General features: G+C 37.4%; 1 long non-coding RNA gene and 1 pseudogene across 1 annotated transcript; both read left to right on the forward strand.

Annotated features, from left to right (window-relative positions):
- Positions 1-2,422: 2,422 nt before the first annotated feature.
- Positions 2,423-48,827, forward strand: LOC138818435 (uncharacterized). The gene is made up of 4 exons (XR_011369129.1): positions 2,423-2,467; positions 4,021-4,154; positions 22,621-22,709; positions 48,632-48,827. It is a non-coding gene; the product is annotated as an uncharacterized lncRNA (long non-coding RNA).
- On the forward strand, positions 16,526-16,622 carry LOC138818443 (U6 spliceosomal RNA; annotated as a pseudogene).
- Positions 48,828-72,089: the final 23,262 nt, after the last annotated feature.

Below are 72,089 nucleotides of genomic sequence, written 5' to 3' on the forward strand. Positions count from 1 at the left end.
TCTCAAGGCTAGCACTCTATCACTTGAGCCACACCACAGCTTCTGGCTTTTTCTGAGTATGTAGCACTGAGGATTCAAACCCTGGCATTCATGCATGCTGAGCAAGATCTCTACCACTAAGCCACATTTCCAGACCCAACCTTATGATTTTATCCCTCAACTTGCCTATCCACAAGAAAAGGCTTCTGAGTATAAATCATCTAAACAAATCCGTATAGGAAGTTGTCCAAAGATAAATAAGACAAAACTCATACTGGGGACAGACTCTAACCATGTGATGACTTGACAAATGCCTCCATTTAATTATTATATTTCAAAACTTAATAAAGTATTAATGAAAATTAGTCAATGTACTGAATTATTGTGTATAATTTTATAATATATATACACAACATAATAAAAATTATGTGTATAATAATACTAAATACAATAAACAATAAAATGAGTAAAATGAAAATTAAATACAAAATTAATAATAATAATCATAATATGAAATATGCATACATATTTACCTATATATCTTTTTTTTTTTTTTGTCGGTCGTGGGGCTTGAACTCTTGGCCTGAGCGCTGTCCCTCAGCTCTTCAGCTCAAGGCGAGCGCTCTACCACTTGAGCTACAGCGCCACTTCTGGTTTTCTGGTGGTTTATTGGAGATAGGAGTCTCACGGTCTCTCCTGCCCGGGCTGGCTTTGAACCGCGATCCTCAGATCTCAGCCTCCTGAGTAGCTAGGATTACAGGCGTGAGCCACCAGCGCCCAGCTTTTACCTATATATCTTATATTACACATGTACACAAATATTTTTTCTATTGCAGGTTCTTAATTCAGGCCCTGGGAACTCTAGCTTGAAAATTTTTTCCTCAAGGACAGGGATCTTAGCCTTCACCCAAGGTGCAAAAGAGTTACATGGACAGTGAGCTCAAATCCCAGCAATGGCAGAAATACTGGCCCCAGTTCCCAGACAGTGACTTAATATTTGTAACAGAAACAGTTATGTTTATTCAGTTACATAATGAACACTGAAAAAAAATCAGTATAGAATTTTGTACAGCTGTTCACACATACATCCCTTAACCCCAAAGTGCTTTTTGAGCACTACATAATGGCCTCCATTTAATGAAGGTGATTGTTTAAATGCTTCATAAAGTATTAATTAATATCGACCAGTATCCTATTATGTAATTGTGTATAATTTTATCCTCGAATCATTCAAGTACTGCCCATTTAATCATGACATATATCACATTCCTTTGGTAATCACATGAATAGGAATGAATTTCATAGGATCTCCTGCCATTTGTTGGTGGCAGCCCAGGATTCAAGCTGTGGGCTCCAGCTCCTACCACTTAAACCTGAGGATAGGGAACTCACAGGTCTGTCTAAGATCATCAGCAAAACCAGGCATCAGTGGCTCTCAGCAGTCCTCCTTAAAACTTACAAGGCTGTGAAAGGAAGATCATGGTCAAAGTCACCCTAGGCAGGACAGTCCTTGAGACTCCTGTCCAACTTGTGCCATCAAAGACAGAAGTAAAGCCGTGTGGCTCAAGTGGTACAGAGCTAGCCTTGATCAAAAACAACTCACAGATTGTGCCCTGATCCTGAGTTCAAGGTCTGGGAACAAACAGACATACACAACAATCTGTGCAGCCATCCGGCTAAAGTGGGTCACTCTCTTGTCCCCAACTGGATTGGACAGAGTTCCCTGGGAAAGGGGCTGCCGTCATTTTGACTCCACCCTTTCTGCCTGCATCAGAAGATTCCAGCCACACCTCTATTGTTTCATGGTTCTTTCTGACCAATGGGATACAAGAATGGTGGCCACACCCACATTCCTTGCTGCCCAGTAGCACCTTGATTCTCTGTTTGTTGACACCACTACCTCCCCTCCGACCCTGACCTCGCCTCCCCTGTGCCCCACAGTCTGGCCCACGCCCTGCCACAAATGTGCCCCAGGGGTGGGGGTGGGGGTTGGCCCGAGGATGCCACCCCCATCTCCAGCGACTAGTGTCCAGGATACGGGGAGATGCAGGTTGGGTGAGGAGTGGGCGCCAAAGATCCCCTGGCCTGGAGCAGTGGGAGCCACACAGCAGCACATCTGCGCCCTTCCACTCCCTGGTGGGAGCCCAGTGGCTTTAGTCAGAGGTGGGGAGCAGCATGTCTACACCTGCCTTCTGGGTTTTTTTCCTTTTTTTCTTGGGATGGGAGGTGTTGGATGCAGAAGATAGACACCCTTGCTGTGTGAGCCCTTGTCTTCTGTGCTCAGTCAAACTTTCACCTGAAGACAGAGAGACAGAGAGAGAGAGAGAGAGAGAGAGAGAGAGACAGAGACAGAGACAGAGACAGAGACAGAGACAGAGACAGAGACAGAGACAGAGACAGAGAGACAGAGACAGAGAGACAGAGACAGAGAGACAGAGACAGAGACAGAGAGATAATCTTTTTCCTTGTACAGCCTGACTGTGCTCAGGTGAGTGATCCATTGGCAAATTGCAGGTACTGCATGCAGGAGTCTTCTGTCACCTGTCTGGATGTGTGTGTGTGTGTGTGTGTGTGTGTGTGTGTGTGTGTGTAGAATTGGGTTGTAACAAGGAGGCCGAATGCTTTGGTAACTTCTACCTGTTATCTTTGGGGCATGTATGGGCTTCACAGCTGAGGTCTGGGGGCCTGGAAGGGTGAGAGGCTTGAAGGGGACACAGCACAGTTAAATTACAAGAACAAGGGAACTGTGTGCAATGGAGCTGTGTACTCCCTTGGGCCTGGTTGGTGGCAGTGGGAGCTTGGGAGGATCTGGGAGTGTGGCCTGCAGGGGATGGCTTCCCAGGAGGACAGAGAGCATGGCCAACTCTTAGTAAGGATATGAGTTCTGCTAGTATGGAGCGCAACAGCATAGGTCAGTCTCTGGGTCTTCTCATAATGATGTCTGATGGGCAAGGCCAACCCTATTTTAAATCTTGAGCTGTGATCTTCAGATCTCAGCATCCTGAGTACCTAGTATTATAGGCATGAGCCTCTGGCACTGGGACTCTGGTTCTTTTTGGTATATTAGGGTTTGACCTCATAGCCTTAGGCTTGCCAGTCAAGTCTTCTACCATGCGAGTCAAGCTTTTCTGTCTTGGGCATTTCTGAGATGGAGAATTAATATATGCTCATTCTGGGCTGGATCATGCTCCTCCGATCTGTGACAGGCCTGAGCCACGAGGCCTGTTCTTCTGTAGTTGGGATGGTAGATATGTAGCGACATGCTCAGTCATTGGTTTAGATGGATTGTTCCAAACTCAGTCCACGGCAGCCAATTCTTGACCAGAGGTGAATCTCTGGGTTGGGCCTCAACCATTGGACTTCAATCTCTTCATGGGACAGTTGTGAGGAAACAAGGGATTGATACAGAGGGATCTCTGGAGCAGGGACAGGCACAGAGGGAGGGGCCATCTGATACTGTTCTTGGCAATTCTGTGAGCATATGATAGGAAAATACCCGGAAAGATCTCAAATGGTGTGTGTTATTAACAGTGCAACAGTTATGGGATTATGAAACAAAACATGGCTCTCTTTCTTTATTACTCTATCCCCATGAGTAACAGGATCACTCACTTTGTTCAGTTTTGAAGCTGGGGAAATTGAGGCATAGAGAAGCCGGGTGACCTACTAATGACTCCCAGCTGACAGGAAGCTCAGCCTGACTTCTCTGCCATGCTCCCTAGGACAATGGGTGCTATTCAGTCCACTTCTTGTGGTGGGAAGTCCACTTCTTTTCAGTCATGAGACTTGAACTTTGGGCCTAGGGCAGCTCCCTGAGCTCCTCAGCTCAAAGCTAGCACTCTACCACTTGAGTCACAGCACCACTTCCAGTTTTTTGGTGGTTCTTTGGAGATAAGAGTCTCACAGGTGTTCCTGCCCAGGCTGGCTATAAACCACATTCTTCATATCTCAGCTTCCATTGTACATAGGATTATAGGCCTGAGCCACCAGCACCTGGCTTAAGTGTAATTTTGACCTTCTTTCTTTCACTTTCTCTCTCAGGAACTGATTCAATGGGTGCTGGAGGAGGTGGTCCAGCAACCCCATGTGGCTGGAACCAAGGTGGTCCTCTCATTCTCGAGGTAGGCTGTGGGTCAGGAGCTGTCTCGCTCAGTCTGTTGTACCAGCTCCATGAGGTAAGTCCCTCTGTGCCCTGGCTACACTGTGACAGTTATCCATTGTCCATCTAGCCTTACTGGACTCAAGTACTGTGTTCAATGCTCTTTTCTAGCAAAAATTCCTGGCTATAATTATGATACAGAGTTATAGAATGAACATGTAATGCCATCTTAAGAAAGTCATTTAGGGTTCTGGGAATGTGGCTTCATGGTATGGTGATTGCCTAGCATGCATAAAACCCTGGGTTCAATTCCTCAGTACCACATAAATTGAAAAGGAAACACTGGAAGTGGTCCTGTGCCTCAAGTGGTGGAGGGTTAGCCTTGAGGGAAAAAAAACGCTGAAGAATAATTCCCAAGCACCGAGTTTCAGCCCCAGGACTGCCAAAACAACAGCAACAACAACAATGAACATTTAGTTAGTAAATGCAAAATAAAGAACCCATACTTGGAATATATAATTGCTCCTTCCATACTGATACCTGACAATAGTTCCTAATACATGTACTTTACCTATGTAAGGATACTGTGTTGAAAAAAATGTTTTGTTCATTGGGTCATACCAATTAATGCTAGGAATGTGCTTAGATGTCAGGTGAAGATTAATTCTGGAAATTCAAATATTCCAGGCTTTTTAGTGGGGTCACTGCTAATCACAATGAGAAGGATAGTGTAAGTGAGATTCAGAAACTATTTTGGCCAGTCATCTTACAAAACAGGCAGAGGCTAATTAACAGTTGTGACAGAAGAGAAGGAATAACGCCAGATGGAAAGAATAAATGATAGTAACTAAGGTATAGTAGAAACCGTTCTAGGGAACCATTTTTGCTTATTAAAGAACTAGTTATCAACTAGGCTTATTCCTCATTGCCTTTGGCATTCAAAATCTCCTAGGCTAGTTCTTAATCTCTGTGTGATGAATGTATCTCCTTCTATGCTGATCTTTCATACCTGATCTCCTTTGCTTTCTAAAAATCTGTCTTGCTGTATTTATCTATGAACATTTCCTAATATTAAATACACCTACAAAGATGAAAGAGGATGCTAATGTAAGAGTCCCATAGCTCATGAGTCATTTATGTAACAAAATGGAAAAGGAGGACATATTTATTGCTACCTTAATTATTCTGAAAAGCTGCAATGTCACATCATATGGTTCATATTTCCAGTCTTTGTCTACATAGTGACATTAAGTGCACATAAATGCAATTATGAGTGGGGTGCTGGTGGCTCATGCCTGTAATCCTAGCTACTCAGGATGTTGAGTCCAGAGGATTGTGGTTCAAAGCCAGCCTGGTCAGGAAAGTCCATGAAACCCTTATCTTCAATTAACCCCAGAAACCCGGAAGTTGTGCTGTAGCTAAAGTGGTAGAGTGCTCAAGTTGTGCTGAAGAGCTGAGAGACAGTGCCCAGGATTAAGGTTCAATCCCCACAACCAACAAAAAAGTGCAAATATAGGTTTAAGTTTCCCCCAAAGGAATGATGAAATCAATAGTAATCTTCCCAAATGATTTAGTAGTGCACCTACTTTTACTGAGTTATTTGTTATGGCTTCTTTGCTAAACATATTCTCTTCTTTAAAAATTGTCAAATATTAGCTTTATAATAAACTTCATCTAATATTTCTAGGTTCAAAAGAGAAGTCCATAGAGTTGATGTCACTTAGCTTTCTTAGTGTCTTAGTTCAAAGCCAACCCAGGCAAGAGAGTCTGTCAAACACTTATCTGTAATTAAACACCAAAAAAGCCAGAAGTGGAGTTTTGTCTCAAGCAGTGGAGTACTAGGTTTGGGCCAGGTAGGAAAGAAAGACAACTGTTCAGGGACAGGGGCCAGTCTCTAAGTTCAAGCCCCAGAACCAGCACAAACTAAACAAACAAGCAAACCAAACAAACCCTGGGTATTTCTTTGGGACTCTCCTTAAAATAGTGGTGGTCTGAGAAGAGGCTGCTTTTGCTGATCATACTCACTGGATCCTGCTTTTTTGGAATTCTTATTGCTATGGAAAACTCAAGACCAGACTAAAGGAATTGAAAACTGATTCCTGCAACAAGAGAATCATCTCAGGAGTGAAACATCCATCCATAAGACACTTTAAAACCTCCATGTCTTTGCTTCTTTGCAGTAGAACACTTTTAAAACAAAGTTATTTCCTTTTGTTCTATGCCTGCCTTCAAATAGCATATTGTTTCCTTTTGCAAAACTCTCAACCAGAAGTTTACAGACAAGTTTTATATGAGTAAAGGACACACTCAAAAAAGTCAAGGACAGAATTTCCTTCCAGCCTTGGATTCTTTTCTTGTACAGTACAAAGGAAAGCAATAGTAAACTTGAACTTTGTCATTTCTCTGGTTAAATTCCTCTCCTGGGATCAGTTTCCACATCCAGTAACAGTTACTTCCACTTACTTCCAGTAACAATTTATGGTGCTGCTCCAGAAATAATTGAATGTTTTCTGGCTTCATTGAAATAGCACAAAGACACTTTTGGACATGAGGTAACACGTGTTTCAGAGACAACTTAGTAAAGACAAATGCAATTTAAATTGCTTATAAATACATTATCCATGAGAATATTTTGTTCAAACTTCTCATGTGCTCTGTAAATTAAGGTGAATTTTAAATGGTAAGAAGGTTCTCAGATAATTTTTTGTGAGTCTATATGCTGTGCATTAATTTCCCAACTGTACATGAGTTAACCATAAAAGAAACAATAGCAATTATAGGAGAAAAAGAAGTTCTGTGTTTATGTATAAGTGTTCAATACAATATACAAGACTCTACAAATAAAAAATTGAAACAATAAAGCCAAGTCCCATATGTAGATTTATGGGAGTGATATAGAGAAAGCATTACCCCTAAGTGGAACGTGAAGCATGAGGCCACTCCCTTTCTAAATCACGCTTGCTAATCATGTAAATGTGCAAAAAGGAGAATGGAAAAATGATTCTTTTTCCAATGCAAGTCACATATGTGAGAACAGACTTAACTGGAAAAAAAGAGTCTATCTTGAGGGAACAGGAATTATACTAGCAATGAACCTGGTGGCTAAGATCACATTTCTTGTTCTTTCCTTTTCTTATATTCCTTTTTATTGTTGTTTTTCGTGGCACTTGAAATATGGGACTGGGCACTGTCCCTCTGAAACGCAGCTCAAGGCTAGTGCTCTTCCACTTGAGCTGCAGTGCTGCTTCCAGTTTTCTGGTAATTATTGGAGAAAAAGAGTCTCCAGGACTTTCCTACCCGTGCTGACATTAAAACCCAATCCTCAGATTTCACAACAACTTGGTTTATGATCACATTTCTAACAGTGTACACTCAGGATATGTATTGTATATGTTCATCTAACTTTATATGAATTCTTGAGTTAAAAATCTGGGCTACAGTTAGACTTTACACTCACAAAAGTGTTTGAAGTTTAAAAGTTGATACTCTTAGAAAATTAAAACCTAAGAATGTAAAGGAGTCTGGGAGGTTCAATTTGCATCCAGCTTGGACAGTATAGGCTTTGAGACACTACCTATAATTAACCAGCCAAAGCTGGGATACCAGTCACGAGCAAGATTGCTGAATTACAGCTTTAAGTTTTTGCATACATATATACATACAAACATACACATGCACACAGAGGCACTTATAGGTGCACACAAAAATACACAAATGAAACAACTCTCAGAATATGTAGAAAAGTTAGAAAACAATAGAAAATTGGTCCTGAGTAAGACTAGAATCAAGTGATAATTTTTAATATTAGAAAGCCCTCAAGTGAACTTTCCCCCAGAAGTTGAGAATATTACATAGGTAGGGACCAGAGATAGTAAGAGAGTCAAGCAATCATTCTTAACGGGATAGGATACATAGTGGAATGAATCAGGGAAGCCTGCAGGTGCATCAAAAAATGTTCATATCCTGTGTCAAATGTTAAAACACCTTTGAAAATAGTACATAAACAGTCTGAGCAGTCAGTCTAGTGGATAAAATCATAGGAGAAGTTCAGAATTTCTACTCTGTTTCTAGATTAAATAAACAAACTATGCCAGGGCAATGTGATACAAGCCTGGAATTCTAGCACTCAGACAAGAGATAAGAGAGTGGAATTACATAATGATCCCTTCCCTGGACCAGATAGAATAATTTTGTCTCAGTAAAACTAACCAAACAACAAGAAAGGAATACACAGTTAGAAGTTTGGCCTAATTTTTCATTATGTTTTGAGAAGTCAAGTTTCCTATTGAATGCACCTCATATATATCCTCACTTGTGTTTTAAATGCTCTCATCATTACAGAACATTCGTAGATGCAAAAGAGCTCATAATTCCCATCCCTCATTCTGTTGGATTCCAAATAAATGTTGAAGGATTACAAAAGCTTAAGACTGGAGAAATAGCAAAGTTCGTCTAATGTAGGATTTTGTAGACCTTGTTAAATTAGAATTTAGATTTAAAATATATTTTTTGGATTTGTTTGTAATTTCATATTCTAAAGGATACTACAAAATTCTTTCAAAGTAGAGGGATTAATTGAAAAATTCACAAATAATTCTGGCATTCTATTTGCCTAGATATTCTTTCACGACAGTTATAATTAGAACATAGTTAATAGATAATTCGCAGAGTTCATGTATACCATGTTAATATGAATAATCTAGACAGAGTTGCCAAAAATGGATGACATTAATTTATACATTGAGAACAACCAATTTTTAAAGGTTTGGTTTAATATGGTATGAAGAGAGTAATTGTGTGACATCTTCTTTCTTCTACCTATATGTACCACAGGAAGCCATTTCCTTATTTACGTGCCTTTGTATACATGGAGAGAAATGCTAGCTTTGGGGGTTTTTTTCAGTTTTTTTTATTGGTTCATCCTAGAACTTGAACTCTTGGCATGGACAGGGTCTCTGATCCTGTTTATGCTCAAGGCTCAAGCCCTACCACTTCAACCTCAGTGCCACTTGGGTCTGGCTTTTGCAGAGAAGTTTTTTGGAGATAAGATTCTAAGAAACCTTTCTGCCTGGGTGGGCTTTGAATCATAATTTTCCTATCTTAGCATACTGAATATCTATTATAGTTAAAAAAGTCTAAATATAAATAATATTTGCAAGTGTTCTGATCTCAAGAATACCAGTGGAGGAAAAATGATGCAGCTCTGTTTATTGTGGTGTTCTTTTCAGAACAAGGAGGGTGTCACATTAGCAGAGGTGTAGTATTTTTTCAAAATAGAGATAAAGTATTCATAATGTGAATTAAGGAATTTTAAGGTATCCCTTACAAGTTGGAAACTGTTGGGCTAGGATGACTTTATGGCATAAATCTTGGGATTGATGGTCATAGACATAATAGCTTACTCTTATAAACAATTGCTTACTCTTGAAGAATTAATTATTACACATGCTTCACAGTTTTATCCTCTACAAGAATGTAGCTATTTTTCTGTTTACTTCTCAATCTGGACACCCCATTGGAAACTGCATCTATTGCAGAATTAATTAACATGCAAACAGGTACTGTTTTGAATCTCTTAGGAATGTTGAGAATTTAAAAATGAGTAGTAGTTAGTCATAGGAATTTTGAAGAACACATATATTCTGTCCTCTTAAAAACTTACTTACTTTTAAAATTATGGGTTTCCATAGTATTAAACTGGGTCCTGTCGTGGGGCCTGAATTCTGGGCCTGGGCGCTGTCCCTCAGCTCTTCAGCTCAAGGCTAGCGCTCTACCACTTGAACTTCTGGCTTTTTTTCTTTTTGCTTATGTGGTGCTGAGAAATCGAACCCAGGGCCTCAGGCATGCAAGGCAAGCGCTCTACCACTGAGCCATCTTCCCAGACCCTGTTTTCTGTTTTAGAATGAGAAAGTACTAAATTTATTCTTTTTTGAAAAATTTGGCAAGTATATTGTGAAAATAGTGTCTAGTTGGATAACATTCAAGTTGATGAACCTCTGATAAATAAGGGGTAATTAATTCAAATTAGAAGCCAAATATTATTGATTTTTAAAATGTTACTACATAAAGAATAATATTTACTGTGCCAATACAGTAAAATTACATTTTACACAGCTTATTTTTTCAATTTTATTATCAAATTGATGTACAGTGACTTTACACTAATTGTAAGGTAGTGAATAAAAAATATTTCAAACTTGTTACCCCTCCCTCATTTTTCTCACAGTTTTCCTTCACCCCTTCACCCCTCACAAGTTGTAAAGTACATTTCTAACATATTGTCTTGTGAGTATTGCTATTGCATTGGTTTGCCTTTTGTCCTTTGTCTCACCATTGTCTCACCATACAGCAGGGATAAACCATAGGGGAAAACCCCAAAGAAAACAGAAATCACATAGTTCATCAAAAACAACATCCACAAATGAAAAAAAAATCTGGTTCCATATCTTCGAATTCATTTTGCTTAGCATCAGCTAATATGGTTACATATATGCAAAACAAAGCCACTGGAAAATAATAGCTGCATGGATACTATACCATGAAAGCAGCATGTTAACATTTTGATGGTAAAGGTGGAATTAGGATTGGTGAATTTGTGGTTCTGATAAAGGATTTTCAACAGTTTTAAATTTATGACAGGTAAAATTCAATAGTTCAAAATTTTTAATAACTTAGCCTATTAAGAAAATTTAAAATTGCCTGGAAGAATAGGCTCTCATGCAAAGAAATCCAAGGAGACTTAGTAGAGAGGGAGCAATATGGATGAAGATGGCTCTTTTTCAAACTAAACAAACAAACCTCAGAAACCTTGCTGTAATTCCTGTAGGTTCCCTTGGAATTATCCTTACCCAGGAACTATATTCTCACTGTTTGAAAGAAGGTTATATTGGAATTTAAATTAAAAGTTCTTTAAAAAATAAGGCATCAAAATTTGTGAATGTACCTTCAATTACCAAATAGTAATTCTCTGAAAAAGATAATTTGAGTCAAAATATTTAGGGAGAAAGTGCCCTCCACAATGAAAGAAGGTGTTGGGATTACACATTTCTGTTTGTAACACTTTCCACAATGTCTTTGGACGTGAAGCAGTGAAACACAGAAAAAAAATTTGATTGGATACTTCAAACCAATGATTTCACATTTCTAAGTGGCTCACAAAAAATAATATTCTTATTAATATGAGGTAGTCTAGACTTCTTTTATTACATATGCCAAAAAGTTCAGAAAAGAATTGAGCAAATGGAAAAATTAATAGTAAAATTTTTCTTAGAAGCCTTAGCTAAGCGTATTGACTTCAGCAGTGAAGGGAGGCCAAAACTTTTTTATGTAAATTGTGTATTTTTACTCCCTAAAGTGATTTTACAGAGCCCATTTGGCTCACTACAATGCAGAACTGATTGAATGAAGACATGAAAATACATTCCACATCCAAATGAGGCAACTTGAAGAGTTTTAAAAGAGAAATAATGAAGATGTAGCAGTGGTGGAGCCCGTATGGTCCTTCAGCTTCACTAGACTGGAAGCCAAGAAGCTGTGATTAATTGGAACTCTGGCAAGAGCTAAGAGTAGGATATAGAAGTAGGACATAGAAGCATTTTCCTTTTGTAACAGACACTTTCTTCCAAGGTATGGGTGATTTAACTCTATTCTCCTCCATACATCTTGGTGAACAAATGAAGACCAAGAGAAAAATAATCTATTAAAATAATTTTGCATAGAATAACTTCACTGTTCCTGATATGGTATCTAAGGAGAATCTTAAGAGAGAAGATTAAAAAGTGCAGTATTTTGTGGTTTCCTCTAAGCATCTTCTTAGCAAAATATATCTTTGAGGTTAGACAATTCTGATTGAACCAACAAGTGATGGAGTACTTATTTTGTGGGCACTTTAGACACAAGAAGTCTTTCAAGGTAAAAGAAAAAAATATATAGCCAAATATTTGTGATCACAGCATCTTGGACTGTTTTCTGGATACAAAGTTTTACATTAGATTTCTACTTATTAACATAGATGTTGTTTCATGGCAACCAAATACAAGAGGGGAATTTTATGGACTCGCTTGGCCAATTAAACAGCATGAAAGAAGTAAATGGCAAATAATATTTAATGAAATTACTTTGACCAATTACTTTGCCAGAAGAAAGAAGGAAAAATATAATTCAAAATCAATTGACTTAAAAGTATGAAGAAAGAGTAGGGAAGAGATATTAGAGAAAATATAGAGGATCTTTTCTCTCCAGTGGAGTAATGCGTTCTTGATCTTGTTTCTTCCATTCGACCTCACAAGCTACCAAGTGTTTCTCAGGACTGGATTATCCAGATCAGACAGAAATCTCGTAGAAGTAAGATACTGTATGCAGCAGATATAGGTGATTTATAACCTTAGACAATCTATTTAATTCTGTTGAAAATTCTCCCCTATCCCAAACTTCCCTCTTTGAACAGCTTTGTTTGCTTTTCCCGACTGCCATTCATTAACTGATTAAAATTTTGAGTGGTCATATACATACTCTCTAGAGATTGCTGTTTGGTTGTGAGTTTTGTGTGTTTTTGTTTCTAGATGTGTTTTTAACTGAATTTTAAAAGTTTGTGCAATTGTGTTACAATTAAATATATCCATCTAATTGTCCAATGCTCCTAGATCAGAGTCACTCCTTCTATCATTCTCAACCAACCCTTTCTCCAAGATTTATTTCCAATTTACCACTTCCTTCATCACATGTGTACATTCAGTATTCTAGCTGTATTTGCTCCTTGTTCATTTTTCATTCATTTTATGTCTTTACTATAATTCCTCTTTGGTTTCAACTTCTGATATTCATTCTGTTAAACTGTCTATTAATACTTTGAAAGGTTTATATACATTCCATGGAGTTTCAATCCTGCATATTCTTGAAATGATGTCAGCTTATATTTCCATAATTCATTCATCTGCAGCAACAATTTGCAAGACTGGAGACGGGAAGCACCTAAACATGATTTTTTCTCAACCGTTTGAAAGATTAATCTTTAGTCAAAAAGAAAGTTAAAAAATGGCTTAGAATGTATTCCTAACTATGCATTTTTATAAATGGCTTTGTAAAATCGTGTGATTCTTTTATTTTACATGGAATAATATTTTCTACTACCTATAAGTTTTGGAAAAAGAACATTTTAATTTATTCCTAGATAGGAATATGATAGAAATAAAAGACAGATATTATATTTGTCATATCTCTGATTAGTACCCATATTCAAGACTTAAAGTCATATTTCTTACTATGTTAGACAGAGGGAAAACATAAAATAACATATGATGAGGCAACTATTTGTGATTGTTTAAAATGTACCTAATTAAATGATGAAATTTATTAGCTAAGTTTGGGTTTGAAATTTAGGAGGCTGACATATTAAACACATTTCTGAAAGGCCCATACTGAAAAACACAAATTGTGGGTGGTACTATTCTACACTTTATTGAATGGTTGAACATGTTTGGCATTAGTGCTGTGTAAATAATTCAACTCTATTGTAACTTGCTCCCTACACTTGAAAAACTTGTAATGTCACTAAGTATCATCAACATGTCAAATGTTATTTTGGCGTAAGTGATTTTTTTTAATTTAATTTAATTTTATTTGTGAACATACTGTACAGAAGGGTTACAATTACATGGGCAGGATAATGCGTACATGTCTTACCAAGCATTGCAGCCTCCTCCTTTGATTTACCCTTTACATCCCTTCCCAGCCTCCCCCCTCCCCCCCCAATCCCAATCCTTCTCCTCCCCCCCTTACCCCCCCCCCCGCACCGACGTTGTAAGGCTCGTTTTGGACATGACAACTTGTAATTCTCATTGTTGCAAGAGGTCCACCTGTATCCTTAAACACTGGTTTTTCTCCATCTCCTCCACAAGTTATACTGACATCAAACATAGTGAAAGCAGGGGTTATACTGTGGGGGAGGGACATACAAAGCAACAAAGAGATAATCTTATAAATGCGTTAGAAACACATGCATGAAAAAAAAACATTAAAATACATATCTAAGGGTTCATTTTCCTGACCTCACATTATCTGACCTTTTCCGCTTGACTCATACATATACTAAATATTGCAAATAAGGGAAACCATGAGACCTATGTTTCTTTGGGCCTGGCTTCCTTCACTTAATATAATTTTTTCCAAGTTTTTCCATTTCCTAACAAATGGGGCAATGTCATTCTTTCTGATGGAGGCATAGAATTCCATTCTGTATATATACCACATTTTCTTGATCCATTCATCTACTGAGGGACATTTGGGTCGTTTCCATATCTTAGCTATGGTAAATAATGCTGCAATAAACATTGTTGTGCTGGTAGCTTTAGTGTTGTCTTGTTTGTAAACATTTGGGTAAATGCCCAAAAGTGGGATTGCTGGTTCATAGGGGAGATCTATGTGAAGTCTTTTGAGGAACCTCCATACTGCTTTCCAAAGTGGTTGAACAAGTTTACATTCCCACCAACAATGAAGTAAGGGCGAAATGGTTTTTTAAAGTTTATTTGAAAAGGAATATACTTTCAGGAGATTAAATGTAGATTATCCTTGGTTTGAGAGTGACATTTTTATACCACAGAACCATGTTGTACTGAACTCCCAGAGTTTTGAAGCACTCCTTAGTGCTTCAAATGTTTTTCTGAATTACATTTGACCTCTAAATCAAGTTTTCGGGCTTTGTTAGACCAATTATAGATCTATCCTTCTAGGAACTATTTTTTTGGCCCACTTATGTTGGAATAAAATCTTTCGTTAATCATAGGTGAGGGATATTAAAAATAATCTTATGACAATTTGTGAACTTTTTCACTCATATGGGCTGGTCATCTGTAAGTTGAATGTTTGAATTACAGTACTTTCTCTCAAATTTTGTGATCTCATCCTTCATTTTAAGTTGCCTTGCATTTCACAATTGCTTACTGCTAATTCCTGCATCTCAAGGAATTGGGGCCCTGAAATATAGGAAATGCGAAATTGAGATTGGTCTTCAATTACTTTGTGTTGATATATTGCATGGGCCTTGGCGAAAAGTCTTGCCCCTGTTATCTGATGATGCAGGTAAATGGGCCTTGGGATCCTAGGACCCATGGGTACTGCAGAAGAATAATATTTTTTAGACATCTTAGCAAAATTTGGGCATAATTAGTAAGAATGCTTCAGAAATATGGACAAAAACAGTTTGGAACAAGCGAGTTAAAGCAATAAACAGAGCAGCAGAGTAAAATCCATTACAGATTAGAGGAAAACATTGTTTTATTATCATGTGGATTCAGAAGACCAAGAAGGGTTATAATGTATCACAAGTTTATACTAAAAAGATTGCATTGATATGTTTTCTAGTCTAATACATATTTGAAACCTAAATATTTATATTCCAATTCTGTTTATTGAAGTAAATAAATATCAATTTATTTGTCAAATTATCAACTAATTCTAGTAAGTTTCATTGTGTGAAATATAAAATCAGCACATATAACTATATATAATATGATTAAAAGACACACATTTTGTATTGTTCTGTTGTAGTTACTGTATCAAAGGCAACTCTGTTTTAAAGTATGATTCCATTATCTCTACTTCTGTGTTTGATAGAGTTAGATCTAAAGCTTTATCATTTGTAGATTTACAGCATGGAGGCAAGAGGAAACACTGTGATTAAAACATTATCAATTTAATGCCTAATAACGAGGAGAAACATATGCACTTCTCCTGCAACTATGAAAATATTTGGTGATAAAAAGGCAGGAGTGTAAGTTCCTGCCAGGAACTTACAGACAGGCCAGGACATTAAGTAATCATGCATACGAACAATTTTTTCACTTCTTGGCTTTAGCTACTTTTAAATGGAAGGTAAAATAAACAATTATATTTTGATAAAATACCTTCTCGTCTGAACAGTTCTGTTTGAACTGTTCATCTCTCTATGATCCCTTGTAACCAAGATTAGTTTTGTTCTAGTAAGAAAATCTTTGCTGTCAGGGTAAGGTATTCTGGTTGTTCTGTTCCCACATGGAAGAAGGGTAAAGGCTCAGGTAGACATTTGTTCCAGTAACACCTCATTTGGGAAAATGTCAGCTGAAGAAGTTTAGAAGTAGCGCTTAAGCAACGCTTAGTTTGAATCCATTAGGTCCACAAAGCTGGATAAATAAGTACTTGAAAAAGCCATCACCTTTGGACCTAACTATAAATAATAGAGAGTATGATCAAATTCCAAATAAAAAGACTTAAGATATTCATTGGCAAAAAAAGTTTGCAAATGTGAGCAATCGACTGATCAATATAATTTTTCCCAATATTCACAGAATTCTAGGGAAATAAGATCGATAGCATTGTTAGGAACAATAAGGTTTCCTTGTTACAAGTAGGCACCCATAGATATAAGCCTGTATAAAGATTGCAGCATTAACTATTAAATTTAGAGGATACTACATGCTTCAGCAGCACGTATACTCAAATTACAATACAGAGATTAACATGGCACTTGCACAAGGTTAATATGAAAATTTGAGAAATATTCCATATTTTTCATTCTTCAGATGCAAGAAATGAAAGAAGTGATTAAAAAGTTGATTACAAAATTAAAAGTGTAACAATACACGTAATTCATATAATTAAATTTAGTTTGACATCAGTGTATTAAATCACCTCAGAAAGGCGTTTACATAGCATAAACTTTACAAAACTTTTCAAATTAGACAACATTGTCATTTTATCCCAAAGAAAAATAATATTAAGACCTAGAAAAAAAGGAATCAAACTGTTTCTATATCGAATACAATCGGAAAGGACACATTAATGAACGTATATATTATAAAATAATATAGAATTCAATGCATATCTAGGAGAAAATAAATTATGAACATTATGCAAACATAGAATATAGAATATTTTAAAATATACTTTTTCAGAGAAGCACCAGAAATATTTTAGTTTCTTTACTACTCATTTCAACAGGTAAATTAAAATTATTTCTTATTAAAAAATCACAAACTCTGAAGAAATTATTATACATGTTTACAAAATCTATTGAATACATTTTTCCATCCAAGGCAGGCAATTCACTTGGAAGAATTCCGCAGAATCCATGAATTTTTACAGTAAAATATTGGTGCTGCCAGGCACTGGTGGTTCATGCCTATAATCCTAGCTAAACAGGAGACTGAGATCTGAGGATCATGGTTCAAAGCCAGCCTGGGAAGGAAAGTCTGTGGTACTCTTATCTCAAATAAACCACTAGAAAACTGGAAGTGGAGCTGTGTCTCAAGTGGTAGAGGGCTCACCTTGAGCTGAAGATCACAGGGATAGCTCCAGGCCCAGAGTTCAAGCCCCATGACCGACCAAAAAAAAAAGATATTGTTCTTATTTGGATTGTGAAAATATTTTGTAGGGACACAAAAGATGAACTTGCATTTTTGAAATTTAAGAAACTTAACCTGACCATTAGGACTTCAGTGAACAATTTGTACAGCCTTTTACAACTTCTTAGAGGTAGTGATACATACTTATGCTTTTGGCAATGTCAAATAGAGTTTCTTCTATGTTGTTCTTCAGGCCTGGATTTATATAATGGTTCAACAGAAGGCGATCCAGCGTATCTTTGCTATCTCAATTCTCAACAGTAAGATATAAGGGTGTCAAGAGTCCTTTAGTTTGGGGAAGTGTTACTGTGGCTCAAGCGGTAGAGCACTCTCCTTGAGCTGAAGAGCACAGGGACAGCACCCAAGCCCAGAGCTCAAGCCCCATGACCGACCAAAAAAAAAAAAAGCCACAACAACAACAAAAATCAAACAAACAAAAATATTTGGGCTGGGAAAGTGGCTCAGTGGTAGAGCGCTGGCCTTGCATACATGAGGCCCAAGGTTCGATTCTTCAGCACCACATAAGCAGAAAAAAAAGCAGGAAGTGGTGCTGTGGATCAAGTGGTAGAGTGCTAGCCTTAAGCTGAAGAGAAGAGGGACAGAGTCTAGGCCCAGAGTTCAGGCCCCACGACCAGACCAAAAAAAATTTTTTTAAAAAAGTCCGTTAGTTTGGCCATTGGTATCTGTATCATGATGAAGTAAGAAAGAAGCGTCTCTGGTATTATTCCACGTGTATGCACTGTTCAGGGGTGTCCAGTCATCTACAGTTATTGCATGTGCCGCTTGAGACACCAACTCACTGACAATGTCTAAGTGTCCACCGTAGGCTTCTTGAAGAGGGATATACTGATCATCATCCCTACTATTCACATAAGTGGCCTTTTGAGAAAGAAGTCTCCGCACTGTAGTAAGCTGAATATTTTCGACAGCCCATTGAAGAAATATGGTTGGATGCTTCTCCAATGTTTTTTTCTTGCAAGTGATAACATTCCTTACTTTTTCATCTTGTTCCCCATATTCCTAAGAATTGCCTAACCAGAGACTTTGAGTACCAGGGGGAATGAGATGTCCATGTATTTCCCTAATAGTTCACATTGGTTGAACTGGTCAGAAATATCTGGTGAATTTTCTGCAACTGTTTATTCACCATGATTTATTTTCTCTTTTTCCAATTTTACTATTCGAAATTATTCTAACTGGAGAGTAGGGAATTGATGGAGAGCAGAGGAAAGATATTCCTCCATATTCAAATGTACACACTGAAAATGAGGACAAGTGATGTCTTCATGTGCAGCTTATTCTAGGCATGAGAAAATAGGAAATAATGCCTTCCATATAAATGATTGGGGAAATGGCAGAGCAAAAAGTGAAATGATACAACCAAAAATATAAAAGCAAAATAAATTAGGATAATTATGGAGCAATCGTGTTATATATGAGAACCATGAAAGGGAGAGAGAAAGAAAGAGAAAGATGTGTAATGACGTAGCTAGCCACATAATCCATGCCTCTGATCAATTTGTAGAGCAAACAAAATTTTATTTTTTAAAAGAGATGGAAATCGAATTTATGTATTTACTTGAAGTTAGTAAATACATTTTAGTAGCCTACGTAAAGAGACATAACTTTACCAAACTACAGACAGTAAAATAAATCCTTGATAGTTCTAGTAACAGATCTGACTGAAATCAGTTGAATCGTACTTTTCTTGTACAATGAAGGAATAAGAGGGTAGTAAAGCATCTAGAGAAGGCAGGGAGATTGTATCTGTGACAAAACTTTGTGGAAATTGGTATTGAGGATTTCTTACTGGTGATCCACTTGCACTGGAAGCATGATTCTGAAGTATTGCTTGCCGATTCTGAACTATTGATTTGATTATTATATTCTCCAAGAAGAAAATGAGAATTGATAGTGAAGGACTACTAATACATTTTGACCTTCTCACTAAGCACTTTCAATCATCAAAATCACATGAAGACAATAGACAGGCCTACTTTTTAGATGAAAGCAAGTGTCTTATAAAAACAAGGAATGTATGTAGTCATGCAAAGGACTTCTATTTTACCAATGCCGCATACATTTTTCTAATGTTGGGTACCAATAAATAATGGATCTATTAGAAAGCTCTTAAGGCTCCTATGTTTAATAGTGAGTTCTCTTACACTATATCATGGTATTTTTTGTGTATGGTTTTAAGAATAAATTTACATTACTAACTTGAATTTCTGACAGGACAGTATCATCACTGTACATCTTGCTTCTATACTCTCATTTTAAAATTACCATCTAAGTATGTGCATTAGATAACTATATAGGAAAAAGTAGAAGCCACACTGATGGCTTATGTCTTTAGTAGTAGTTAATCAGAAAGATGAAATCTGAGCATTGTGGTTTGAAAGTAGACCAAGAAAAAACAGTCCATTAGATTCTGATTTGAATGTAACCAGCAAAACCTAGAAATGGAGCTGTGGTACAAGCAGTAAAATGCTAGCCTTGAGAAAACTGAAACAAAAAATAAATTCTGGGACAAAGCCAGGCCCTGAGTTCAAGCCCTAGTAGTAGCACCAAACAAATAAATTAATTAATAAGGTAATTAATTAATTAAAACTAAATTAAGTGGTCACATGTGGAGAGGCAGGTAAAATGTAACATGCGTGGTAATGGTTTATGTATTATTTTGTAATAAGGCATATTATCATTTGTCCTAATCACTAATATTTTATGTGGACTTTTTTGTACAATAAACCCTGAATTTAGCATGCGTGTATATGTGTGTGTACATGTGCGAACATGTGTGTATGTGTATATGTGTGCGTGTGCTGTTGCAATGTTGCTTGCCAATGTGGACAGGGTGAGGCTGAAAAAAGCTAACTGTGTTGCAATGTTTTTATTTATCAGTGTTCTGTCATGTCATTTCATTGGAACCAGCCTTTGTACATATTATTTGTCTAATAATAACATCATAATCAAAGCATTTACAATATTAAGTTAGAAAAAGAGACAGCTTTCAGCTCTTATTGTATGTTAGGTAAGAAGATACAGACATAATTAGTTAATAAGTTGTTGCTATAAGATGATTGTCAGTACAAAATACGTATTTGACCTCTTAAATTGGTTATACTTTTAAGATACACTCATAGAGTGATTTGGACCGACTTGACCAAACAGGTATTACTCTCTGATTATTCCTGTGAAACACAAGTTGGATAAACTCTTTCCGGATTTCTGTTGAAAATCACTTTCTTTGCAAGATTATATCTATTCTCACTAAGAGATAATCCAACCCATATTATGTTTGAATATCCCATCTTATTCATTGAAAATAAGTATTGTGGATATGCTTGTTAGATATTCCTTTCAAAAACGAACAAACAAAAAGCAAGTGTTATGTCCATATTGTGGATGCATTTGAAGGTGTTTTGTACATGCACAGATATCTTTACTAATGGCTTTTTTTGTGGGAGAAACTACGGCAACATTAACAAATAAGGCTTTTTGAATATCTGTTCCAATATACATAACATCTCAGAGCAAGTCTTGCAATTTCTGAAAATCCTTTGAATATTTTAGTATTATTTCAGTTCATTGACTGTAGAGCTAAAATTTCTGAAATATTGTGAAGATCTGAAAAAGTAAGTGGGTATATATGCTTTTTTATGCTTCGTTTTATGAAAACCCAGTTTTTATGAATGTAAATGGAATAGAATAAAAGAATTAAGTGAATTGGGTAAGCTAATTATTAGTATAATTTTGTTTTCTATTAATAGTCCATTGAATGTAGATGATGCAGTTAAATTATTTCCTCTCTATTTCAGTTAGTTTTAGAATCTTTATAGTTATGAGTGAACTTTTAAATAAAGGTCTTTTAAAATAATTAGGATTAACCTTGTGCTTTTCGTTCTACCCCCAAGAAAATGAGTTATTTTTAAGTGTTAATAGTTTATCATTATGATGATCATAGCGAATCATTATCATTATCATAGGGACTTAAAAATGCAGTAGTATTGATGTCTTTTTAAACCAATTGTATTCACAAGTTGGAGAGTCTTTAATTCATAATTAGGTCTTGGTGTCAATGATTTTTAACCTCTCGTTCCTAACATTAATGATAGGTAAGACTGCATTTTTGGGTATATGAAAGGTAAAATATTTATCAGGGGTCAAATGTGATTTTATATCATTCTTTCTTTAATAACATTTTAAAGTAGTACATTTCTCTCAAAATGGTGGGTATAAAAAGCAATCAAAATACTTCAAATGGTAAAAAATTTAGGTGAGCTACAATGTGGAAACGATTGCTCCAAAAGGCCTGTAGTCTGTTTCCATCAGGAATTGGGCAGGTCATTCTTTCAGTAAGACTGTGTTAACCAGAGATGGGGTCCCCAGGCAGTGCAGTGTTGAGTGAAGGCATAAAATATGATTTCTACTATTTTGAGCTAGAAATCAAGAATGTTATAGTTTAGCAGTTCCTTTCACTAGGGAGGTATAAAATGATTATGAACATGGAGTTTTCTTCTTACAGTTACTTTTTGTCTTTTTTTGTTGTTGTTGGTCATGGGGCTTGAACTCTCGGCTGGGGTGCTGTTCCTGCGCTCTTCCACTCAAGGCGAGCGCTCTACCACTTGGACCACAGTGCCACTTCCAGTTTACTAGTGGTTTATTAGAGATAAGAGTCTCACAGTCTGTCCTGCCCAAACTGGCTTTGAACCACAATCCTCAGATCTCAGCCTCCTGAGTAGCTAGCATTATAGGCGTGAGCCACCGGTGTCCGTCTTAGTTACCTATTTTCTAACAAAGATAAAGGAAATATTATTAGAGTGTGCACAATAATTTTGGGAATTTTCCTAGAATTAGTAGACTGAGTGCTGGTATTTAGTTATAAAATAGAATGAGGTTAGTTCATATAGTGGGAATGGAATGCAGGCTAACACTTACCGTGTGTAGAATGTTGTCCTAGTAATTCCAACTCTGAAGACTTAAATATCATCATCTTAGAATTAAAAATAGAAATAGTTTCACTTTATGGGATTATTGTGAGGATTAAATTAGATACCAAAGGTAAAGTACTTGGAAAAACAATCAGAGTTTGATACTTTCTACCTTTTATTTTATCATGTGATATATTCTAATGTTTTTACTGTGATTTTTATATTGTCTATTTAGGATATGCAAAGTGATGTATTGATATACATTGCGTTGTTCACTTTTCTGTCATTATGAGGAAAATACCTGCAAAGAAAATTTCTGAGAAGGCAAGTATAATATTGACTCATGGTTTAAGATCAGATGTCTCCATTGTTTTTAATTATATTTTTATGAAATAGGTGTACGAAATGTTTTCCATTCAAAGAATCAGTTTATAAATACAATGGATCTTTACATAACTTTCTCACATCCGTCCAAACCTCAACCCACTTTCGTTTTTATTAGTTTCATACTATCTGCATTGAATATTATGGCTTCACTCTCTACTTCCATAAGTCTCTTTATTTCTTCCCTTTGATTTTCCCTCACATTTTCCAAGTGGTAGCCTCCTGGTATTCATTTTGTTGGATTAAAAGTTCAATTTTATAAGAAATTACACCTGTTAAATACTCCTCTACAAATAGCATGCTTTGATTAATACTGTTTTTTAACTTGCATAAAATTCTGGCTTCTAAATACGCGTTCTTTTTGTGTCTGGCTGTGACTTCATTTATTTAACATAATTTTAGTTCTATCCATTTCTTTGCAAATGCTGTAACAGTCTTTATAATGGATGGGTGCAATCCAATTGTGTATATGTGCAACACTTTCTCCAACCATCCCTCTGCTAAAGTGCATCTGGGCTGTTTCCATAAATTCTCTACGGTGAATAATGCAGTAGTGAACATGATTGTGAGAGTGATTTTACTCTAACCTTTTGGGAAAATTCATCACTTTTTTTCTGGGAGCAATCCTCTAGCCAATTTTCCAGAATTAGCACATCCCTTCATTCATCTACATCACAACGTTTTTCAGGTCCTCAAAAACACACTACCCCCTACAGGTACCAATCAGCTAAAACCAGACTGTGCCCATATTCTTTTGTTGTTGTTATTGTTTTCTTTCCGGCCGAGGGGCCTGAACTCTGGGCCCCTCTGGTGCTGTCCCTCAGCTTTTTTGCTCAAGGCTAGTAATCTACCACAGCGTCACTTCTGGCTTTCTTCTTTTTGCTTATGTGGTGCTGAGAAATCAAACCCATGGCCTCACGCATGCAAGGCAAGAGCTCTACCACTGAGCCACTTTCGCAGCCCCGATGTGCCCATATTCTTTTAATACATTTTTCATAATTTTCCACATAATTTAGTGAGAACCTTCTATGTACTTTCCTAATGTGGGAATGAGGTATATGACAATAGAGCAAAAGTAAAAAATATGGGATTAAATTAGCTATTATCATATTTAAAATAATTTTCAGCTCTAACTCATAGCCTCACTTAGTATCATTTTAATCTTTATTTGATTACTTCACCTATCCCCTAAATTATAACATGTGATTTAAATACAAAGGCAAAAAAGTGTGGTTTGACTTTGACACTCATGTGTGAGGATGCACAATATGGGCAAATAAAGGGATTGGAATTAATAGCCATTATCCATTTTGTTAAATGGTTTTCTCAAACTGATTCTCACAATTCATATTTCATTCAACAACAAGAAACATGTGACAATTCCCTTTGTTTTGCTCCTCATTAAACTTGTTTCCATGTTATTTTATAATGAAGGATGATTTCATAAATCTACTGTAGATACAAAATATGTTAAAATATTTCTATATGTATGCATTGATATAAATATAAACACATATATTATAAAGGTTATAATGATAAATTATAACTTCTGTAACTGTACAATTTACTAAATTATTAAAAACATGGACTACTCAGGCCTGGAATCCTGGTTACTCAGGAGGCTGAGAGCTGATGATCATGGTTTGAAACCAACCTGGTCAGGAAAGTCCATGAGCCTCTTATCTCCAAACAACCAACAGAAAATCAGAATTGGAACTGTGACTCATAGTAGTAGAGTGATAGCCTTGAGTGAAAAGACTCAGAGATATCACCCAGGCTCTTAGTACAAGAACTAAAATCTACCCCCAAAAAGTATTTAATTTACACTTATGTAAATAGAGTATTTCCTTCACACAAATGCACATCCATGCTCATTTGCAAGGTAACTCTGTTATGTCTGGAGTACCACATAATATTATCACTTAAGTAGAAAGTATTACAACATGGGTAAACTCTTCCTCTCTCATGGATTTTTCTCCACTCAAATATTCAAATCTTGCAATTATTCCCATTATTTAAAGTCATAGCTTTTTTTCTTTAATACACATAAGATTGGAATTTGAATTGAGTGTCTTGTGTCTCCTAAATGGTTGTTCTTACCACTTTGGCATGCCCCCAGCCCTAAATTATCCTGATTAACTTTCAGATAGAATCTTGCTTCCTACTTGTGTATGATCGTGGGCTCAGTCTACTTTATGTTATTCTTCCTGGAATTTAGAATAACAAGTGCCTGGCATTGTGTACAGATCTTTCTGTCCAGTCTGAGCTTTAAACACTATCCTCACAATAGTAGACTCCCTCGTAGTCAGGATTTTCATAAGCTTATCATAGCTATTTTTTTAAAAAATCTTTGCATTTCCTGCAGGTTCTTGAGTACTGAATTAATTGGTGTTTTCTTGGGTTTTGTTTCTTTTGAATGTATGTGTTGAGTTGTTCCTCATTTTTCCTTTTGTTTCTTTCACTCAAGTTCTTACCTACAGTGCTGAGAAACCAATTCTTCTTTCTCAAGATAGTCAAGGTGAACATTATTTATTCCAAAACAATTCCAGTAATATTTAAACACCTTCAGAAATTTCGAGAAAATGGCGGAGGAGAATCTGGTGGCTAAACAAGCTCTTGCAAAGAAAGCAGTTCTAGTGTTCCAATGAACAGTCCTAGGCACACCAAGTGTGCCATCACATTACAGAGAGTTTGGGCAGAGAGGAAAAATCCAGGTAAGGAGACAGATCTGAGCATTTTCCAGCAGCCATGGCTGAGGTTGCTGTGGTGGCTGTGGTGCCATCCATAGCTGCCATAACTACAACCCAGAGAGTCTGGGACAAATGTGCCAGATGCAGCGGGCAAGCACATTTTACTCAACACGAGCAAGAACTGACAAGTAGCAGATATCTTCATCCTGCAGATAGCAGACCAGAGGCTACCCAGGAACCCACACTCCAGCGTGAGTACAAAACTAATATCCTCACTCCTTCTCAAAGGGAGCAGAGGAGGGAAGGACACCCCTCACCCAAACACTGGAGATATCCACCTTTGATGTAGACAAAAGCCTGGCTAAGTAGCTAGATCCAACTCAGTTCTTTGATGAAAACAAAAGAGTCATTTAGCTAGTCACAAGTACCTACCCTGACCTGCCATTCTCAACTCCACCCATGGGAAAGTCACAACAACAAGGCAGAGAAAGCTAATCCCACAAAGGAGTGGCTTTCTTCACTGGGTAAACAGAGCCAGAGGCTGCCCCTCCCTACGACAGCCCTGACAATCAATTGAAACTCAGTAAAAATAAACCCTGAGAATGGCTCCAGGCTGGGCTTTGTGAATGTCTCAGAAGCTAGCCCCTCAGGGAAAAGCTACTGTTTGCTGAAAGGCCTCAACTTTACCCAGAACCCAGCCTTATTACAGTAACTCCAAACTAGAGGAAACAGCCACCTCCCTCTTTTGTGATACTGAAAGCAGATCTCCCTCCCACTGAACTAGCCTGGGAGGCAATCACAAACTTCTGGGTAAACCAACAGAATTTTTTCTGCCTGCCCAAACAAACTGACTTAAGAAACCAATCAAGCCACAGAAAACCAAACACCACAAGCAAACCAGAGACTCCACCAAGAGACTGGTTACTGACACAAGGGAGATACAGGATCTTCCCATCAACCCCCCAAAAACAAAATCAAAGAAGTCTTTTTTGTATCTTTTTAAATTTTTACTTTTTAATGATAAAAATTGTTTTCATTAATCTTTTTTTCTTCCTCTTATAACTTTTATTTTAGGTGTGTGTGTGTGTGTGTGTGTGTGTGTGTGTGTGTGCTTTTTTTAAAAAAAGTTTACTGACCTGTGTGTGTGTGTGTGTGTGTGTGTGTGTGTGTGTGTGCTTTATAAAAAAAAAATGTTTACTGACCTGTTGGTCTTTTTTGTTCTTTCTTTCTCATTCGTTTTACTTTTTCATCTTTTGTTCTTTTTGCATGAATTATTTGTTGTTCTGTTCACCTCCTATATACCTGTCATTGATTATAAGACCTTATCCACAATTGTGTACATTCTTAATCCAAAAACGTATCACTCAATTCAAAACCTCTTAGGATTAAATTCCTTAATAACAGTATTATTTATTTATACCTATAAATTATTTGAAGTATTTTTATTTTTTAGTTTTTCAGGTCTCCTTTCTATCCCTTCCCTCCTCTCATCCATGTTCATCTCTCAATTTTACTTCTTTAAATTTTCATTACTTTTAAGAGTTTCACTTTTTAAATTTAAATATTTGTCTTTCCATTTTTTCTTGTCTCTTTTTAAAAATTTTTTCTTCTCTCTTTTCTATCATCCTTTCCAATCCATTTCCCTCTGTGAGATTAGGACTTGGTTAATTTCACTTTCCTTTTACCTTTCAACATTCCTCTAACGCTGTTTTCCCCACCTTTCTCCCTAAACATAATAATTTCTGGTTTGTCAAATTATTCTTTGGTATTCTTAGCCCATTAAAACATAGTTGTTTAATGTTGAATGGACTGTATCTGTTGAACTAGATTGTATCTTCAAACATTTGACTATGCAATTACAGGACTTTGGTTGATGCTTGCCTTAAAATGGTGTTCTAGCACAAAACTGGCATTACTTTCATCCCAAATGGGCAGAACAAGCAAGAAAAACACAAGGAAAATGGCAAGTCCGGGTATCTCAATTCCCACTCAAGATAATCAGGTGACAGAACAGATAATGAATAATCCAGACGAGAGTTCCCAAAAAGCTCTACAAACACTACTGGGAAACATGGTGAATGAAAAGATTGAAACCCTGCAAAGGACTCAGTGTGAACGTGTTAGGGAGAGAGAGGAGGCAAACCAAAGATCTAAACAGGAAGCTCATGGGCTTGAGAAAGCTACTCAAAGATTGATACTGGAATTGCGTGAGCAGGTTGAGAATACTCAAAGAGAAATAAAGGAATTGTGTGAGCAGGCAGAGATCAGTCAAAGAGAACTAGAGAAGTTACATGAACGTGAGAAATCTAATCAAAGAGTAATACAAGAATTGCAAGAGCTGGATGAGCATAGACAAAGATCAATAGAGCCATTCATGGAATCCATAAACAGTCACCTGAAAGGAGTCAGGGAGACCACAAAGGGAATGTTGAATAGATCCCAACAGAAGGAATGGGAGTCCAAGGAAACCATAACCAATCAACTAAGTGATTTGAGAGTAAACACTGAACACCAAATTAAGGAAGTAAAGAATTTCATACAAGATCTAAAACAAAGCTCCAACAAAGAATTTGAAGCCATAACAGCCAACCTATTAAAAGGAAAAGAAATGAAAAATAAAGTAGAAAGTCTTGACATTAGGTTAGACTATGCAGAAGATTGAATCTCCAGCATTGAAGACAGCCTAGGTATTATAGAGAAAGAACATACAACTATCCAAGACAAATTCAAGAAATATGATAGATCTATTCAACACTTGGAAGACACCATCAGAAGGACTTATCTGAGGGAAATGGGTGTAGAGGAGCATATAGAGACAGAAGGTAATGGTCTAGAAAATTTGTTCAACAGGATCCCAGCAGAGAACTTCCCAACACGCAAAAAGATAGGCATATTCAGATACAAGAAGCTTTTAAAACTCTAAATAGACCAGACAAGAACAAGACTTCCCATCGTCCAATTAATTATAAGCCACACAGGATCAATTCAGACCAAGGAAAAGATCCTTAACGCTGTTAAGGAGAAAAGATCAGTCACCTATAAAGGAAAACCAATTAGAATCACCTCAGATTTCTCAAAAGAGACAATTAAAGCAAGAAGAGCCTGGAATGGTGTATGCCATGCTCTAAAGACAAACAACTATCAACCAAGAATAGTGTACCCAGCTAAACTCTCAATCATAATTGAAGGTCTAATAAAAATCTTCCATAGCAAAGAAAAACAAACAATATATCTCCACCAAATCATCTCTACAAAAGATACTAAAAGATGTCCTAAACATAGAAAACCAACAAGACCACAATAAAGGCCAAGAAACCACATACAAACAGAATCCAAGAACCAGAGAAAGAATCCAGTAGGCGCAGTACCCAAGAAGGTGGATAAAATGGCAGGAGCACCCAAATACCTCTCAGTCCTCTCTCTCAATATTAGGGGATGTAACTCTCCAATTAAGTGACATGAACTGTCTAGTTGGTTTAAAATGCAAGATTCTTCTATCTTCTACCTTCAGGAATCACAACTTGCCCATAAAAATCAAACACATTTTGAAAGTGAAAGGCTGGAACAAAATCTACCAAGCAAACGGCCCCCAAAAACAGGCAGGAGTTGCAATCCTAATATCAGATAAAATAGACTTCAAATTAACATTATTGAGAAGAGATAAAGAAGGTTACTACAGACTAATTAAGGGATATCTCTTTCAGGAGGATATTAAAATTCTAAATATTTGCCAAACAATAGTGCACCCAAATTTATACAAGAAATACTACTATAAATTTCACATAGATCCAACGACATTAATTGTTGGGGACTTTAACAAACCACTATTCCCACTAAATAGATCTACTCGGCAAAAACTCAACAGAGAAACCGCAGATCTAAACAAGTGCATATATCAACTGATTTAGCAGACATCTAGCAAATATTCATCCAGCAGCATAAGAGTACACTTTTTACTCAGCAGCACATGGAACATTTTCCAAATCAAACTTGTCAAAATTCAGAAACATTGAATTCATATCTTGCATTCTATCAGACCAAAAGGGAATAAAATTAGAACTCAACACAAAAAGCCACCAAAGAAAGTCCAGTAAAAGATGAAGGCTGAAAAACACACTGTTCAAATACCAGTGGGTCATGGAAGAGCTTAGAATCGAAGTTCAAATGTTCATATTATTCAAGAAAAACTAGCACAGAGATTTTCTGCTCCTCTGGGACACAGAAAAGGCACGATTCAGAGGCAAGTATATAGCTCTGAGTTCCTATATTAACAAATTGGAGAGACCTGGAATCAAAAATTTAATGAGTTCTGACACTCCTTGAAAAAGTGAATCAAGATAAACCCCAATCAAGTTGATGGAAAGAAAGAATTAAAAATCAATCAGAATTAAATGAATTAGAATCCCCAAAAAAAACATATGAAGAATCAACAAAATCAGAAGGTTCTTCAAAATAATTAACAAAATTGACAGACCCTTAAAAAAGAAAAAGAAGAGAACACACCCAAATTAATAAAGTCAGAGATGAGAATGGAAGCATCACTACAAAAACAACCAAGATTCAGAACATTATAAAGGAATGCTGCTCAAAACTTTATGCAAATATGTTTGAGAACTTGGCAGAAATGGACATTTTCCTGGTAAATATTGACATGCTGAAACTAAGATGAGTTAAACCATCTTAACAGGCACATATTAAGCATTGAAATAGAAAGAGCAATAAGATAACTCCCATCTAAGAAAAACCCAGGAATAGATGGTTCTACAGCAGAATTCTACAAGGCCTTCAGAGCAGAACTCACACCAATACTCCTACAAATCATCAATGAAATTGAAAGAGAAAGTTCACTACCGAACTCTTTCTATGAAGCCATCATAACCCAAATCCCCAAACCCTCATCAAAGAAAGAGAACTATAGACCCATTTCTTTGATGAACATTGATGCAAAGCCTCTCACCAAAATTTTGGCTAATCAATTTCAACAATTCATGCAAAAAATCATACAACATGAGAAAACAGGATTCATTTCAGGGATGCAAAGCTGCTTCAACATACACAAATCAATTAACATAATTCATCACATCAACAAGAGCAAAGATAAGAACCACATGGTTATCTCAATAGTTGCAGAAAAAGCCTTTGACAAGATCCAACACCCTTTTATGGTGAAGGTCCTGGAAAAATTAGGAATCTATGGAACATTCCTCAATACAATAAAGGTTGTGCATGACAAAACTACAAAAGCATTATACTCAATGGTGAAAATCTAAAGCTATTCCCTCTAAACTCTGGAACGAGACAAGGAGGCCCACTCTCTACAGCTCTTCAATTCAAACATAAAGAGGAACCCAATAGGGAATGAAGAAGTATAACTTTCCCTCTTTGCAGATGACATGATCTTGTATTTAAAGAATCCACTTCCAAGTTACTCAAGGTTACTCAAAACTTGGGCAAACTAGAAGGGTATGAAATTAACCCTCAAAAACCAATGGTTTTTCTGAATGCCTACAATGAGGAAAGTGTGGCTGAAATTAGGAAAGCACTCCATTCGTAATAGCCCCACAAAAAATAAAATACCTACGAATTAACTTAATCAAAGTAGTGAAGGACCTCTATGATGAAAACTTTAAATACCTTTAAAAGGAAATCAAAACAAACTTAGAAAGTGGAAAAACTCCCATGTTCCTAGATTGGAAAGATCAAATCGTGATAATGGCAATACTTCCCAATGCTATCTACAAATTGAATGTGATACCTATCAATATTCCAACCTCATTCTTCAAGGACATAGGAAAGGCAATCCAAAAATTCATATGGAACAATAAAAGACCGTGAATAGCAAAAACGATCGTTAACAGAAAGAACAGTGTTGGAGAAAAATCAGTACCAAATTTCAAACTCTTCTACAAAGCCATAGTAAGCAAAACAGCTTGGTACTGGCACAAGAACAGACCTCAGGACAAATGGAATAGAATTGAAATGAACCTAAAGACCTACAGCCATCTAATCTTTGATAAGGGAGCTGAAAAAAATAGAATGGAAGAAAGACAGCCTCTTCAGTAAATGGTGCTCTCAAAATTGGTTAACTACTTGTAGAAAAATAAATCTAGATCCTTATATATCACCCTGCACCAGAATCAACTCCAAATGGATCAAAGACCTCACAATATAAAGACACTCTGAAAACATTACAGGATGGAATAGGAGAAACCCTAGATCTCCTTGGTACAGGCTGAAAATTGCTTAATAGAGACCCAGAAACACAACAAATCATAGAAAGGTTGACAAATGGACCTGCATGAAATTGCAGAGCTTCCATACGGCAAAGGACATAGCTAGCAAGATCCATAGAATGTCCACAAATTGGGAGAAGATCTTCACTAGCCATACAATGGACAAGGGTCTCATATCTAAAATATATCTGGAACTCCAAAAAATTAAATCCCCCAAAAACAAATCCTAAAAGAATCAACAGCCCAATAAATAAGTGGGCTAAAGGCCACAATAAATAAGTGGGCTAAAGAGAAACTACTCTGAAGAGGAAGGAAAGATGGACAATAAACACATGAAGAAATGCTAAACTTCCCTAGCTATAAAAAATGCAAATCAAAACAACATTGAGATACCACCTCACCCCAGTTAGAATGGCTATAATCAAGAACTCTAATAACAACATGCAGGAGGAGATGTGGATAGGGAACCCTACTGCATTGTTGGTGGTAGTGTAAACTTGTTCAACCACTTTGGAAAGGGGTATGGAGGTTCCTCAAAAGACTTCATATGGAGCTCCCCTATGACCCAGGAATCACACTTTTGGGCATATACGCAAATGATCACAAAGAAGACCACACTAAAGCTCCCAGCACAACTATGTTTATGGCAACATTATTTACCATAGCTAAGCTTGGAACCAACCCACATGCCCCTCAGTAGGTGAATGGATCAATAAATTGTGGTATATATACACAATGGAATTTTTGCCTCCATCAGAAATAATGACATTGCCCCATTGTTAGGAAAATGAAAGTCTTGGAAAAAATTATATTAAGTGAACTACGCCAGGTCCAAGTACACATAGGCCCCATGGTTTCCCTTATTGGTAATAAATAGGATATGTCTGAGACAAGCAGAAAAGGTCAGATTCGTTGATGTTAGGTGAAATGTACCCCAAGATAAGCATTCAAATATTTTTCTTTCATGCGATTGTTTCTAACCTATTTATAAGATGAATTTTTGTTGCTTTGTATGTCCCTTCCCCACAATATAGCTCCTGTTTTCACTGTATTTTATGTTGGTATAGTTTGTGGAAGGGAAAGGAAAAAAAATCTTTTAAAAAAGGATAGAGTTGGACCCATTGTAACAATGAGATGTACAAGATGTTTTGTCGAAAAATGAACTTTAAAATTTTCGCAAGGAGGGGCATAATGGGGGGAGGGGCAGGAGGGATGAGATGGAAAGTGATAGGAAGTGGAAACAAAAGAGGAGGCAACAATGCTTGATAAGAAATGTACTCATTATTTGCCCATGTAATTGAAACTCTTCTGTATGGTATTTTCAGAATAATAAAAAAAAAACCTTCATACCTATTAATGGTATACGAATTCTATGTGCTTAGAAGGGTCTTTTTATTTTCACAGCCGTTTTTGGCATACACAGACATATCATTGATTATATGAAGATAATAAATTTCCAGATGCTTGCCAGGAGGAGTAAAACCTATAGTTTATTTTTTTCCAGAGGCTTCCCATTTCATGAAAGAAATATGTTGCTTGATGTAGGATTTCACAAAATTATATTGCTAGGAAGAACTTAAACAATCATCTAACATTACAGAGATGAGGGAGATGAATTGATCTCTTGAATAATTTACTTTTGGGTCAAATAAGAGCAGGCTGCCCAAAAGGGAGTAGACTTTAGAGAAACATGATGAGTTGTATGTAAATAGGTGCTTAGCTGATTTTGTTAATTTGTGAACTAATACAGGGAAATAAAGTACAGCAAGGTAAAAAAAAATAAAGAACTCTGCATTGAAATACTCATTTGTGTGTGTGTGTGCACACACGTGCCTGTACACACACGTGCATGTTCATGTGCTCATGCATGCATTCATCATTCCTGCTCTAAGCATCTGTGCCCAAAGTAGTGGTCTACCACTTGAGCCACTGATGCACTTCTGGTTTTTTGGAGATAATCACATGTTTTTTCATGATTGTACTGGCTTTGAAAAGTGGTTTTCAGATCTCGGCCTCCAGAGTAGCTAGCTAAACTGATTCACCCTCTGAGTAGCTAGCTAAAATTCTGTTTGTCCTCTATGCTTCATTGCTCTTTTATTCCTTTCCTGAGGTAATCACAAACGTGTCATATAAATGTCTAATTGCTTTAAAAATACTGTTACTGTTTGGCACCAGGGGCTCCAATCTGTACTTTTAACTACTTAGGAGGCTTGAGAACAGAAACCAGGCCAAATTTTAGGGGAGTTCCTTCTCAATCTATAGCTGGGTGCATTAGATCATTTCCACCATCCTGCACTATCTAGAGACTAACATTGGAAGGACTGCAGGATCCAGGAAGCTAGACAAGTTGGTGTGCAACTCTGATGCAATTGATGATGGGAAACTTAAAAGGACAGATCAGGTGCATGTTTTTGTGGAAAGTGAACCCTTATCCTAAAATTAACCACTGACATAATGCCAGCCTAGCAAGAACAATACCCCAATTTGAAATCCTCACAATTTTCCAAAACCAAAATAAGTACATACATTGACATCCCAAAACTTAGTACAATCTGTTCTTTGCTCTAATATCATCTTTATCTGATTATCATATGACATGACAGAATAGTTTCTTCATTAAACTTATGATATATTTTAAAAGACCTAGAAAATTCTTTCTCACTTATTAAGTGCAAACGAATGGCATATTACCTCATTTCTTACATGTTTGACTGCCACTAAAAATCCATTCAATGATTAGTATAGTAATATATTCTGATTTATTACTTTATTTTTAACAGTTGTTAAACATGTTGCTTTTCTGCTGAAGTATAAGTATTTAAATAGTGTTAACACAGGGTGCTATATGCTGAGTCCTGGGAAAGAGTGCTATGTGCTGAGTTTTTCAAAGCATGCCATGCACTGAGTCCTATACAGGGCGTGCTATGGACTCCCTCCTTCAAAGTGTGTTGTGTGCTGAGTCATCCCAAAGGCTACTATATGCTAAGTCCTTCAAAGGACAAATTGTGCTGAGTCTGTTACTTAGTGTGCTTTGTGCTGTTTTTTGAAGTATGCTGTGTGCTGAGTCATCCCAAAGTGTGCTATGTTCTGAGTCCTTGAGAGGTAGTTTTCCCCAACAATCTCTCTCAGTCTCTCAGTCTCTCAGTCTCTCTCTCTGTCTCTCTCTCTAACTGGGTCACTGTGCACGTTCTTGATATGTGGAGTGGAGAGGCTTGGAGGAGAGTCTCCTCTAGAGGTGGGGCTGAGGGGAGATTCGATCCCCTGAGCAAGCGCTAGGGTTGGCGCGGAGTGCAGAGCTGAGGTGAGGCTGTAATTCCCATGGCCTGGAAGCCTTAGGGCCCAGTCAGGGCTGATCTTTTGGGCAAGGGTAGGGGGCGGAGCCAAGGGGAAGAGGGGACTGGGCAGAGGGGAGGAGGAGAGAGGGTAAGGGGCCTCAATGTGGTGCCAGCAGTGGCCAGGGTCTCACAGGGGCAGATGTACATGCACAGAGGATGTGAGGCGGCCTGCAAGAGGAGTAGAAGTAGAGAGAGAGAGCAGAGAAGAGCAAGGATAGGCATGAGGGTAAGTGGCTTCACATGCTCTGTTCGTGGATCAATAGAAAAATAGCCAAAACAAGAATAAAGGAAACAAATGTACAGCCAAGAAAAATATAGTTAGAATAAAGGTAGAGGCAATAAAGGTGCAGCCAAGTATAGAGGAAGCCTTGAACCAACACCCCTTCCTGCAAGCATGCTTCCATGAAGCTTATGCTTTGTCTGGCATGATCTTTCACGCAGATTCAGCAGGAGGTGTCATGGCATTTCTTCCTTTTTTATTTTTTAATTGAAGCTCATGAATGTCTTGGTGCACAGAAGAGATAAATCTAAAGATCATCCTGAAAATGACTGGAAATATAAGAATAAGAATTGGGAGAATTGATCTGACAATGGTATTTATTATTATTACATTAATCCAATCCAGAGGATTGAGAGCCTCCACGTAATGCTGCCAAAGATTGTAAGATTTTTACATCTAAATGAGCTTTACTAACTGCTATAATTTTATCCTGTAAAGCCTCCATAACATGAGAGATATCTTTATCTCTCCAGACTCCTAACAAATGATTTTTGGTGGCATTCCAATGAAAAGAAAGGCTATATTTTAGAACAGTAACACAGATATATTTCAAACTAGCATGACATTTAACTGAGAGTTGTGTTTTTAAATTTTTAACTTCCTGACCTATAGCCAGAACCACTTCCTCCAGAGGATTTATTTTCATTTCTAACTTGTTATCTATAATTTGTTGTTCTGCTAGGGCTAATGAAACATATTTGTTTAAATCAGTAACAAAATGAGCAGTGTTTACTTCATTTACTAAGGCTGCTGTAGAAATCGCTAAAGAGCTAATTATTGTTAATAAAGCACTTATTCCTAAAATCAAGGCCGCAACAAAGTGTTTTGGCTGCAACATAATATCCAGAATTTTCAGCAATTGTAAAGCAGAATTTTTAAACCAAGGGTCATTTTATAGATCTACACGTAACATTACATATGAAGGTCTTTTTAAAATAAAAATTACAGAATATGTTTTATCCAGAGAAGAAGTAAGACATTTAGTAAAATTATAATCCTTACAGCTAATATAATAAGATTTTCCTTGATTAATAATGATTAAATTATCTAGTTTTCTAGATAAAATTCCCATAGGATAATCTACACATGCTCTTACCCCAATTGCAGTACTCTTAGTTCTTTGGGCTTTTTCAGTAAAATCATGTTTGTTGTTGCAAAAATTCTAAACAAATACAGATGAATGCCCATTTAATTGTGAAAGAGAGAGTGACTCACCAAAACGGAAGCCACCCACGCTGGAGTGAGCCATCTTTTCAGGGGTTCCCCGTGCCTATCAGGAGCATAGCCATTAAACTTTCCTGAATTATGTTTTAAGTAGGCGGCATAATCATAATCGGGGTTAGCAATGGAAAAATAAAAAATACTATCTGGTGCCCCAAAGGCTTGTTAAAAGAGGCCTTTAGAAATCCACATTCTCACCATTTCAGAGAGGTAATTAATACATCCCCAAACTGATCTTTGTCATGATATTTTGTAGGCAGTTACCTAAATGTATATTCCTCTTGGGAATGAAAAAGGATTCGTTATAAGTATGAAAGCCTAATGTCATCATGCCAATTTACCACATCAATCTTTTTTAGAACTTTTTATCATTGGATTGATCAAGGGTATCAGTCAAAAAAGTTCTATAGTTTATAGGCCAACACCCGTGGAGATTTTCTCCTGATAGCGTTATGCAAATTGGAGTGGTATCTGTCATTCCTTCATAATTAATTGTTTGAGAAGTCATATGAGAATTAGAATAGTCCTCCAAACCCCCTAGCAGGTCACTATTATTTGTCATTACTTGTATTATATCCTCATCCCCCCACCCCATCCCATAGGATGTAGAAGAGGAGGATTAGGAACATATGTCCAGTATTGTTCTCCTGAAACAGACACTGCCTGCACAGCAATAATGGCAAGCATAGCAAGAAACCTATTTTCAACAGTGATAGTCTTTCCTGTAGAAACAACAATCTCCTCCGCAGAATGGATGAGTTTCTTAATTTATTCCCAGGTGGGTGGTTGGGCTTCTTTTGTTGTCTTCGCCTGTTGAGGAGAAAGGGGAAGACTTTTGAGCTTTGGCATCGCTTTCTTCATTTGCATCTTCTGTTTTGTTTTTTATCCCTGGGTTTCTCTTATTTTTGTAGGGGACACAAATCGGTTGCAATTCCAGATGGGTGACGCGGCTCCTGTGGAAACACACATGTATACCCTCTTCCCGAGGTGATTAATACATCAGGCCCTTTCCAGGTGCCTCTGAGCAAATCTTTCCTTTTAACTTTTGGCTGAACTTTAAATCCAATTTCGCTCCAATGTTTTTGCATAAGTGTAAGATTTTATTGATTAGTATTAAGGTGATTAATTACAAATAAAGCATGATGGTTTCTCTAGTTAATAAGTCAGCCATCATATTTCCAAATGAAAGAGGACCTGGTAAATTTGTATGTCTCTTATGTGTTCAATAAATAATTTTTCTTTTCTAAGTTGAATTAATTTTTGTAACTGTTGTAACAAGTCTATAATTTTTAATTGTCCTGATAAAAGAGCTGTCTCTATGGCAGGAAATAAGTTAACCATATGCTTAGAGTCTGTGTAAATGTTATGCTGCTGGCGAAATATGGTTAAAGCTAAAATTACAGCAATAATTTCTTCCTGTTGCTCTGAAATGTCAGATCCCTTTTAATAATAGGGAATGGTCTGGAATGTATACCACTGAAGTTCCATTTGAGAACCTATCAGTAAAAACTGTTAGAGCTCCTTCGAAAAGTGTTGTTACCACTAATGGAAAAATGGTTTTTACCTCTTCCACAAATTTTAATGAAGGATGTTGAGGAACATGAAATTTTATTTGTCCTGTATAATTTAATAATGCTAATTTCCAATTCTCATCATTCTGTAATAATATTTTAATTGTTTTTTATTATAAGTTATAAATATATTATACATTTCTTTCTCAAGTAACTCTCAGGACCTACTCATTGCCTTGCCAATGAGTTGGCTGCACAAATATACATAAGAAGCTATCATTCTTGTCTGACTGTGAGGCAAGTGAAGCCATTCCAGGACTCCATCTTGCCATAAACATCTTGTATAAGATGTCTTTAATATTATAATATCCCAGTCTTTATTATAGTCCAATTGGACCACTTTTGCTTGTAACTTTTCTTCCACCAATGAATTTTTTCTAACATTATTGGAGTGAATTGTCTCTTAGATTTAGGATTAGAATCCCCTTTTAAGGCTTCAAACAATGGGTGTAATTCTCCTGTGGTAATTTTCAAGTAGGGTCTAAGCCAATTTATGTTTCCTAGTAATTTTTGAAAATAATTTAATGTTTTTAATTTATCTAGCCTAATACTCATTTTTGTGACATGATGTATTATTTTTCCTAAATAGTTTAAAGGTTTATTATGTTGAATTTTATCTGGAAAATAAGCAAACCAAAGTTGGTTAATTGCTCAATGGTTAATTGTTAAAATTTGTTCTGTTAAATGTTTACTTTCAGCAGCTATTAAAATATCGTCCATATAATGAATAATATAAGCATTAGAAAACTCTTCCCTAGTTTTTTGTAAAGCTTTATCCACAAATTTTTGACACAATGTAGGAGAATTTTTCATGCCTTGTGGCAAGACCTTCCACTGATATCTCTGCCAGGGCCTTTTCAAATTACATGAGGGCACATGAAATGCAAATCTTTGAAAATCATTAGGATCCAATTTTATTGTTTAAAAAATCCTGACAATAAATGATTATTATATAATGTTCTTTAGGAACAGCCACAGGAAATGGAAGTCTTGGCTGAAGAACCCCCATGTCATACATGGTGTTATTAATGGCTCTGAGGTCTTGTACAACCTCCATTACCCAGGTTTCTTTTTAATTACAAAAATTGGAGTATTCCAAGGGCTATTGGATTCCTCTAAATATCCTTTCTGTATTTGCTCATTTACCAATTATCCTACAGCCTGTATCTTCTCTTGAGTTAGGGACCACTGATCAACCCACACAGGCTGTTCATTTTTCCATGATATTGCATCAGCAAACTTCTCATCAGCGGCCCCTATGAAAAATTTTGTATAGTAAAGGAATCTGCAGTAACGAATTTTAGTTCAATGTTTTGCAAAATGTCTCTGCCCCATAATGTAAGGGCAAAGAAGATATAATATAAGGTTGAAAGTTTCCAAATCTATTTTCACACTCCCACTTTAAAATTTTTGAACTTGTGCAACATTGTTAGCCATACCCAATCCCATTAATGTAGATTCTGTCTTCATAATTGGCCAGGATGAGGGCCAGTCTTTTCCTGAAATACATGTTGGGTCTACCCCTGTGTCCAAGAGATCTTTAATAGGCTTTCTATCCACTTTTATAGTTTTCATGGGTCAATCCTTAGAAATAGATTGTACCCAGGCCACAGTTTGTGTGGAACTGAAACCTCCTGTACCTCGATCTTCTTTTAGGATTTGATTTGGAAGATGGACATAATTTAAAATTAAGATTTGAGCTAATCTTTGATCCATAGGTATTTGCATATTTTTAAAGACCTTACCGTTACGTTAATTTTCCCTTGGTAGTCTGCATCAACTACTCTGAGTAATACCTCAAAGTTTTGTTATAATTTGAGCTTCTAGCAATTATCAAGCCCACAGTTGCTTCAATTACAGAACCATAAACTTGAGTTTCTATTAGCTGAACAGCATGCATGATAGAGATGATGTAATCTCTTTTTTCTGCCAGATCAAACCCTGCACTTCCTGGAGTAGCTCTTGGTAAATCCCATAGTGTAAATGGAGGAGACAAGGGGATTTAATGGAACTGATCCCGTAGGGGATTTTTGTGTAACAGTATGTGTTTCCCCTCTTTCGTTTAAGGGGCGGAGGGAGCACCCCTCTTCTTGTTTTTTGTCTCCTTTTCTTCTGCTGTTAGGAGAATTCTATCCTTATAATATTTTGATCTACACTCATTTTTCCAATGATTGCCTTTCTTTCATCGTGGACAAAGTCCAGGCGCTTTACCCTTTTTATTTTTACTAGGTTTATTTTGCTTTTGTTGAAAATCTTTACTCATGTGTTCTGACTGGCCACATGAGAAACAGACCCCATTTCTAGCCTGAGGTCGTGTCTTATGTAATTTTTGTTCATAAGCACTGAATGATTCTCCTTTCATTGCTGCAGCATATGCCATTCCTTGAGTGACTGCTGGTGATGCATCTATGCTTGCTTTAACAATATCTTGCAATGATCCCATCAGTAATTGAAAAGTACTTAATACATAACTTTTCATACTTGTTACCTCCTCCCTCATTTTTCTCACAGTTTTCCTTCTCCTCAATACTTCTCACAAGTTGATATATACATTTCCCATATATTGTCTTGTGAGCATTGCTATTCCATTGGTTTGCCCTTTGTCTTTTTTCTCACCATTTTGTTTTTCCTCTTTCATTCCCTAATTAAGGTAAATGTATACACAAAATACAGGGTACCAAAATCAGGGGGATAAACCATAGGGAGAAAACCCAAAACAAAATAGAAATCATATACTACCTTAAAAACAGCAACCGCAAAAAGAAAAAAAAGCCTCTGTTTTCATATCTTGGAGTTCATTTTGCTCTGCTTCAGCTTATATTGTAATATATATGCATAACAAAGCCACTGGAAAAGAATCGTTGCATGGACACTATATCATGAAAACAACATTAACTGTTTCTGATGGTAAAGGTGGAATTAAGATTGGTGAATTCACGATTCTGATAAAGGAATTTCAAAAGAGTTTTACAATTATGACAGGTAAATTTTAATTCTTCAGGATTTTTAACAACTTAGCCTATTAAGAAAATTTAAAATTGCCTGGGAAAAGAGGCTTTCATGCAAAGAAATCCATGGAGACTTAGTGGAGAGAGATCAATGTGGGTGAAGTTGGCTCATTAAACAAACAAACAAACCAATAAACCTCAGAAAACTTGCTGGAAATCCTGTAGGTTCCCTTGAAAATGTCCTTACCCAGGAAATATATTTTCAGTTTGTGAAACAAGGTTGTAGTGGAATTTAAATCCAAAGTTCTTAAAAAAAAAAGACATCAAAATTTGTGAATTGACCTTTACCAAACTGTAATTCTCTGAAAAATATAGTTTGAGTCAAAATATTTAGAGAGAAAGTGTCCTGAACAATGAAAGAATGTATTGGGTTTACATTTTTCTGTTTGTAATTCTTTCCACAATGTCTTTGCACATGAAGCACTGAAACACAGAAAAAAAAAATCTGATAGGATAATTCAAACCAATGATTTCACATTTCTATGTTGCTCACAAAAAATAATATCCTTATTAAGATGAGATAGTGAACACTTCTCTTATTACATAAGCCAAAAAATTTTGGGATCAGAAAAGAATTGAGGAAATGAAAAATGTAAGAAAACTCTTTTTAGAACCCGAGCTAAGCATATTGGCTTCAACAGTGGAGAGAGGCCAAAACTTTTTGATATAGATTCTCTTAATATTTTAGTTCCCTAAAGTGATTTTACAGAGCCTATTTGCCTCACTACGATGAAGAACAGATTGAATGAAGACATGAAAATAAATTACACATCCGAATGAGGCAACTTAAAAGAATTTTAAATGAGAAACAATGAAGATGGAGCAATGGGGGAGGCCGTATAGTCCTTCAGATTCACTAAACATGAAGCCAAGAAGCTGTGATTCATTGGAAATCAGGAAAGAGCTAAGAGGAGGACATAGAAGTAGGACATAGAAGCATTGTCCTTTGTAACAGACACTGTCATCCAAGGTATGGATGATTTAACTCTATTCTCCTCGATACATCTTGTTGAACAAATGCAAGACCAAGAGAAAAATAATCAATTGAAATAATTTTGCAAAGAATAACTTCACTTTTCCTGATATTATATCTAAGGAGAGACTTAAGAGAAAAGATAACAAGTGGAGTATACTTTGATTTCCTCTAAGCATCTTGTTCCCAAAATATATCTTTGAGGTTAGAAACGATTGAACCCAAAAGTGGTGGAATACTTATTTTTGTTGGCAATTGAGACACAAAAAGATTTTCAAGGTTAAAAAAAAGAAAAAAAGTATAGTCAAATATTTGTGATCACAGCTTCTTGGACTGGTTTTTGGAGACAAAGTTTTACATTAGAGTTTGTCCTCATTAACATAGAAGTTGGGTATTCATGACAACCAAATTCAAGAGGGAAGTTTAATGGACTAGCTAGGAAAGTAAAAAGAAAACCATTAGAAAACCCGAAAGTGGTGCTGTAGCTCAAGAGGTAGAGTGCTTGCCTTGAGCTGAAGAGCACAGGGACAGCACACAGGCCCAGAGTTCCAGCCCCATGACCAACAAAAACAAAAACAAAAAAATAAATCAAATTAGTAACAGAAACTGAGAAAACCTTGATCGTTCATCTTATATAATGGGTGGGAGAAGAAGGGTAACAAGAAATCTAAAGGGTTCTACATCTATGGCCAGGCAAATGTGTTAGTCATGTTCTTGGTGATAAGGATTACAGGTGAAAATGATCAATTTAGGGGAAAAAAATTCTCTGATAGTTCTAACTGAAAGATTAAAAAAATTGACCACTACTATTACTAACTTGCTAACTGCTGATTCTGCTTCTGTAAACTTGCTTACGCTAGCATTGACCCTTCCCTTCCCAGAAATGAATGAAGAAGTTTCAGGGACCAGATGCCAGCCCCAGGACAAGGTCAGTGGTAGTAGATAAAGAACAGACAGTACGTGTTCCTCAGTTCCCATTTAGAAATTCCCCAGACAGGACCTTGAGATAATGACCACCTGGCAAGACCACAAGCTAAGCCAAAGGTCAACCAATCATAGGCCTGTAACCATGTAACCCCCCCCTTAAACCAACCATGGGCCAGTCATTTTACAAAGAGTGTTACAAAATTTCCCGCATGGCAAAGTGATTGTTGGTGTATATGGTGACCTTTAAATGTACCAATTATGGGATGCTTTGTGTTATGCATTAATCTTGTGGTTTTTGCCTTTTAAAAAGGGCTTGTAACCGCTGCTCGGGGCTCCCTGTCTGCTCGGGACAGAGAGTCCGTTTGCGCAAACGTCGAATAAACTCCTCTTGCTTATTGCATCTCCCGGCCTGGAGTCTGAGTTTTCTGGGGCGCCCTCCCATTGATGAAAGTATCCTAGGAGACTAGGGTCTTTCACTAACATTTATATTAAACAGATGCAAAGATTGATCTGTTTAGATATCATCAAAATAACCATGACCATGAATATGAAAAAGAATGATAAAATTGGGGGCATTATTAAAGAGAAGAAGAAAAGAAAATTTCTGACATAAGTGTAGCAATGTGAGCACCAGTGTGGACAAGATTGGAAGAAAGAGATAAGGAAACAAAAAAGTAATCGAAACAGATTTACAGAAGAAAAGAAAAGAAAGAATTTGCAGGAAGAAAAGGTCAAAACTGTTACAGAGACATTGAAGGAAATATGCTATTTGGATTTGAAAACTAAAAGGACATAGACAAGTTCAATAAGAACAGTGTTTGGTGAACTGCTAGAGATGTAATTCATATTGATGAAATTTTGACATATGAATGTGAAGCCATAAAATTCTAGATCCATTAATTCAACAGATCCTTTTTATTTTAAATGTTTGGAACAAATGCTTTTATTCTGATCTTAGAAGAACTAATGAGCTCCAAGAAAATGTCTCTAAGAAGCCTTTCAATTCAAATATCACTGTTTGTCTCAAAACGCCTTAAATTCTACATCTTATAATGTTGGCATAGAGTTACACTGTGGAACTTTTATCCGCAGAGAGTGAGTACTACCCTATTGGTTAACATGGACAAAGTACCTTCATAAATAGACTGGGTGTTTGGAAACAAGAAGTGGTAGCTGAACAATGTTCTTAGCAGTTTGTACAGATGAAATGGAAATAGAGCAATCAAAAGGAACATGCAAATAAACAAAGGCACAAAATAGAATGTGCCAAGGAAATGCTGATGTACAATTTCAAATAATGTGCTCAGGTGTGAGGATGTGTTCAAAGTACAGCATCAGACTATATACTTGTATACCTTGAGAAAAAACTGCATTAAACTATTCTGGGATTATCATACGATAGAAACCTGTTACACTGACTCTCTAATCAGTCACAACATCATCAATTTAGGGAGTATTTTCCAAGAGCATACTGAGAAAAAGAGGGCTCATCACAATTAGTGTTCAGGTTGAAGTAACGACAATCACATAACGTTTCATATAAGTTTTCAATTATTTTGGAGCATTAAAGTGGGAAAAAGCAAAGTAAATATTTTGCATGTATCTGAATTAAGTGGGATGAATTATATTGGTCTCTCTTTAACTTGGAAGTTATAGGTTATGTTTTTTTTATACTCTACGTTGGGACAATGATCTGCTTTCAGTTATTTTCTTCTCTTCCCCTTCTTTTGCCCTTCCACTTAAAGAGACATACTTGAGCTTGCATTTCTAAATCCTTCAAAATTATCCATACTTCTGTCAGCCTCCTATATCTTTCTCAAGGGTATATCTTCTTACTACCATTTTTTTTATCCCATATGATATTGGATATCTTCCTGCCTAATTCAGTGAAAGATACACATTAGACTCATCCATATATCTCAACACTTGTACCACCATAAAATCCTATCCTACTTAGAAATCATGATTTTAGTATGTCTGGGGAGGTGACATCTGTCATTTTTGAATGACCATAATTGATACTTACATGCAAGCATGTTTTAAACCAATATGCCTCTCAGTAGATGAATGAATTGGCATGTCCATTGCGGTGCTGTGGGCTGTGGCGGGGACGAGGAAGAAAAATGGTTGGCTACCCTCAGTTATTAATCCTGGGTCCCAGGGCTGGCCAGATGGAGAGTTTCCCTGCATAGGGTAAGCATCTTTATAGGAATTCTTTATTGTCTATTTTTTATCTATACACTCTTGCCCAGTGCTTTCCTTTTTATATTTAGGGCAAATTCCTGGTCCTCTCTTGTTAACATCAGTAGCCTTTTTACAGTTCTTCTTTATATGTCCCATTTGACCACATCCAAAACATTTTAGATTAGATGGTTTGTAAAGCATTCCAGGCAGTGGGCATACTTTCAGCAAACCACTGCAAACGCCGGGATTTGGATGTAATGTCTTTACACGCCCTTAAATATGTATTTACATCCCCAGATTCTTTAATAGGCAATAGGACTCGTTGACAGTCCTCATTAGCATTCTCATAAGCCAACATGCCTAGTAGTTGTTGCAGTGCAGCCTCTCCCACAACAGTATGTTCCAAGGTCAGTGTCAATCATGATAAAAATTCAACATAGTGTTTATAAGGTTTTTGAATTACTTTTGTCCAGGAGCCATAATGCTCTCCTACCAGCCGAATCCTCCCATGCCTCAATACCTATGTCTCATAACTGCTCATGGAACTCTTCAGGAGAGTTCACTTGCATATGAGCATCTGCATATGGTTCTGTTCCACTCAACATAGGACAGGTTATGATCTGCAGGCGTGGATTATTGCTCTGTGCATTTTGTCTAGTCCTTTCTGTATATAAGTCAGTAAACTACATTTGCCATTGTAGGTATTCTGGTTCCTTAAGCAAGGCTCTACAAAGCATCTTCCAATCCTCGGGAGCAAAATTATCGGGCAAGCCCATTAAGTAATTCCTTAACCTAATGAGACTGAGGACCATAAGTCACTGATTGTTAAGTTTACCAATATCATCGACAGCAACACCCTCATATCTGGTTGGTTGAGCTATACCATTCATAGGAGGTAGTCAAATTACAGGATAAGAAAAAATAGGCATTTCTTCATCAAACTCACTGAGCCTTCTGTTTTGTGAAGGACTGATGCGGTAAAAATTGCTTCCGCAAGCTGAGGAGAGGAAGGCTGTTTTACTTTCACCTTCTCAGATTATCCTTTCACTCTGCTAATTTCTAACTCCATATGTAGTAATCTTGATAAAATCAATTCCATTTGCTCAGACATTCTATTTACGCTTTCAGTTTGTTCATTTTCAGCTTTCTTTACCTCTTGTTTTTTCTCCTAATTGTGATGCAGCCTTATCTATTGCATCCTTAACCTCCGAGTCCAATAGTAAACCTACAATAGAAGGCACTGCCTCTTTCTTTAAGTCCGCTATTAATCTTTTCTCATTTAAAGCTTTAAAAAGGGTATGTAAAGTAGCCTAAATGGACCAAAATCTAACAGGAATCCTTTCCCCTTCTCGAACATCTCTTTCTACAATACTTTACTCAATTCCAATTATCAACATCTAATACCCCATCAACGGGGAACCAATGATTCCATTCCCTAAATACATTAATACACATTTCTATGTCAAAAGAAGAAATAGTTACACCACAAGCAGCAAGTAAATATTTTAGCATATGTAAGTACGGAGTAGACTTAACTTGTTCCATCACCCTGTAATTAAAAGTACTTACCTGAATATCCCTTCCTGTATTCAACACTGCAGGGTCCCTGTTTGTGTGCCAGTTGTCAACGTCTCAGGCATTGGGGTCCCTGGGTAAGGGTCGCAAAATCACCAGGACACAGGAGTTGCAGAGTGCAAACAGCAATTGCCACTGCATGCTGTGCTTTATTGTTAGTGGGTATTTAAAGACAAGCAAGTATTATCTTTGCCAATATTTATTCAGCAGACATTCACACAAAGAATTTCAACAGATACAATTTTGCTTAAACTATGAGATAAATCTTTGTATATTTTTATCTAAACTATTTTAGAGCAAGCTCAAACCATTTCCCTGTACTCTGGAAAATGCTTGACTAGCTGTTCGTCTATGCGTAAGTAAGCAGAAGAGCTACTTCCTCAGCTTTGAGACATGATAGCTTTGAGATAGGGAGAGAGAACATGTTCCCTCTCTAGGCTGGTATGCCAAGAGCTTTCCACATACACAAACACAGTCCTCAGATAATCCTGAGGCCGGAGCCAGCATCATTCTGCCAGTCAAACACAGACCCTGAGTCTTCACAGAGATTGTCTCACCAAGTCTTCTATTACTTTAAGCAAAAACAAAGCAAAGCAAAGCAAACAAAATAGACATTATTGTTAATTAAGCTGCTATTAAAGATTCTAGGCACAATTATACTGTTAAATGATGTTAGTAAATATGTTTTGTAGATACTGATCTCATATGTGTCACAAAAATATCCATGGATTCATAACTAGAAACTCTGAAGTGTAAAGTATATTAATTTGGTGAGTTTCATTAGGTAGCCAATGAAGAGAACACCACAGGGTTTTCAGTCAGGTAAAGAAGTTTATTTACTGAACTGCTGCCCATGCCATACATGGTAGAAATGCATGTAAAAAAAATGGGGCGATCCAACCTCTGGCAAGGATGAATCTATGTGAAGGACCAGATGAGGTGTGGTTGTTTGGGGGAAACTCTGGCCACACTGTATCTGGATGTGACTTCAAGTTCTGGGACTCACATCTGGTCAGATGGAAAGTGGGACCAGAGGCTGACCAGGTTGTGACTTAACAGGATGGGGAGGTGGCTGCCTCCAGGTGTGCCAGATACTAGGCAACACATAAAGGGTTGAAACTTAGCCAAGAATTGGCTGCATAGGGTCTGCATGACCTGGGGCAGACCTAACCTAACAACAAATACAGGTAGTACTTCTGACATATGACTCCTGACTCCAAACAATTCATTCTCAGTCATGTTCTTTGTTTCTTTCTTTGTTTCTTTGTTTCTTTCTTTCTTTCTTTCTTTCTTTCTTTCTTTCTTTCTTTCTTTCTTTCTTTCTTTCTTTCTTTCTTTCTCTTTCTTTCTTTCTTTCTTTCTTCCTTCCTTCCTTCCTTCCTTCCTTCCTTCCTTCCTTCCTTCCTTCCTTCCTTCCTTCCTTCCTTCCTTTCTTTTCTCCCTCCCCTCTCTCTTTTTTGTTTTATTGGTTGGTCATAGGGTTTGAACTCTGGGCTTGGGCAATGTCCCTCAGCTCTTGAGCTCAAGTCGAGCACTCTACCGCTTGAGCCACAGCGCCACTTCTGGTTTTTGAGTGGTTTATTGGAGATAAGGGTTTCACGGACTTTCCTGCCCAGGCTGGCTTTGAACTGCAATCTTCAGATCTCAGCGTACTGATTAGCTAGGATTACAGGTGTGATCCACCAGCGCCCAGGTCTTTCTCTCTCTATCTCTCCTCTCTTTCACTCACCCTCCCTCTCTCCCCTACCTCAACTTTCTCAACTCTCAAATAATGAACACTTGCTGAGTTGAACTCACAGTCTGGGAGAGCAGCTCAATTGGCATATGTGAAATTTATTTAATGTTTCCTTCTACTTCTACCACAGGTCACTGGGATCAAATAATGAACACTCAGCAGCATGGCTTCTCAAGCCGTTTGGAGGAGGAAAGCAAGCATGCTCACTTCATTCTGTGAGGTTCACCCTGGGAAGGTGGGGCAGACTCCTCCCTCCTCTTGCTAAATCTCAGCCCAGATTCTGCATCCGTAGAGGTGACTGCCTCCAAGAGTCCCAGTTACTCAAGTGAAACAGTTACAAGGCAGAGACTTAGCTTCTTGTGGTGCTGAGATTAATGGCAGCATGATTCAACATGACTCACTAGTTTATTGAGATTGGGACTTCTTAAATTTTTGGTTAGGCTATGTTCAAATTGTGATCTATTTATTTCTGATTGCTAACCATGATTATAGATGTGAACCAGCACATCAGACCATTCAAAGTTCTTTATGCCACATGGACAACATGAAGTTTATTTTACCAAATGACATACAACTAGACAGACAGCAAAAGTAAGTCCTTAATTCTGGTCAAGATGTGTTGTTAATGTGAAACAAAATTACTTAGCAAAATTTCTGACTACTGCGATTATACTTTCAAACTTACCCTACACTTTAATATCAAATCACTTATATTTAGCCCATGATTCACTCAAATTACCTGTAATCATTTATGTCTGGCCTATCTTCTAGAAGTAGGGAGAACAGGAGCTCACACAATTAACTAAAGTGGTAGAATTTGAGAGGATCACAGTTCTGAATAGGTCTAGGAAGGAAAGTATCAGCCATATCAACCTACTAGGTAGGGATATTGGAATGCAATCCTGATCCCTGCTTTTTGGGCTGGGTGCAAAAATTGCTACTCTGCGTAAAGTAACTTAAACTAGAAAGGAGTGGTGGAGTGACTCCAGTGGTGGAATACTTATGTAGCAAACAACATCAAAACTCAAATCAACTTCCTAAAGATAAAATAAGACAAGGAAAGAAAGAACAACTCATACTGAGCTTGGGTTCATTGTAAAGATTTACTCTAAATCATTGTAGTTATAAATGCCATCATTTCTTTCTAGGAGCACACACATTTTGTGTGAAGACTAAATGAAAAACTAACACCATATATATAAAGCTTTGGTAGAACACAGGTGTAGCTTACAATGGTGAACACTTAAGTTTGCATGTGCAGTGGTGTTGCAGGGTTGTTAAGGTTTATGGAAGTCCATCTTTTTGATTGACTTGACATGATGAAATTACCTAAACATAAATAACCATACAGTTCACTGGACAGATACTGCTGATATATATATATATATATATATATATATATATATATATATTGCACACACATGTATGCAATTATATATAAAGTGACAGGTAAATAAAAATTAAAAAAATATAATGAATAAATTTAGTGAACAGATAACTTTTCCAAAGTATTATTTTACCTGAAACAGTTCATTTCATAAAGTCTACAATGCTATATCACACTTTCATGGCTGCTTATCCCCTTCAGCTTTTTTATGAAATTGTTTTTTCTTTGTTTTACAGGTGAAAAGCCTGCCAATAAATATACTTTCATGACATTCCTTTCTTTAGAAAATGTAAAGCACGTTGTGTTATCTGGCTCTTTATGTATCATCAATATAAATTTTTTATAATTTCAAGTACATATTGTCTAAGATCTCACTCATTCTCTTCCAATAGTACCTATGGGAAGGAGAAAATGAAGGATTATTCTTTTAGTTTGGGAGTTTCTGTTATTAATAACTGCAATAAATTTGAAAATGAAATTCTGAAATTACTTAGAGAGGTAACTTGAAAGTTAAATTTCTACACACTTATGTTACTCCCTCAACTAAAACACAGAACTTAAAATAAGTAACATTTTTAGCTGGGTGCCAGTGGCTCATGCCTGGAATCCTAGCTACTCAGGAGCTGAGATCTGAGGATAGTAATTCAAAGCTAGCCCTGGCAGGAAATCCATGACACTCTTACTTCAAATTAACCACCAGAAAACCAGAACTAGCACTGTGGCTCAAGTGGTAACATGCTAGCCTTGATCTGAAGAGCCAGGGACAGCGCCCAGACCCAGAATTCAAGCCCCTTGACCAAGAAAATTAAAAAGGAAAAAAGGGGGAAAAAGTAATATTTTAATGCTAATGTGCATATATACACAAAATTTGTCTAGAAATAAAACTATAACAGCCCCTGGACGGGCAAAAAAAAAAGAGATTAAAGTGAAATTGTCTTCAATAATTCATTTAGATGATCTAAACTGAGGGCAGGCTACTGGAACTCACATCACTAATTGAAGAGGTAGAATTTGAGAGGATCACAGATCAGAACCATTGTGCAGAGGATTTGGAGCTTGGGGAAGGTGGCAGAGGAGAAGCTGGACTCTGAACAAGCTCTTGCATAGAAAGTAGTTTTAGAGTTCCAGTGAACAGTACTAAGCCAGAGAATCACACCAAGTGTGCCATCACAGGACAGAGAGTTAGACAAGAGAGGGGAAGCCAAGGCAAAAAGACACAACTGAGCGCCTGCCAGCAACCGCCGCAGCAGCAGCGGCAGGGTAGCAGTGGAGAACACAGCTCCGGGGCCATAATTGAGCTCTCACACAGAGAGTCCAGGACGAAGGAGCCAGACGCAGCGGGAGAGCGGATTCTACTCAACACCAGCAAGAACCAACAAGGAGCGGCCATCTTCATCCTGCAGTTCCCAGACCAGAGACGACCCAGGATCCAAGACTCAACGTGAGTAGAAGGCCGACATCCTCACTCCTTCTCAGGGAGCAGAGGAGGGAAGGCCACCCCTCCCCCCCCAACACCAGTGATCTCCATCTTGGATACCGACAAACCTTGGAGGAGCTGCCAGCTCCAACCCAGGCCTTGGAATAAAACGAGTCATTTAGCAGGTCACAAGAACTTAACGGCGGCGAAGTGACTTGTCAGACTCGGCTCCATCCAGGGAAAAGTCACCCAGCTCAGGCACCAGCCATTGGAGTGGCTTTCCTCACTGGGTAACAAGAGCCAGAGGCTGCCCCTCCCTCTAGCAGCCTCCACAATCAATTGAAAAACCGAAACCCTGAGAACGGCTCCAGGCTGGGCTCTGGGAGTTTTTTTTTTCTTCACAAAACAGCCCCAGGAAAAGCTACTGAGTGTTGAAAGGCCTCAACTCTACCCAGAACCTAGCCTTACCACTGCATCCCCCTCTTTTGTGATTCTCAAAGCAGATCACCCTCCCAGTAAATTAATCTGGGAGGGGGATCTCAAAATCTTGGGTAAAGCAGAGGATTTTTCTGCCTGTTCGAACAAACTGACTTAAGAAACCAATCAAGCCACAGGACCTCAAGCTGACCAGAGACTCCAACAAGAGGATGTTTACAGACAAAAGGGAGATACAGGATTCTTCCCACCCCTCCCAAAAAATCAAAAAAAAATCAAAGAACTTGTTTTTTCTTCTCTTCCTCTTCTTTTCTTTTTTTTTTCTCTTTTTTTCTTTTTTTTGGTACCTTATATATATATAATTTTTTTCCTTTTCTAAAAATTGTATTAATCTTTAATTTTTGCCTTTTTTGAAAATATAATTGTTTTCCAGTAACTTTTTTTCCCTCTTATAATTTTTATTTTAGGAATACATGAATATGCGTTTTCCTTTCTTTTCTTGTTTTCTTTCTCTTTTTCTTTCTTTCTTAACTATCTTTTTGTTTTCTTGTCTAGCTCTACTGAATTTCTGAACTTTTTCTCTTCCTTTCTAATCCTTTTCACCTTTTCCTGTATTTTGATCTTCTGTATGTGACTTAACTCTTGTCCTGCACATCCTCAGATAAACCCGTAGTTAACTAGTAGACCCTATCCCCCATTGTGTACACAATTAATCCACAAATTTATTACTCAATTCAAAACCTCTGAGACTTTAATTCCTTAATAGCAGTACTACCTCTTTATACCTATATAATATTTTAAGCATTTTCTTAAGTTTTTCACTTCTCTTCTATGACCCTACACTTCTATTAATATACTCACATTCCTCTCTAAATAGATGGTCTTTTAATCTCCATAATAATATTAATTTTTACGTTTCTATTTTTTTCTGGTCTCTTCATTTCCCTTTCCCTTTCTTCCTTTTCTCTCTCTCTCTACTTGCATCCTACCCAACCTATTTCCTGCATTGAGATTAGGACATAGTTAACTCTCCCTGTGCCTCCCCACACCAATCTATTCCTATTTTTTACCCACATCTCTCCCTAACCCTAAAAATTTCTGGTTTTCCAAATTCTTCTCTGTGGTTCGAAACCCATTAACATATACTTGTTTGATGTTGAATAGATGTATCTGTTGAACTAGATTGTATCTGTAGACTATTGACTGTATAAATGCAAACGTTGGTTGATGGTTGCTTTAAGATAGTGTTCTAGCACAAAACTGGTGCTATTTTCCTCTCAAATGGGCAGAGTAAGCCGAAAAAACACAAGAAAAATGCAAATCCGGGTATCTCAATTCCCAATCTTGATATTCAGGGGTCAGATCAGATAATGAACAACACAGAGGAGAGTTCCCAAATAGCCCTACAAACACTGGTGGCAAACATGATAAATGAGAAGTTTGACAACTTACAAAGGACTCTGTATGAGCGTGATAGGGAGAGAGAGGAGGCATCCCAAAAGTTTATACAGGAATATCATAAGCGTGAGGAAGCTACCCAAAAACTGATACAGGATTTGCGTGAACAACTTGAGAATACTCAAAGATAAAGGGAGGAATGGCGTGAGCAGGCTGAGAACACTCAAAAAGAACTGCAGGAATCCCACAAACGGGAAGAAAGAGAACTGCAGGAATCCCACAGACGGGAGGAAGCTAATCAAAGAGTAATTCAGGAATTGAGAGACCAGGTAGAGAATACACAAAGATCACTAAAGGCATTCATGGAATCCATTAACAAAGAGCTGAAAGAAGTCAGGGAAACCACAAAGGGAATGCTGAATGGAACCCAACAGAAGGAATGGGAGTCAAAAGAAACCATAACCAATCAACTAAGTGATTTGAGAACAAACACTGAACACCAAATTAAGGAAGTAATGAAATTCATACAAGACCTAAAACAGAGCTTCAACAAAGAACTTGAAGCCATCAAAGCTGACCAATTAGAAGGAAAAGAGATAAAAAAACAAAGTAGAGAGACTTGACAGCAGGTTAGACCATGCAGAAGATCGAATCTCAGGGATTGAAGACAGCCCAGATATTATAGAGAAAGCACATACAACCATCTAAGACAAGTCCAAGAAATATGATAGATCTATCCAATACCTGGAAGACACCATCAGAAGGCCTAATCTAAGGATAATGGGTGTAGAAGAGCACCTAGAAACATAAGTTAATGGTCTAGGAAATTTGTTTAACAGGATCCTAGCAGAGAACTTCCCAAACATACAAAAAGATAGGCCTATTCAGATACAAGAAGCTTTTAGAACCCCAAATAGACCAGACCAGAATAGGACATCCCACCATCACATTATAATCCACACAGGATCAACTCAGACCAAGGAAAAGATCCTTAAAGCTGTCAAGGAGAAAAGGTTAATCACCTATAAAGGGAAACCAATTAGAATCACCTCAGATTTCTCAGCAGAGAAATGCAAATCAAAACAACATTGAGATATCACCTCATTCCAGTTAGAACAGCAAAAATCAAGAACTCTAACAACAACAGATGCTGGAGGGGATGTGGACAGAAAGGAACTTTACTTCATTGTTGGTGGGAATGTTAACTTGTTCAACCACTTTGGAAAGCAGTGTGGAGGTTCCTCAAAAGACTTCACATAGAACTCCCCTATGACCCAGCAATCCCACTTTTGTGCATTTACCCAAATGTTTACAAACAAGACCACACTAAAGCTACCAGCACAACTATGTTTATTGCAGCATTATTTACCATAGCTAAGATATGGAACCAACCCAGATGCCCCTCAGTAGATGAATGGATCAAGAAAATGTGGTATATATACACAATATAATTCTATGCCTCCTTCAGAAAGAATGACATTGCCCCATTTGTTAGGAAATGGAAAAAGTTGGAAAAAATTGTATTAAGTGAAGGAAGCCAGGCCCAAAGAAACATAGGTCCCATGGTTTCCCTTATTTGTAATATCTAGTATATGTATGAGTCAAGCGGAAAAGGTCAGATAATGTGATGTCAGGAAAATGAACCCTTAGATGTGTATTTTAATGTTTTTTTTTCTTTCATGCATGTGTTTCTAACGCATTTATAAGTTTATCTCTTTGTTACTTTGTATGTCCCTCCCCCACAATATAACCCCTTCTTTCAATATATTTGATGTCAGTATAACTTGTGGAGGAGATGGGGGAAAACCAGTTGTTTAAGGTTACAGGTGGACCTGTTGCAACAATGAGAAGTACAAGTTGTCATGTCCAAAACGAGCTTTACAACGTCGGTGCGGGGGGGGGGGGGGTGGATTAGGATTTGGATGGGGGGAGGGGGGAGGCTGGGAAGGGATGTGAAGGGTAAACAAAGGAGGAGGCTGCAATGCTTGGTAAGAAATGTATGCATTATCCTGCCCATGTAATTGTAACTCCTCTGTACAGTATGTTCACAAATAAAATAAAATTAAAAAAAAAGAACCAGTGTGCAAGGAAAGTAATAAGAGTGTCATATCATCCTAAAGGTTCGCATGTTTGAATGCATTTGTGATCCCCGCTACTTATCAGATAGAGGTGAGGAACTTAGCCTGTGTTCAGCCCTCAGCAAAATGGATAACCTATGAACAAAGTAAATAAATCGAAAAAGGATTATTCTAATGGTAGAATACTTGTGCAGCAAACAAAATATTTAAATTCATACTCATTTCCTAAAAGAGGAAAGAAAAGGGAAGAAAGAAAGAAAGAAAGAAAGAAAGAAAGAAAGAAAGAAAGAAAGAAAGAAAGAAAGAAAGAAAGAAAGAAAGAAAGAAAAGAAAAGAAAAGAAAAGAAAAGAAAGATAGAGAGGAAGAAAGAAAGGGAGGAAGAAAGAAAGGGAGGAAGAAAGAAAGGGAAAAGGAGAGGTATAAAGAAAAACCTCAGCATGCGTTAGATGTTAACAATGACCCTAAATCATTTTAGCTATAAATGCCTTCATTTATTTCTGGGCAGAGTCATTTTGTATCAAGCCTGAAAGAAACCATAGCATACCGCATACAAAACTTGGGTTAAATACAGGTCTGCCCTACACTGTTGGACCAATAAGAATGTATGTCTAGTGCTGTTGCAGGTATGTTAAGGTGTGTGGGAGTTTATCATCCTGATGATCTTGCAATGATGAAATTGACTAACTACACAATTATCTTGACAGATCCCTGCTGAGACCTGTATTATGTCAGAGGTTAAAAATGAACAATATATACAATGAAATATATTGAACAACCAGGCATTGTGTCCAAAATTATTTTTACCTGATTCAGTGTATTTTTATATTCTATATCACATGTACAAGTTTCTCATTCCCTTCTGTCTCATTATGTTGTCTTTCCTTGGTTTTGTTTTGTTTTCAGAACCGTGGTATAGGAGGGCATTTCTTATATTTTTGTCTTCTAGTCTTCAGAAAGTCTGCAGTTAAATATGCTTAAGTTCCTTTCATTAGAAAATTTAAACCACATTGGGTAGGGTCTTTATCATGATTTTGTTATGATCTCAAATACGTTTTTATTTCTGGCATTCTACCTGTATAATCTCACTTCAATCTTTTCCAAAGGGCACTGTAGTGGAAGTAGGAAATTCAAAGGGGATTCTGGTAGAGAATTTCTGTTACTAAAAACTCTGGTACATAGTAAAGTAAATAAGTCCAAAATTATTCATTAGAGAGATGATTTGAAAGTCATCTTTTTACATCTTAATACTCTTTCCTCAACCAAACCAGAGGATTTAAAATAACTTATATTTATAAGTTAATGGACACAAATGTGGATGAAAACTCTAGAAATAAAATGATCACTCACGAAACCATACTGATACTTCAAAGAATGCTTTCCAGTTAGAGGAATCATCTTCACACATTTTCACACAATGTGAATCTGCCTGTTAACAGAACCCCAAACTAGAATAAGGCATCTAATAGTTATCTAATTTTGGTTGTCTTTTGTCAATACTGCTTTCTTATCATATTGACTAGTATGAATTCTGTGACCATTATAAAATCACATTTGTAATAAAAGTTCCTAGGTGGGAACTTCAAGGATGAGGTGGTGTGGGGTTTTTGGTGGAGCCCTGTCTGGTTCAAGGGAGGAGTTGGTATTGGCACAGCCTCTGTGGTAAAGCAGGGTGGGGCTTTGAGGGTGAAAGCCAGTCTGTGTAAGGCTTTGAGACAGCAGGGAGGGGACAGGAAAGACTAGACTTGTTAGGAGCAGGGTCTCTTGTGGAGTAGGTGGGACTTTAGGATGGAGACTGGCAGGTGGATGGGTTTCCAGTGGAAGAAGGCAAGGTCACTGGGGAGGCGGTTGTTTGGGGCAGAGCTTTGAAAAGGAAGAACAAGGCTACAGAGGAGGAGGTTACTTAGAGGAGGGGTTGTGGTGTAGCACTGTGAGCCCTGGTGGGATATGTAGGGTGAGGTTTCCCATAAGGCAGGGAAGATAATGAAGGCAAGAGGCTGACAAAAGGTGGGGATTCTGGTGCAGGAATGCAGAGCTATGAGGGAGAGGCTTTTCAAAGTCTGTGAGAGGGCAGATTGGTGCTAGAAAGAAGTGGGCTAGTAAGGGGCGGGCCTTTGGGAAGTGTGTTAGGGTGGAGGTGGGGTTTCTGGCAGAGCAGGGTGTAGTAACAATGTATGGAGGAATTTTTCAGGACCAGAGCTTTGTGAGAGCAGAGATAGGATCCAGTGGACTAGACTAATTAAGACAGGGTTTCTGGTGTAGCCAGTTACCACTTCGAAAAGAGCAGTAAGTTTGGGTGGGGATTTCAGTGTTGTAAGGCAGGACATTAGACTTGGACAGTGTTTCCAGTGGGGCAAGGCAACCTTCAAAAAACGGATTATGAAGGGACAGGGATTTACAGTTGAGCCTGGCAAGGCTTCCAGAGGGAGGCTAACAGATGCAGTAGTTTGCAGTGGAGCAATGTGGGTGTCGAGAGATGGGATAGTGTGGTGGGGCTTTTCTAGAGCAGGTCAGGGCTTGGAGCCATGGGGTTAATTGGAAGAGGGACTTTGAGAAGGAGTGAAAGGTCTACAAAGGTTTAGAGTAATTATGGGCAGGGTTGAGTAGGGTGTGGCTCTGTAGGAGGAGCCAATAAGGAGAGGATTCATCACGGGAACAATGAAGCAATTGAGAGAGTAGATATGGGAGGTAGAGAGGCCTATGGTGGAGCAGGGCTGGCTTTCCAAGCAGGAGATGGGCTGTCTGAGAAGCTTCTGGTCAACTAAGGTGGGGCTACAAAGGCAGTTATAGAGAGGTGGAGAGTTTTTGGTGTAGCATGAAGGGAATTGTGGGAAGAGGTAGGTTCAGGGCTGGGCTTGAAAAGTTCGGCTACTTAGACTAGTTATGGATCGAGTTTCTGATGAAACCAGGAGGGTTCGAGGGAGAAGTTTGGTTGGGAGTGGGGTATGAAAGGGACGGGAGGATCTTGGAAGTAATAGAACATGGGAGCAATGGGACTCTGAGGGAATAGAATTGTTAGGGACAGGGTATCTGTTGGATGAAGTTAGGATTAGAGGGAGGAGCCCAATGTACAGCAAGGTGGATCTTAGGAGGAGATATGGATGTGGCTTGGTTTCTGGTGATGCAGAGCAGGGATTCCAGGAAGGGGTGGAGTGGAAGAAGGATTTCCCTGTAGCAGAGGAGGACTTTCAGGAAGGATTCTGGTAGCAGTCAGGCCTTTGAAAGTTTATAGAAGGACTACCAGGGGGTAGGTTAGTTAAGGTTTGGCTTTTTAAGGACCAGGCTGACTGGAAGTGGGTTTCCAGTGGATCCAGTCAAGTTTTATGGGAAGGGGAGATAGGAAAGGGACAAGACTTAGTGAAGAGTGGGGCTACAAAAAATAAACAATTACTCTAATAGGAACACCATTTTCAGTCAGTGTAGAATTATATTACTTTTATGTATGTGAGAGATATTGGAGAAAGTAAGCAAGTAATAATTCCTTCCTATTGAAATTTTTTAAAATTCCTGTTGAGTGAAAATAAAACCACAAGTCACATCAGGATCAGAGGCCCACAGTAGACTAAGAATATGAAGCACTGGACTGTATTCCCCAGCACAACCTTTAAGGACTACAAAAAAAAAAATTAAATATCTCACTTGGTCATAATGGATACTCTATTATCTTAAAATTGTGAATGAATAGAACTTTTACTCTGACCGTTTTAGAAATCCTAAAACTAAGTAAGTGATAATGTTTTAACTTTATATAATATGGGAAGTATATTAAAATAATTAGGAAAATATAAAATTGTTCACAGAATATTTGTTGTCCAGCATCAATTTTAATCTAAAAGAATTTAAAACCAGAAAATTGCCATATAGTGAGATTGCAGCATGGTTTCTTTTCAGTCATCAAAATGGTGACTTAAGGAATGTGTCTTCATAATTGGATGCATCGATGTTAAAACATATTTAAAAATGTGAAGCACTATACAGACCCTGAAGAAACTCAGAGGGATCTGTGCAATGAGGTTGGAATTAAATTAATGAATAGTTACAGTAAGAATTGATCTTCACTAAGCACATAAATATTTTCCAGAAGAAAAGACTACATTGAAAAATAAACAAAACATTGAAAAGGAAGCAGGCAGGCAGACCTTGAAATACACATTATCCAATGAAGAATATCTATTGAAGCATGATTGCAATAATCTTTTACCTAAGTTACAGTACTGATCTATGTTCTTCCCTAATGCCAAATAACAAAGCCATGAAAATGCAGTAATAATTTTCAAGACATTAGACTTTACAGAAGGAATTCAATGAATGTATTTCTAGAAAGTAAAGATAGATGTCTGAGATAAAGAGTAAAACAAATATCCCCAATTCTTAGCCCTTCGAGGTCAGAGGGGTACAAGCCGAAGCACAAGGAAAATGGACAGAAGTACAGTAATGCATACCAGTAGTTCCCAAGATGCAATGATGAATATAAGAGTGTAAAAAATGAACCTATCTGCCAGGACTATACTAAGCATATATTAATTAATAAAAATGAGGGAAACCATAGAGCCTATGTTTCTTTGAGTCTGGCTTCCTTCACACAATGATTTTTTTCCAAGTCTTTCCATTTTCTTAAGAAAGGGGCTATGTCATTCTTTCTCATAGAAGCATGAAATTCCATTGTGTATATATACCCATTTTCCTGATCCATTCATCTACTGAGGGGCATCTGGACTGGTTCCATATCTTAGATATGGTAATAATGGTGCCAAAAACATACTTGTGCTGGTAGTTTTAGTGTTTTATTTTTTGGAGTCCGGTCGTCTGTCTTGAACTATGTACATGGATGCTGTCCTTCAGCTCTTCAGCTCAAGTTTAGCACTCTACCATTGAGCCACAGCGCCACTTCCGGGTTTTTTCTTTTTGCTTATGTGGTACTGAAGAATTGAACCCAGGGACTCTTGCATGCAAACACTAACACTGAGCCACCATCCCAGCCTGAGAGAAGATATTTTAACTTATTTTCTACATGTAAATTAATATTAAGCAAAGCTAATTAAAATAATTACTTATTTACTCTTCAGAGGATGAGCATATTACTCTTGGATATCTTTGAGGAAAAGACTTTAGACTCATTACAATTGATGCTTTGCATTGAAATTACAGGCTAAACTTTCTTCATTAAACAAAAGCTTCAGTTCTTTCGTATTAGAATTATAAAATCATAATACCTGAATGTTGATTTGTTTTCCTTTGCTATTTTCAATTCCATTTTTCATTCATTAGCTATCTAGAGATAATTTCGACAAATGCCCATGAATGGGATTGCTGGCTCTAGAGCTATGTACATTTGACCATACAAAATGATGCTAATTGAAATGAATCCAAGACATGGAAACAATTACTTTTTTTTTTTCAGATATCAACCTTGATGTCGGAAAAGAAGTGTAACTAGATGTTATTTTATTTCATTTGTCTTTTATTTATCTCTGGACATCTCTGTCTTGATTCTGGTACCTTCCATCTTGTATATACATTATCTGATTTGGAGAAGGAACGGGAAATAACATAATGATGAAAGAAGTGACCCATTGCAACAATGATATTCACAAGATAATATACCGGCAATGAACTTTACAACTTTGGGGTGGGGGGTATGGTTGAGTGTGGGAAAGGATAGGAGAACAACAATGGAGTGGGTAACAATATTCATCAAGGAATGTACCTTACTCATGTAACTGTAACCACTCTGTACAGTACCTTTAAATAAAATACAATTTAAAAAAGTGACCCTACCCTAGAAAAAAATATCCCTTTCCAAATAACCCATCTGTAATAGTACTTTTGAGGGATTCTAGAGTCAAACTGTTATACCTGGAAAGGGATATATTGGGAAGCCATCTCAAACAGCAATCAAAAGGCTGAGAGGTGTCCTGTGGACAGGTCAAACAGTTAAGGGAAGACAGGGGTATGGTTTATTACCTCAAAAGTATTTAAGTTAGAGCTGTTGGACACTAAAAGTTTAAGACTTTGGAAACAAGATGGATGTCTGTGCTATGCTTGTAACGATTATTGCTCCCTTCTGCTCCTTAAAAATAAGGGATTCAATTATCACTATGTATACAAACAATACATCAGTTAATAGTTGTAACCACAAACTAGATTGATGTCTCAGTTTGTGGACATACCTGTAGCCACTCATTACCCCACACCTATAGTAGAATGAATATAAAGCATTTTAAATAGGATTTGGGGATCCAGAAGCTGGCAATGAGGCTTTGGGTCCTCTGGTGTCTTCTTTCCTATCACTTCCTTTGATTTTTTAGTTCTTTGGCCAGGTATCCCATCATCTTTGCTGTTTCATGGTTGTGGTGAGTGACAGTACTTATATTCGGAACACCTCAAAACAAACTATGGAAAACACTTCCTCAGAGAAGATTCACAAATGTATAGGAGCACCTGGAAAGAAACCAAACATCAGCAGTCATTCTGTGATCCTCTAACAAGAAAGTATAATTCAGGTGTATCTTTACTTCGGATATATATAAGAGATGGACAATTGTCCCTTTTGTACATTTGGTATTTGGTATTGCATAAATTTTCAAAAACACATATACATTGTGAAATAATGTTATTTATTTCATAGGTCACAAACCTTGTCACTGGAGTGATGACCCAAATGTCTTATCTCAGTTGCCTGATTCAGACTAAGATGAGTGTGAATTGCATAATTGTGAACATTTTTCCATGAAACTTAACAACACAGAATGAAGTTTGAAGGTCAGTTCACTCCATACCTCTAAAGATTTTACATATATTACTGTAATACACACCTAAACTGCTCAGCACTCACAGCACATTGGTGTGTTATAATTGTCTTCAGATCAGAAATATTCTAGAGTTTAAAGTAGAATGATGGGCTGTACATTTTCAATGGAAGAGTGATGATCACCCCCTGCAATCATTCTTAGTGGAAAATCCTTCCTATACATTTTACTGACTTAGCTTCTACTCTGGGCTTTACCATTATCAGGGAGGGTCACACTGTATAGAGCTACAATACTGCAGCAACCTTAGCTGTCTTTGAATTTTACCTCTAATCTTAATACCAAGGTCAACTCCGCAACTCTAATCACATCATTAGTGGACACCTGAACTTTCCAAGCTTGGTTAAAAATTCAGCTATCATTGCTCATTGCCAGTGTTAAAGATCTCACTCTATTAGATTTATTGTGTTTCTTCTTGTATTTCCAACACTGCCTTAGATGTTGGTTTTTGATATAGAGCTTTTAGTTTGCATTTGATTTATGGAAGTGTTAGTAATGCCAGTTGAACTGCATATATTATAATGTAAGTAATTTGATGTTTTGACATATGAATTTAATTTTCGCAATTGAGGAAATCAATGCACATCACTCACAAAAGTTTCTTTATGTGTACTGGTATTGCTTTATTGTGAACTTCCTAAAAGCCAGTCATAGGAGCACATGTCCTAATCCCATCACTTCTGTCACTGAGACGAGGCTTGAAATGTCCAGACGACTTGGCACTTCATAGTGAGAAAGTTTCTACAATGAAGGGTGAGAGAATAGAAAAAAGAGCAAATGAATCTTCCAACTGTTTTGTTATAACTTCTTACCTACTTTTTTCCTGTTCTGAGATGTTTTATTTATGGATCTCTAAGAAATCATATAAGAATCATAAAATAAATCTATAAATCATATAAGAAATCTTAAAAAATAGTTTGTTAGGGATTTATAACCTAAAAGGAATAATTTCAGGAAAGTATTAAGCACATAAAATGTAATGCACACCTAAAATTGTCTCTTTATTTAAAACTTCAGCAGTTGTAGTTTATTTATTCTAATAACAAAGATTATAAACTAAGTTACAATAGTATTCCAAATGGAACACAGAATTAGAAAAATGAAGGGGAGCACTGAAGAATGCTACTGCTACTACTAATAGTGTAAGAATAAAATTTAGGCAAAACTCCTTCAGACTAAAAGCCACAGGACAGCCCCAACATTACTTTGTTTCATATGAAGACAAGACCTTTTTTTGTAAAGATAAGTTTTCACAGATATTAACATCAGTTGGGTATATATTTCTTAAGGCCTTCAGGAAGGATGCTCTGACAATGTTGAGGAAGCTGACTTCTTTTGGACCTACTACACAATGTGCAGACACCATTCCAAGCACTGCACCTGCATTAGGGTAATTTTCGTGCTCAAGATATTTCTTCCAGTTAGGAAATTAATTAAGTATTTTATTAAAAAAAGAAGTAGGCAACAAGGCCAAACAAATTTAACAAGTACCCAATACAGATCAGCTGTAGAACCATAATTCAAATCCAGGTTTCCACCAGGCATATCTGAGGATATTCTGTAAGTTTCACATTCATTACCTTTCAAGATGTATGGAGCAGATGAACCCACATTATCTTCCTAATTATGGTTATAATAGCAATAACATTGCTACAGAATATACATATTTTTAAATTAAAAGGGTGTGGGTAATGACATTGTAGGTGATCTTTATACCAAATAAAGACTGAACCAAAAAGAAAAGTAAGGGCTGGGAAGGTGGCTCAGTGATAGAGCGCTTGCCTTGAATGCATGAGGTCCTGGGATCAATTCCTCAGCACCACATAAGCAAAAAGAAAAAAGTTGAAAGTGGTGCTGTGGCTCAAGTGGTAGAGCACTATCCTTGAGCTGAAAAGCTGAGGGACAGCACCCATGCCCAGAGTTCAGGCCCCACGACCGGACCCCCCCTCCAAAAAAATAAAAGAACCTAGGCCGCAAATTTTAGTCATAGTACTAGCACTCATATACCATATATATATATATATGTATATATATATATACACAGATATATATATATATATATATACACAGATATATGCTTCCTAAAATATACAGTGAGTTAATTTTTCGAAACCTGGTCATAGATTAAATATGAGGTGTGAAAAAGTATGTAAGTCTGAAATGACTCCAAGTTATTTTGAGAAGACAGCTGGAAGAGTTATCACTTAATCAAATAGTAATTAGGGATTGGTTTGTAGATAGAGATCAAAGCTCACTTTGGGATATTTTGAGTTTGTTAAAATCAATAGTTAGGAGTTGTCAGTAGACAGGATGCTATTAAGGACTTGAATTAAAGTAAACAGAGATGGAGAAAAATACAGAAGTAATTACTGTACTCAGTGGTAAAAAATATGAGAAGGAATATTACAGAGCTAAGCCCCGGGATACACAAATATGTAAAACGTAACAAATGAAGAAAAACAGTAATAAGTATGTAATGCAGACTTATATGGGTAGGTGTTTTTAATGTTTAAGGGCTATGAAGTGATTGTGTGATGACCTAAAATTTAAGAAATTCGTAAGTTCAACTATCCTTTGGGCCAACTGTAGCTGATAGGTTAAGTAAAACGGGGCCACAATAGTGTGTCTTGACTTACCAAAGTGAAAATAGTCCAATATTTGGAAAGCCACTTTTTGGACAGGTGGTTGGAGTGGCAATTACTGCAGTTTGTTCAACTGTCAGTAGAAAGCTACAGGTTTAGCACAATGATAGAAATCTTTCAGGGATCTGATAGATTTTCCCTCTGTCTTCAATTTCCCTTTTATTCTGAGAGCTAAAATATCACTACTGGAAGCCTGTCCAAATTGTGCCTTTGGCAAGTTAACAGATAGTCAGTCTATCACATGCCCAAATAAAAGAATTGGAACAGGTTTACATTGAGCACTCACAGTAGACAGGTCTCTAGACTTTCTCAGGAAAATCCTTCTGCCATTGTGGGATGGATAGGGCTGGATAATATGCAAAATAGACACCTTAGATTGAAAGTATTCTGCTAAGTTAACACTTGAGATATCGGAAGTTTTAACTGCATTGTATTGACTTTTATGAATCAGTTAATTAGATTCTTCATGCCATATGATTTTACTAGACTGTAAAATGCATGTTTATCGCATTTCCTTTGTATAACGTATAGTATGTTTTGAAATTTGGTATAAAACATTTGTCTTTTCATTTATTTATTTTTAATATGTATTACTCTAGTTTTCATGAGTAGGGAAATGCCCTGGAACTTTGTAATTTGATGTCATATGTAATTTATTTTTTTAAATTCTTATTTATTGTCTATTGCAGCCCCCGGCTATATGTAATTTAAACTGTAGTTTTCTTCAAGTGTATCATCCTACGTTGAAGTTTTTTTCTTACAAGCTTTCTAATAAACATGTAGACTATTCAATTTTGAAAAATACTGCTGTACCTCCCACTTATTTGTGGCATTTCTGAAATCCAAGTTCCTCTGTGTGTCAGGGTGGATACTTTTGCTTGTAACAGTTTTGTTATTGAATACATAGCATCTGACTACTTAGGGAACAAAGGATGTGAAGTTACAGTATCCCAATAAAGAAGTTCCAGGACAATTCAAGGGCAACTCATGTACTCTCTATGTAGGTGAATAGGAGCATAGAAAAGAAAGTATTATACATGAAAGTGACTGAGAGTGTCTGCACATAGGTATTCACTTATTTATCTGTTGTTATAGTTTTACATATTCAATATTATATATATATATATATATATATATATATATATATATATATATATATATATATATATATGATCACAATTTCCAAAATCCAGAGAACCACATCCATGGGCATCGCTTTCCTTTGTTGCTCTTTGGGTAATAAGAATGAAACCTGGTATTGTACTGTGATAGAGAAATAACTCAGAGATTCAAACATTTTTCTTTCAATATGTTGCCTGTTCCTACATCTAAAATGAGGAAGTCTGTTAATACATAATATATTTTATAATCTATTTAATATATTTATACAATGTATAATATATTCTATATTATAATATGTATTATATATAATAACTGAGTTCATAAGGAAAAATACAACAAACGTACCTATGTCCATACTTTCCCAGCCATGATTAGGTTCAGTAGAGTTAGGTGCATTACATCTCAACAGGAAAAGTCTACTGAAGTTTTGATGACCTTGAGCTAGATAAGGAGAATTTCTGTAAAAAGAGCCTCTCTTCAATTATGAGAAAAGATAAGTTTGGAAGGTTTTTTGTTTTATTTTTTTGTTTTTATTTAGGCCGGACAAGAAGCCTGAACTCTGGGCCTGAGCACTGTCCATCACCTCTTCAATTCAAGGCTAGTTCCCTACCACTCAAGCCATAACAGCACTTCTGGCATTTTTTGCTTATGTGGCACTGAAGAATCGAACCCTAGGCATTGTCCCTGAGCTCAAGGCTCGTACTCTACCACTTGAACCACAGCACCACTTCTGGCTTTTTCTGCCTGGGATTGCTTTTAATCATAATACTCAGATCTCAGTCTCCCGGGTAGCTAGGATTACAGCTGTGAGCCACCAGTGCCCAGAAAGTTCCTCTCTTTTAGATATTATTCTAAAAGCCTCCTATCCAAGGTCACTCCTAAGATAATAAATGGACCTATGTCAATAGTTCCTTCATACTCTTATCACCTGTTATGGCTATGGTGTGTCTTTTCCATTGTATCCTGAACCTACTTCACAGTTCTCTTCCTAATCCATGATTCTAGATATATTACTAATAATTACCTAAATTTTGTGGCTATAAACCCTAAATTACTCAACTATTAATTTAATTTAATTTTTTTCAATATGATGGAGGTTCTGTACAAATCTGAGCTTATATTCACCTCTTGCATCTACCTCTTGGCATGAGCAGAGCCTGGGCCTAATCTACTTTAAATGCAAGATGTTAGCCAAAGAACAGCCTACAGTATTCCTGCCTAGGAGTCAGTACAGGTAGTTGAGTGCCTGAAAGAAGCAATGCATTCCTGACATGAGAAGGGGTGAGAGAGACAACAGCCTACAGAGCAAACTGGCAGTCACAACATTTAAAAACTACTCCTTTGGGGAAACTGACCTCCTGCAAAGTGGCAGTGAGATAACTTTAATTTTCTTATATGAAGGAAGTTGTCATGTCTCACTACATAACTCCCTTGTAATCAAAGAGAGGGTCATTCTTTTGTTTCGACCTTAGGCCCAGTCTCAGTTTATGTCAGACTTTGCTCAGACTCTATTCCTACCAGAAGGTTCCTGATGAGGAGGAAAGTGTGATCTCTTGGCTTCTGACTGGCCCTTTGGGACCTGAGGCCAGTTTTTGTTTTCAACCTGTTCCTTCTGACAATGGGAAAGCTCATTCTCTTCATTGTGGCCTTGTATCGAATCTCTTCAGAGAAAGTCAAGGAATGACAGATTCTGTCTGAGTGAGTGAGTTTCTCCATTTCCAAAGAGGTCAATTAATATCTGATTCTGAGACCCAGGTGAAAGTCCTTTACCAGATCCTCCTAGCTGGAGTGGATGTTAGCTCAGAATCCAAGCCATCCTCATATTTCTCTAGCTCTTTCTCATGAACCAAAAGGTTACAGGAGTTTAGTTCAGAAACAAGGAGAAATGAGAGAAGCAGAAGAACCATTGGCAGGGTGAGGAATTTAGAGATTTTGGGTGAAAAAAAGGGCTCAGAAAATCTAGCATCAGGGGGCTGGAAAGGTTGCTCAGTGGTAGAGCGCTTGCCTTGCATGCATGAGGCCCTGGGTTCGATTCCTCAGCACCACATAAGCAAAAAGAAAAAAGCTGGAAGTGGTGCTGTGGCTCAAGTGATAGAGCGCTAGCTATGAGCTGAAGAGCTGAGGGACAGTGCCCAGGCCAGAGTTCAGGCCCCAGGACCGGACAACCCCCCCCAAAAAAAAAGAAAATCTAGGATCACTCACATCATTAGGGAATCACATCATAAGATTAGGGAATAAATGTAATAAATTACTACCTAAATTATTAACTCCACTACTCTACATTACAAGTGTTCTGTCAAAAGTTAGCTGTCCTAGCTCTATTTTGATCAGGAAAACAAAGTTCTACTGAGTAGCTTTATCCATACCCCAGGTTGTTCTTACTCTCTACTTCTCTGTTACTTTCCTTTGCTGCATTCAATCAATGACACTTGAATGTGTTAGCATCTTCTAATCCATTTGTTATAAAGTAAAACAAATTATGGGGAAACGTATATCTATGGTACACTTTCTTCTATGGCATATTTCTTTGATGTTATTAAGTATTATTTTAATAGTTTCATAGTTAATACTTGAGAAAAATATTTTACTATTAGCAGTAATTAGTTGCACATTTTTTTGGTATTTTTCCATGTCTGTGTATTTTTTAAGCTTCTAACATGATCTTTTCCCCCAACTGTTGCCTTCTTAAAATTGCTTCAAATTATAAACTATATATGATGGTCCTCTATGTGTTCATTGATATATTTAAATTTTGATCTAATATCTACATATTATAGGAAATCTTCAACCTATTGTAATTGTTCTGAAAATCAATATGGATGTTCCTCATTAACGCAGAAACACAATGCCACAAAACTTCGTGAAAGTAGGATTAGGTATATATTCAAAATATTTAGCAATGATACAGTAGAAACATTCACTTCTCATATACCATAACATGTTTATAGCTATGAATAGCACATTTTCTTTAATCCCTCTTTCTGGTGCATCTAGGTTGATTACACAGCTTGGTTGCTATAGAATATTCATGGCATGAACATGTATGTTCATGTTGATTTATATTCCTTCAATATGTATCCAATAGCAGTAAAGGTCATCAACATATCTGTCTTTTTGGTATTGTGTAAACTTCCAATAAGATATCCCTATGGGTTGCACTAGTTTACAATGCCACAAAACCAAATATAGTTCCTGATTTATTTACCTCTCCAGCAGTTTATTTATTTGAGTGGTGGTAGCTATTCTGGTGTGTAAGATAGGATCTCAGTGACTTTCCTCTTTATTTTCCTTCATATTTGCTATGTGGATATGAATCTCAAAATTTTCATTTATTTATTAAACACTTACATTTGTACTTCATTCCTGATTAGTGTCTTTCTTTTTCTTTGGTATTTGATCAATTTTTAAGATTTATAACATTTGATTTTTTCCCATTACAAATACTCATTTCAGTTAGTAAAAAGATTTTTTTTTCATTACAGTGGTGCACAATTAACTAAAAACAACAGATTGTACATTTATATCACTGGATGTTTTGTTTGTATTTACAGCCAGGAAATTGTTTCAATAAAGATGCTGAACTTCTTTCATTGATATATTGAAAGTATAGTATCTCATATTGGCCTAAACTAATCTCAGAATTAACAGTGAGAGCCTGGGCCACCACAGTCTGGGCTAAGTAAAACCACTAACACAGTATAAACTGCATTTAAAGAGAGCAAAGGGCTTCATAAAAGATCGAAGAAAGGCATCACCTTCATGAAGCAAATGTTGTGGTTCACAAGCAGACCTTAGGAATCTGAATATCAAGAAGATCAAAGGATAAAAGTATTTAGAAGGACAACTTTAGAACTCAAAATTGGGGAGGTGGGACAAACAATAGATACCAAAACTCAATGCTGAAGGGAAGGAGAATTTTACCCCAAACTTCAGCTGTCTCTGACTCTCTCACACAACACACACAGACACACACACAGACACACAGACACACAGACACAAACACAGACACAGACACAGACACAGACACACACACACACACACACACACACACACACACACACACACACACACACACACACACACACCTAGTGAGAGATCTTTGCCAAAGCACAGGCATTCTGGACTTAGACACCGAATACTCTGAAACTATCCATTGTGAAGGCCTTTACTGAAAGTACCCATTGGAAGTAGACATTTACTGAAAGTTAGACCTCAGGTTCCTGGAAAAACCGTGAAATGTCACAATAAAGTTCTGCCCATAACTCCCCTAGCAATAGCCATCAGCGGATGACAGGAAGTACCTAAAGCTACAGATTATTTTTAATCTTTTAATGTTTGTTTTTTACTTTTTTATTGTGAAAATACTGTACAGAGGAGCTACAGTTACATGGGCAAGATAATAAGTACATTTCTTATCAAACATTGTAGCCTCCTCCTTTGTTTCCCCCTCCCATCCCTTCCCATTGTCCCCCCAACCCCCCATCGAATCTTCCTCCCCCCTTCCCCTAACCAAAGTTGTAAAGTTCGTTTTTCTCCATAAGAACTTGTACATCTCATTGTTGCAATGGGTCCACCTGTATCCCTATTTAAACGATTTGTTTTTTTCCCCTTCTCCTCCACAAATTATTGCTTATTGCTTAGCCTGCACTCGCTAGCCAATAAGATTGTTATAAGATTACCCAGTTAACAGAAGGGTCGGGGATCTCAACTCTGACCCACTGCAATGGTGACAGTTGTGAGTCCAGGCTCGACCTTGCAATAAATGACTCTAATGTGGTCACATGAGAACTGGCTCCATGGTGGTCTTTGGGGATCCTTATCTAAGCACAAGGCTAGTGTACACAGAGAACCCCAGGGGCAGCTGTATCTGAAACAATGAAGCTTTTTTCCTCTTCTTTTCAGATAATCAATCATGATGTTGCAGTTGGCTCCACAGTTGCTCCACACCTGAGCAGGAGGAAGGAAAGGATGCCTTAGACTGCAGGACGGCTTTGTGTACCCCTGGATTTGTAAGAATGCAGTTTGTGGTCCTCTAGGCAGGGGTGGCCAACCTGAAATGGTGGTAAACTTTGCCTGAAGAGTGGCACCCTGTGAGCCCTGCATGCATGGTGAAGCAGCCTGGAAAGCCCTGTGAACATCTCCGGGATGGCTTCTCAGTGGATTGTAGAAATTGACTCCTGTAGTTGCACATGGCATGAGGCAGGAGGAGAGCAGGAATCCAGAAGATGGGAGAGGCACAGAAGCAAATGCACCTCTCCATTGAGACTCCTCGGTCATTCTAAGGAGGTTCACAACCCACACGTGGCGGCCACTGCACAAGTCCTCAGAGGCCCTACTTGTCTGGGGAGCAGTTCCTGGTCCTGATCCAGAGCTGGAACTTCCCAAGTGGCCCTGAGCTTGGCTGGGCTGGAGCGGAGTCTACTAGCCATGCTTACTCTGCCCTGCTGAGTATAGCCTCCTAGCAGCTGCCCAGGCTACAGCACCCACAACAGGCCACCTCCTTGGGGCAGGCTGAAGCTGTGCTGACAATTCCTGCCTGGTGCCTGCTTCAAGGCACGAGCCAGGCCTAGCCCACAGCAGGGCTGGCCCTCACTTCCAAGGGCATCGAGAGAGGCATGACAACCACAGGCCCAGCCTTGCTGCCCTCACTGCCCCTAGAGGTTACCTATAAGTCCCTGCCTTTGTTCTTGAAATTCTTCAGCCATTGGTTGTCTCATTTTTCATTATCAGTTTGGGTGGGACTCGAGTCTTCTTCTTCTCCTCACCAAGCTATCATGCCCTAGCAAAGCCACCCAACTACCAATCTACCATATATTATGTGATTTTTTTTTGTTTCTCTTCTATTTTCTTCCTCCATGGTATAACTCGTTTCCACTGTATTTGAGGTCTGTGAGCTCCAACTTGCATATACAAATTTCTAATGTGGGGAGGGGAAGGGAAATTAAATGCTGAAAGAATTACACAGTAGGACCCATTGTTACAATGAGATGAACAAGACACTATGTTGAAAATGAACTTTACTAGTTGGAAATGAAAGGTGAGAGTTGGGGCGGTGGGGAGAAAAGGGATTGCAGGGAAAACAAAAGAGGAGGTAACAATGTTCGTTAGATAATGTACTCACGAACTTACTTATGTAATTCTAATCCCTCTGTCTACCATTTTCACAATAAAAAAAACATGAAAAAAATTATCCTGGAGTACATTAAGTTCAAATTTCCTAAATGCTCTGTAAATTAAGACCAATTTTAAATGGGAAGTAGGTTCTCAGAAACATTTTTTTTCAGTGTTTGTGTTGTGCATTA

This window comes from Dipodomys merriami, unplaced genomic scaffold (genome assembly GCF_024711535.1).
Source record: "Dipodomys merriami isolate MVZ:Mamm:240054 unplaced genomic scaffold, mDipMer1.0.p SCAF_76, whole genome shotgun sequence".
Classification (NCBI taxonomy): domain Eukaryota; kingdom Metazoa; phylum Chordata; class Mammalia; order Rodentia; family Heteromyidae; genus Dipodomys; species Dipodomys merriami.